The sequence below is a fragment of the Gossypium hirsutum genome, chromosome A05, assembly GCF_007990345.1.
Source record: "Gossypium hirsutum isolate 1008001.06 chromosome A05, Gossypium_hirsutum_v2.1, whole genome shotgun sequence".
In the NCBI taxonomy this organism is placed as follows: Eukaryota; Viridiplantae; Streptophyta; class Magnoliopsida; order Malvales; family Malvaceae; genus Gossypium; species Gossypium hirsutum.
This window is the reverse complement of record NC_053428.1, coordinates 2,002,735-2,063,682: the sequence shown is the minus strand read 5'-3', so window position 1 is coordinate 2,063,682 and position 60,948 is coordinate 2,002,735. Positions and strand designations below refer to the sequence as shown.

At 32.2% G+C, this 60,948-nt stretch overlaps 8 protein-coding genes and 1 long non-coding RNA gene across 12 annotated transcripts; 6 read left to right on the top strand and 3 right to left on the bottom strand.

Moving 5' to 3' along the window:
* Window positions 1-4,328: 4,328 nt before the first annotated feature.
* Window positions 4,329-6,104, bottom strand: LOC107907247 (GDP-fucose transporter 1). Its single transcript, XM_016834533.2, has one exon. The coding sequence runs from the start codon at window positions 5,620-5,622 to the stop codon at window positions 4,591-4,593; it is 1,032 nt and encodes a 343-aa protein (XP_016690022.1). The 5' UTR covers window positions 5,623-6,104; the 3' UTR covers window positions 4,329-4,590.
* A 1,658-nt stretch (window positions 6,105-7,762) lies between these two features.
* On the top strand, window positions 7,763-12,293 carry LOC107907248 (pentatricopeptide repeat-containing protein At1g31430). The gene is made up of 2 exons (XM_016834534.2): window positions 7,763-9,867; window positions 11,112-12,293. Exon 1 carries the CDS (start codon window positions 7,826-7,828, stop codon window positions 9,689-9,691), a length of 1,866 nt encoding a protein of 621 aa, XP_016690023.1. The 5' UTR covers window positions 7,763-7,825; the 3' UTR covers window positions 9,692-9,867; window positions 11,112-12,293.
* Window positions 10,711-11,239, bottom strand: LOC121229224 (uncharacterized). The gene is made up of 2 exons (XR_005926913.1): window positions 11,093-11,239; window positions 10,711-11,017 (listed from the first exon to the last, which is right to left on the bottom strand). It is a non-coding gene; the product is annotated as an uncharacterized lncRNA (long non-coding RNA).
* An 11,866-nt stretch (window positions 12,294-24,159) lies between the features above and the next one.
* On the top strand, window positions 24,160-27,142 carry LOC107907250 (uncharacterized). 4 transcript variants are annotated; one of them, XR_005926912.1, is made up of 9 exons: window positions 24,329-25,124; window positions 25,213-25,350; window positions 25,428-25,496; window positions 25,595-25,666; window positions 25,744-25,826; window positions 25,902-26,033; window positions 26,172-26,385; window positions 26,483-26,604; window positions 26,826-26,870. XR_005926912.1 is itself a non-coding variant. In XM_041112800.1 (9 exons), the coding sequence occupies exons 1-9, from the start codon at window positions 24,708-24,710 to the stop codon at window positions 26,839-26,841; spliced, it is 1,182 nt and encodes a 393-aa protein (XP_040968734.1). In that variant the 5' UTR covers window positions 24,329-24,707; the 3' UTR covers window positions 26,842-27,142. The 4 variants fall into 4 exon arrangements, 3 of the variants coding, with proteins under 3 accessions (XP_016690027.1, XP_040968734.1, XP_016690026.1); XM_041112800.1 differs by having other exon boundaries at window positions 26,564-26,604; window positions 26,826-27,142; XM_016834538.2 differs by lacking the exon at window positions 26,483-26,604 and having other exon boundaries at window positions 24,160-25,124; window positions 26,826-27,142.
* Window positions 27,143-27,495: 353 nt separating this feature from the next.
* On the top strand, window positions 27,496-30,346 carry LOC107907251 (3-ketoacyl-CoA synthase 11). The gene is made up of 2 exons (XM_016834540.2): window positions 27,496-28,043; window positions 28,544-30,346. The coding sequence occupies exon 2, from the start codon at window positions 28,557-28,559 to the stop codon at window positions 30,087-30,089; it is 1,533 nt and encodes a 510-aa protein (XP_016690029.1). The 5' UTR covers window positions 27,496-28,043; window positions 28,544-28,556; the 3' UTR covers window positions 30,090-30,346.
* Window positions 30,347-31,144: 798 nt separating this feature from the next.
* LOC107907253 (serine-threonine kinase receptor-associated protein) lies at window positions 31,145-35,127 on the bottom strand. The gene is made up of 7 exons (XM_016834542.2): window positions 34,405-35,127; window positions 34,100-34,235; window positions 33,590-33,671; window positions 32,510-32,685; window positions 31,939-32,076; window positions 31,698-31,837; window positions 31,145-31,616 (listed from the first exon to the last, which is right to left on the bottom strand). Exons 1-7 carry the CDS (start codon window positions 34,520-34,522, stop codon window positions 31,357-31,359), a joined length of 1,050 nt encoding a protein of 349 aa, XP_016690031.2. The 5' UTR covers window positions 34,523-35,127; the 3' UTR covers window positions 31,145-31,356.
* Window positions 35,128-35,227: 100 nt separating this feature from the next.
* Window positions 35,228-39,653, top strand: LOC107907252 (26S proteasome regulatory subunit 8 homolog A). The gene is made up of 9 exons (XM_016834541.2): window positions 35,228-35,578; window positions 36,400-36,497; window positions 36,682-36,906; window positions 37,045-37,107; window positions 37,201-37,364; window positions 37,654-37,810; window positions 37,921-38,019; window positions 38,961-39,071; window positions 39,330-39,653. Exons 1-9 carry the CDS (start codon window positions 35,383-35,385, stop codon window positions 39,468-39,470), a joined length of 1,254 nt encoding a protein of 417 aa, XP_016690030.1. The 5' UTR covers window positions 35,228-35,382; the 3' UTR covers window positions 39,471-39,653.
* A 1,731-nt stretch (window positions 39,654-41,384) lies between these two features.
* On the top strand, window positions 41,385-42,364 carry LOC107907254 (EG45-like domain containing protein). The gene is made up of 3 exons (XM_016834544.2): window positions 41,385-41,706; window positions 41,788-42,088; window positions 42,186-42,364. Exons 1-3 carry the CDS (start codon window positions 41,586-41,588, stop codon window positions 42,190-42,192), a joined length of 429 nt encoding a protein of 142 aa, XP_016690033.1. The 5' UTR covers window positions 41,385-41,585; the 3' UTR covers window positions 42,193-42,364.
* Window positions 42,365-49,852: 7,488 nt separating this feature from the next.
* LOC107907256 (uncharacterized) lies at window positions 49,853-52,375 on the top strand. Its single transcript, XM_016834545.2, has 6 exons — window positions 49,853-50,232; window positions 50,457-50,542; window positions 50,641-50,787; window positions 51,347-51,470; window positions 51,602-51,888; window positions 51,976-52,375. The coding sequence occupies exons 1-6, from the start codon at window positions 50,052-50,054 to the stop codon at window positions 52,066-52,068; spliced, it is 918 nt and encodes a 305-aa protein (XP_016690034.1). The 5' UTR covers window positions 49,853-50,051; the 3' UTR covers window positions 52,069-52,375.
* The last annotated feature ends 8,573 nt before the right edge of the window (window positions 52,376-60,948 follow it).

The following is a 60,948-nucleotide window of genomic DNA, read 5'->3' as shown; positions in this document are numbered from 1 at the left end:
AACCCCTTTCTCGAAATGGACTGCAATCGGATCCACCTAATATTAATTCCCGTCTCATTATTATACTAGCACTGTGCCCGACCAACCCTATTAATTAATTTATGAACAAATGTGCACTTACGTTGACTAAATACGTTCCCTCCCTCCTACCGTGGCCTATAAATGAATGACCATAACCACATAATAATAATTGATATCATAAAGTTTTTCAACTATATAAACGTGGATTAATGAATTCACAAGTGTTGTTAATTAATGTTTGAAAAATAAAAAAAATGTATAATTGAGATACATTAATCTCGTTTGTATAATTAAAAAAATTTACTGTTTATTTATCAAATAAAAGAATAAAATTTAAAAACTAAACATGAATTTTGATCTAATCTACAAGTTTATAAATAATTTTTAAGTTTTTGTAATTTTATATATAAAAATTTAATTTGATTCAATTATCACCAGCTATTAACATAATATCATTTTACTTTTATACATTGTATGTACAAATAATTATATTTATCCAATGTAAAATAAATAGATATATTTATTTCTTTAAATCTATATAATTGAATCAAAATTAATATTTCATATATACATTTGGACCGCGATCAAAATTTTGTGTATATAATTACACCAAAATAATAATTTTAAGATTTGTCTCGTCAAATAAATCATCTATAAAGTTATTGATTACTTTAATAATTAATCAGTTTTTTGATACAATACTTAAAATTATCTATAATTTATTCTAACTTTTAAATAAGAGGACCAATACACTTTCACACTCAAACTCGTATATTTTTGTACTAATAACAATGTCAATTCTAAGACCCAGTCAACATAATTAATAAAAAAAAATTAATGAATGGAATTTTAGTATTATATAACAACACCATAATATGCATTAAGCTAATTAAAGAGGTTTTAAAGGAAATGAGGTGTACATGCTAATTGGGAATGTGAAGGCAATAAACAGGATTAACAGATTCTCTCTCATCCTACGTCTTAGGAAGTAAAAAGGAGAGGTATAATAATACTGCAATTATTAAGAGATGAAGAAAAATAAATAGAGTGGGAGGGAATATAGATAATAAAAAAACAATTATTAAAAAAATTAGGTGATAAGATATTCAGCTAAAATTGTACTTTGTTGCATTTAAAAAACATATATTTTTTAAATTCATTTCACTTTACACATACATTTTACAAATCATCCCAAAGTACACAACTTGTAAGGAAACGTATGCAGGAGCTAATTCAAGTACACATTTTGTAAACTTATTGCGTTTAAAAATTATTCAAAGTAATTTTAAAAATCTTATCACAACTTTTAAAGACATGTTTAAAAAAAAAAGAAAAATGAAATTTTTAACCTTTGGTAATGATTTTTTAAAAAAAAAAGTCTATTAATTTGTTCAATTGACATGGGTATTATTGTTAATGTAAAAGGATATAAATTCGAATATGTTAAAGCATATTTTTCTCTTATTTACGAGTTGAAAGAGGCTATTAATAGTTTTAAGTTTTGACAAAAGAGGCTATTAATAATTTTAAGTATTTTGTCAAAAAGAATAAAAATAATTAGAATATATAATAATATTGTTAATATATATATCAAAAACAAAATCAATGTTAAAATACAATGGACCATTAATTAAAAAAAGGCTAAAAGCCTTAAATAGGAGAAAATAAATTAAAGCCAGAATAGTAGAAAAGTAAAAAGGTACAGGAAAACACATATCGAAAAGGGTTAAAAAAAGAAAAAAAGAAAAAAGGATTGAGTGGATCCGCCCATAAAAGAAGAAGGGGCAAAGCTGTTATGTGGTCCAGTACAGAGCATGGAATTTGGGACCAGTGTGCAAACCCCCAAAACCTCGAATTTAATTAACACAACAAAAAATAATAATATGGATTTCTTTTATTATTATTATTTGTGTAGGTGATGAGGTTTGAAGATATTGTATTTTAAATATTTAAATTTTAGAGATGAAACGATATTGTTAAATATATATATATCTTGAAACATTAATGAAAAAGAATGATAGTTTAGAGCTTAAAAAAGAGAAAGGGGGATTGGGACCAGCAAATAGCAATAGCTGAATAGCATTTTCGTGCAGAGAACATGTTGTGTTTGGTTCAGACACCTAAGTTGTGTGTCCCATTCCCGTTCTTTTAGCTGACACCGTCACGTTATTATTGCACCTCTCGTTTTATTGCCACATGATTCATGAAAAATAAAATAACCCATCCAAAACTTCAATTAAGAAAAATAAAAGAAATAATATTTATGAATAAAATCATGGTAGTCTAAATAAAAATAATTAAATTTTTTATAATCTGAAAGGTCATATTTTGAATTAAATGTTAAAAAATTAAAATTATCAAAATTGTTCATAGTAATACCAAACAATTTAAATTTCTTAGATTATATATATTTTGGTTATCCAAAAATAATAACATATAAAGAATAAGGAGAATAGGATCCCATTGAAATCCGAAAAGAAGAAGAAGAGATTTTGTAAGTAATATTACGAATGATCTGCTGTAAATGTTGATCTTAAAAAGCACAAAGTTTATATATAAATACAACACATCCTATTTTAGTTACCGGACACATATATGCTTCAAATATAAAGATGTTACGTCTCATAAAGCTCGAGTCAGCCAACTAATCTGAAATATCAACAACAAAATATTCTTACACTTTTAAATCATGTATATATATATATATACATACTTGGATAAGTACGTTCTTCATATCATTTGAAACATTTTTTATTCATTTATCATTATCCCATTTATCTCCCTTTTACAAATAGGCCCCCAACAGTTGAGCTTTAAGCCCATTACGGAGACATTATGTGTATTTGTGTGTGTTTTAAGTGTTTTGGTCCAGATCCGAAACCAATGATTCCGCTACTAGCTTCACCTCGGATCTTCTCCAATAACAAAGGTCACGTGGAGCAACGGATCCTTTTTAGAAGCCACTACCATTCGAAGAGAGAAAAAAACCCAAACTCGCTGATCAATAAATAAATATCTTCAGCACTGATAAGTATAGGATGTAATGATAAATGTATTTTACATTTTAAAAAGAAAACACAAGTTCTAACCTACAATAAAATGGACATAAAAAGATAAATAAAAATAAAAATCTTCAGCCAGAAATACTTGTTTAATCAAAATTTTAAGGAAATTGTGAATCAGCGGTTGGCTTGACTGGTGGGAAACCATGACTTTTGATCATAGGGTGCAGTCTCAGATAAGCAAACAAGGCTGCGGGTTGGGTCGCTACTCGCTAGAAATGTTAACTTGATTTTCATCTAAATGATAGGGTGACCCATTCATTACAAGATCTCTTGATTTGTAATGTTTGAAGCTGTTGTTTATGATAAAATGCACTCCCAGATAGAATTTGATTGGCTGTAACAAAAGCGAGAAACTTGTGTCTAATTTCAGGCAAAGGAAATAGGGAAGAGGATGTTTTGTAAGAGCTCCAGGAATCTCAATTTGAGATTCATCGGACTTTTTTAGCGCAGTAATTTGGCCTTCGAGTGTTCATATCTTTATAGATAAAATCGTGATAGAAAACTAATCAAGACAGACAATACCTTGCAAATTGATTATAACTTAGACAGTTGGTATAAGAGCTTAGGATATTAGAGTGTAGGACCAAGGACATTGCTTCACTGACGTCGAGTACTAACTAGACCATGTTCTTTACATAAATCAAAAGAAGAAGAGCTGTGGAAATGGATTGGTAAGAACAATAACGTTGCTGAAACAAGCAATAACTCAACTAATATGGGCGTCTCTGTTCTCGATAGCAGCCGACTGGATCATGCATTACTAAATGAACTAGTAGCAAGTTCCTAAGACCAGAGGTTAAATGGCAGAATGCATACCAAACAATAAAAATAACAAAATGGTTCAGCGGTAATTGATCTCAGAGATGAACCATTGGCATTTATGCAAAATATCAGAACATCAGTTAATTTCATAGTGAGTCGGTGCCTTCTTCACTTTCGCAACACCTATCAAGCTTACCCCTTGATTCAAGTCATATTAGGCACAAGATCTGTCCAAAAATCAAGCTATGACATAAGGTTTTCTAGTCTACTTCTGTTTCCTCTTTTTCATCAAAGAGATACGATGTTGGTTGGTATTAAGATTTAAGTACCAAAAGTTGATTTACTCAGAGAGGTCCTTGAAACTAATCCGGGACCCTTTAACTGATAGCAACATCAATATCTAAACCAAGGCAACAATGAAAAAGTGAATAAGACACAACAAAATACATATTCAAAACCATCAATGAGCCAAAGACTATATATGGAAAACTGTAACCAGCCAGCCACTAGTACATTAAGCAACAAAGAATGCGACAATATTGTCAATTATGAATATGAAGCATAATGACTCGAAATCACCAAATTGCTAAAGGGTAAAGTGCTAACCGTGTTTAAATTCTAGACATGGGATTGTGAGATCTAACACAGCAAAGGTACTTTCAAAAATAGGCGTACTAAAGATTCATACATTCGAACAGTATTCTTAAAGGCTAAAACCATGAAAACTAAGAAATAACACTTCTCATACAGAAGCATGTTTACCAGATACACTCTTATCTTGATTCTCATCAGCGTCATTCTCGTCTATGTCACTGGTCTGCTTAGATGCCGATGACTCACGTGGTGGTCCAGTAACTGACTGCTGATAAAGAACCCCTCCTGCCAGTGTGAAGAGGAGACAAACCAATCCAAAAGGAGTAGCATGCTTATCCCAAATCAACACATTGATCACAACTGTAAGAAACTTATTCACTACACCAGTCACGGTAAATGCTGTGGCGGAAATCGCCTTCCTAGCCGCAAATCCGAAGAAACTAATGAGCAAACCAAACAAGCACGACAAAGATACGGCGGTAAATGCCACAGGCTCAAACCAATCCCCACCATTGGCTCCCAAAGCAGCAAAAACCTCTTTGTATTCTCCAGTCAAAACCCAAAATATGGGTGCCATCATCAAGGACAAGAAGTTGTTGTACAACACAAAACCCCAGGTGTTCAACCCAAGATTCATCACCATATGCTTAATATACACCATTTCAGTAGTGATTGTCACCAAATATGCAAACGCCCATGAATATGCAGTCAAAGTAAATGCTGAATCAGTGGCAACATACCCGACAGCACCACCCAGAATGATCAACAGGGAAATAAATGTTAATTTTGAAGGGCACGGTTGTCTCCTAAAGGTTGTATCAGCTAAGGCAACCAAAAGGGGTGTCAAGGATCTAAACACTATAAAAGTATCAACATTGGCATGACGCAAAAGATTGGTGTTTGTGAAGATAGCTAGGTAAAAGACAATCGCAGCAGGCAAAAACTTCTTGGCAGTATCCCATGTGAAAGCATCATGATGTAAAAACCCAAACTTTCCCAAAACCCAGACTCCTAAAGCAGAAGTTAAGTACTGTAACGCAGTTAACAATCCTGGGTAATTGAATTTGGTGATTGCAAATTTGTTAATAACAGCAAGCAAGCTTGAACAAAGTGCATAACCCGCAACCAAACTACTTGTAGCATAGTATTGCTTAGTGGAATCAAATCGAATAGCTGACATTTTTCACAACAAATATCGACAAGATGAAATCAATGGATCTAAAAAAAGAATTAGTGGGAATTATAACAGGATGCGAACTAGAAGAGGACTTGATGAGAGGGAATGGGGATGTGGGTATTTAAGATATTGATCTAAACAAATCAAAGTAAAAAGAAAAAAACAGATTAAAGAAGTAAAATAAAAGAAATTGGAACAGAGAAGTCACCGACAAGGAAGAGGGAGATCTTGGACAAAACCTTTTGAGATCGAAAATGAATGGTTGTGAAAGAGAACAGAGTGGTGGGGGGTAGAGACGTGGCGTCGTACTAGAAAGCAGAGTCCGCTTGTTTTGATTGGTTAATTTCCGCAAGAGGAACAGGGGAGGTTTAGAGAGGGAGCCACTTTCCCACGGTTCAATAAAAATCGAAGGGGAAGGGACGATTTCAGATTTCAGACTGAGTGTGCTTTGATTGACTATACGACAGCGTCTACCAATGGCAATGCCTAAACAATTTTAACATGCTGATATTTATTGATTGTTATTGTTCCATTAGTTTATTTTTCACCTATTAACATATTTTATATTCACTTAAATTCGATTCAACTTAAAATACAAGTCGAATATTTTCTTTAAATTCATCTTTAATTAAAAATGATTAAAATTAAGTTCATTTTGAATCTGCACATTTTATTTCTTTTTATTTATTAAAATATATTTATATTTATTTTATTTTAATATTTAATAATTTTATATATTTTTATTTATTATAGTTTAATATATAGTTATTTCAATTTTTTTAATGCTTATATTATATATTATTATAGATTTATTTTTTATGTGTTGTAAATTATATAATTAATGTAATTATACATTATCATTAAAAATTGTAAATAAATTCTAATTAAAAATGATAAGAAAATCATATTTAAAACTTATTTATAAAGACATGACTCACTTTAAATATAACTAAAAAAAAAAAAAGAAACATTTCGAAACTAAACAATTAGTTCAAAACTCAAAGTTTTTATATATGCTCTCGTACATTTTTTACTTATATATATACACGATATAAATTAATGTGTCATTTAATGTGTTAATATATCATTAGTAAAACAAATATAATTATGGATTTAAAATTAATATATTTAAATGCCTCATTAATATAATAGACACTATAATTAAAAATTGTAAATAAATTCTAATTAAAAATAGTAAAAAAATCACATTTAAAACTTAATTATAAAGATAAAAAATCACTTTAAATATAATTAAAAAATATTTTAAAACTCAAACAACTATTTGAAAGTCAAATTTCTATTCTATACCTCCTTTTACATATATATATATATATATTAGGTTGAATTTACTGCCAGAAGAAAGTTGAATTAAATATTGTACAGGGAGAGTGGGTCAAAAGTAATTCAATAATGTAAAGCACTGTTACTTGTAAATTTAAAGCCCATTACTGATTGCCTTTTACGGGCTTCCAGTGTGGAGCCTACTTAATAGTTAATAGGAATTAGAATGGCTTACACTAGAGCTTTTCGAGAAGCCTTTGAGTTTCTCTCGCATTTTAATTAGAAAACTAAAATAATTAGACTGTGCATTATTCCTTATCATATAGTGCTATATTATAGGATTGAATTAAATTAGTTTTTATACTGTTAATAAAATTTAAATAAATCTAAGTTGTTATAAAATTAATATTTATTATATGAAAAATATTTTTAATTGTAGTTGAATTTCAAATTTTAAAAAATATTTATTGAACTATAAAATAACTTTAAATATATTAATTATGTTAAATAATAAATCATAATTTTTAAATCGTAAATATTAACTCTTAGTTTAATTTAGTATTATTTAATTTTTTTAATAATAAAAAACTAACATAATACATTTAATAGTAGAAGGATTAATTTAATTAAATTCTTATAATAGAAAGATTTGTTAAGTATATTCACCATTGAAAATATTAATATATTAATTCATATTATATAAAACTTTGAAACACTAAATACAAAATTTTGGTATATTTGACAAATTTCAAAGGGTTTTTGAAAATTCAAATTTCAAGCAAATTCCAAAGAAAAGTTTTAATCTTTTTCAGAATCAAAATCAAATTATATATTGAGGTGGGCGTAAAAGAAAATGCTCTTTTTTAAGAGCCCAAGTCAAGGTCATATACGGTTACATAACAAAATCCTTGAGCTCTCTAGTCTGATGCTCCTTCAAAGTCAGCTTCGGTTATTTCACTTCATTTCCCGCCATTACATTTTATCAAAGCAACGCCTTTTCTCGTTTCACTCTCCATTAACCAAGCGATCATGCATCTCTCTTCTCAAAAGCTGCAAATCCATGAACCACCTTAAGCAAATCCAAGCCCAAACCTTTCTACTTGGTCTGCACCAAGACTGCCACACTCTCAACAAGCTCATAGCTTTTTGTACAGACCCAACTCTTGGAAACTTTCGGTACGCTGAAAAGATCTTCAATCTCGTTCAATACCCATCTTTGTTTATTTACAATGTGATGATCAAGACGTTTGTGAAAAAGGGTAGTCATAATAATGCAATCTTGGTCTTTGGGAAGCTTAGAGAGCAAGGATTGTGGCCCGATAATTTTACCTATCCTTTTGTTTTTAAGGCAATTGGAAGCTTGGGAGGTGCTTTTGAAGGTCAAAAGATTCACGGGTTAGTAGCAAAATCTGCGCTTGAATTTGATGCTTATGTCGTTAATTCACTTATGGATATGTATGTTCAAGTGGGTCGGATTCAGTGTTCGAAGAAGTTGTTTGATGAAATGCCTCAAAGAGATGTTGTTGCCTGGAATGTGTTGATTTCTGGGTTGGTGAAGTGTGGGAAGTTTGGAGATGCTGTGAATCTTTTTGGGCTGATGAGAAAAGAGGGTCTGGTTAAGCCTAATGAGGCTACAATTGTTAGTACTCTTTCGGCTTGCACGGCATTGGGAAGATTGGATCTTGGAAAGGAAATTGACCATTATGCAAGGGAGGAGCTTGAATTGACTACTATAATGGGGAATGCTTTGTTAGACATGTATTGCAAGTGTGGTTGTCTAGATATTGCCAGAAAACTTTTTGATGACATGCTGAGAAAAAATGTTAATTGTTGGACTAGTATGGTTTCTGGCTATGTAAATGTTGGTCAGCTGGCTGAAGCTAGACGGTTATTTGAGATAAGTCCATTTAGGGATGTAGTTCTTTGGACAGCCATGATTAATGGTTATGTGCAATTCAACTGTTTCGATGAGGCAGTTGGACTGTTTCAAGAAATGCAAGTCCAAAGGGTTAAACCAGATAAGTTTGTTTTGGTTTCTCTCCTAACAGGTTGTGCTAAGTTGGGAGCTCTTGAGCAAGGGAAATGGATTCATGGTTACCTTAATGAAAATAGAATTATTCTAGACACTGTTGTTTGTACAGCTCTTATCGAAATGTATGCAAAGTGTGGCTGCATTGAGAAAGCTCTGGAGATATTCTATGGGTTGAGAAAAAGGGATACTGCCTCTTGGACTTCAATTATATGCGGGATGGCAGTTAACGGGGAAACAAGCAAGGCACTTGAGTTATTCTCGGAAATGGAACAAACCAATGAAAAACCTGATGATATTACCTTTATAGGTGTTTTAAGTGCTTGTAGTCATGGAGGATTGGTTGAAGAAGGTCGTAAGGTTTTTGATTCCATATCAAAAGTGTATTATATGGAGCCAAAGTTGGAACACTATGCGTGTTTGATTGACCTACTTTGTCGAGCTGGACTGTTAGTTGAAGTAGAGAAGTTGATAGATGATATACCAGGCAAAGATAATGAAACCATTGTGCCCCTTTATGGTTCATTGCTTAGTGCTTGCAGGACCTATGGCAATGTTGAGATGGGAGAACGAATGGCTCAACGGCTAGTAGAAATTCAATCAAGTGATTCAAGCGTTCATACACTTCTGTCCAATATCTATGCATCTGCTGATAGATGGGAAGATGTAAAAAAGGTTAGAGAAAAGATGAAAGATCTTGGAGTCAAAAAGGTGCCTGGCTGTAGCTCAATTAAAGTCAATGGTGCAATAACTCAATCATAAAGCAATCTCTTAAAAAAAAAAAATCAAAGTTGGGGAATCAAAATTTTCAAGAAGAGGCAATTGGACTACTGGTTGGGTTTCTTGTTCAAGCAGGTTTTCATAGCAATTTTTAACAGGCACGCTTAAATTTGCTCCAAGTCTGTGGTGGAACACGCGTCATTCAACATCTCCATTAGGTTTGATCCAACAGAATCATTTCATGTATCTTGTTAAAATTTAGTATCAGATTTAGATGTTAAAATCATCATCTGAATATTACACAAAGGCATGAGTTTACAATTGTCAACTCAGTGCAGACAATAACATCATGTTCATAGGAATATGAGTTTTGACTGAAATCTGTGAACTATTGTTTATTAACAGGGAAATCTATATTGAAACCAGATTTTTGTTAAGATTTTTCTTTGGCTAATTTCTTAAGAGTTCATGCCATATATTAATGTTTGGTTGTGGATTTCCTTTTCATTGTTTTTTACTTGTCTGCATTGAATTGCTAATATTCATGGATATCCTAAGCAATTGCCGGCCTTTCCTAGCAGGTATCTCTCTCCTTTCTGCTAACTTGTATTTGAAGTTACATATTCCAGTTGTGATCTGTTTAGTAATATTATGCCGTAGTCCTTTAAATTAATTACGGAGAAACTGATAATGCTATATGGCACAAGGATTCATCTACGTAGTTCAACTTTTGCCTACATGGTCTTCTAGGATTGTGTTTGCACATAACGTGTTAAGAGGCAGGGCCTGCCCGGAAAGGTCAAATTTTTAATCTCCATTTGAGGTGCCTGCTCGTTGGGTTTATTATACCATTGCAACCGAATTTATTCAGACTTGGGTGTGAGTCTCCTCTGTCTGACATGCATATGTTCAGTTTTTTTTTGCACTCATATTTGGATGTGTTGGACACGATTACTTTGAAAAATAAATAAAAATTGGATTGTACCTTTTGGGCCCCATAAAACCAGTAATTAATTAGCTCTACATTGACTTGCTGGACTGATATTACCATAACACCAACAGACGAGAAAACATTCTTTTAAAAAATTGGATTATGCTTAAGTACAAAACTGCAATAATATTATTTAATTTCTTCCACTGCAACCTCAACAAAGCTCTAGTTGAGTAGTTGATGATGTAGTGAAGGTGACCATCTATCATTATCAGTAAACATATAAAATGCATGAGATTAACATTTGTCACTGATTGCTAAGATAATAACGATAGCTGACATAAAATACATCCCATGTTTTCCTTAAATGTCACAATCATAAGGAGCTTTAAATCAGCACATGGGGGTCCACTCATAGACCTTACTCCATAATAGAACTGCAAAAAGTTTTGGGTTAGAAACCCCGTGATTAGGTTTTGATGCTGTTAAGAGTAAATAGCATAAGTACTAACTATTTATCTACTCATGCAGCAGGAGCATAATCATAGCTGTCATCATCATCATCACCATCGAGAGAAGCTGCAGGGGCATAGTCATAGTCATCATCATCATCATCATCACCATTTCCTTCCATGCATGCTATAGGAGCATAGTCAAATCCATCGTTGTCATCATAATCTCCATCTACATGCTTCTTGCACGATGAAGCAACAACCTTGGAAAATGGTGACATTTTCTTTGTACTGCTTCCGTTACGAAGTAGGAATGGGGAGAGCAGGGGGTTTAAAAATGGAACTTTGGTTTATTTCTAAGGTCAGCTGGTTTGATGGTGGCTTGTGTTTGGGGTTGAATTATTCAATCCGTAACTTGTATTGGGTTTGAAAGGATTCCAGAAGTGCTTACATAGAGGGTGGTCTTGGTAGAGATGGTGGATAGCCTCTTTATGCCTCAACGCTAGCACGCGAAGAGTGTGGATTAAAGACCAAAGGTCGTGCTGCCTTGTGCAAGGCCAAATGCCGAGCTCAGGTGGTGCTACGTGTTCCAGCCATCTAAGCTGAGTATCTGGCAACTCAGCAAATTGTCCTCTGCATCTTATAAATGGCCTTTGATGTTTAGTAAAGTCATCTTTGGGTGTATGCGTAGGGCCAAGTGTAAGATCCTTTAGGACATGGTGGTGGCCTAGACAGTGACAATACAAACCGAAAAAATCATATGCAGATTTCGCAGGATATGAAAAGTGAGGCTCATTATCTTCTAAAATGTGATTTGGAACTAGCTAAAGTCAAACAGTGGTGGCCTATTTTTCCAAACGTTTTCAGATGAATGTCAAGTTAATGTATCCACTTAGAATATACATAAGCACAAGATTTGCCAAAGCATAGATAACGAAACCATTGTGCGTCTTCATGGTTCCTTGCTTAGTGCTTGCAGGACCAATGGGAACGTTGAGATGGGAGTACGAATGGCTCAACGGCTGGTAAAATTTGAAGCAAATGATTCCACTCTGTAGAGACAATAACATCGTATCCGTATTCTTAATTTGAAGTTGTCAAATTTTCTCCCTCTCATTTAGTTTATATTAGATGGAGAAAAATGGAAAACTGGGGTGTCCAGCATGTTCCATCCCCTAGTATGTTGAGTTTTTGACTGAAATCTGTAAACTATTGTTTATTAACAGGGGAACCTACATTGAAATCATATTTTTGTTAAGAATTTTCTTTTCCTAATTTCATAGTAGTTCATGGCATATATTCATTGAATTGCTGATATTCATGGATCTCCTAAACAATTATGGCCTTTCCTAGCAGGTATCTTTTTCTGCTAACATGGAGTTGAAGATAAATAATCCTGTTGTTTGTTTAGTAATATTATGCCGTAGTCCTTCGAACTCATCGCGTGTTAAGAGATTTTTTAAGCTCCATTTTCAGATGCTTTGGTATATCGTTACAAATTAACAATATTCTCATACTCGTATTTAGATATGAGTTGAACACGAGCACTTTTGATTATTATTTTTCGGTTTTAATGTAAAATAATAACATTGGATTGGACCTTTTTGCCGAACGAAACAGTAATTAATTAGCTCTACCTTGACTTGCTTGACTGATATTTACCAAGACACCAACAGACAATAAAACATTCTTTTAAAAAAATTGGATTATGCTTAAGTACAAAACTGAGATAATATTATTTAATTTCTTCCACGATAACCTGAACAAAGTGCTAGTTGAGTAGTTAATAATATAGTGATGATGGCCATTTATCATCATCATCATCTTTACACGTATACAATATAACATTCATAAATTATTTAAAATAGTCCCATGTTTTCCATGAATATCATTTAAAATAATCCTTAAAATCCCACAATGATAAGGTGCTTTAAATTTGCACAATCGGGGGCCGCTCATAAAACTTACTCCATAATAGAATTGCAAAAAGTTTTGGGTTAGAAACCCCATGATTAGGGTTTGATGCTGTTAAGAGCAAATACCATAAGGACTAACTATTTATATTCACTCATGCAGCTGGAGCATAATCATAGCTGCCATCATCATCATCATCACCCTCGAGAGAAGCTGCTGGAGCATAGTTATCGTCTCCATCATCATCGTCGCCATCGCCTTCCATGCATGCTGCGGGAGCATAGTCAAAATCATTGTCATCATCGTCTCCAACTACATGATTCTTGCACCATGAAGCAACAACCTTGGATAAAGCTGACATTTTCCTTCTACTTCTGTACTGTAACAAAGGAGGAACTGTGGTTTAAAAATGGGTCTAATGGTGGCTTGTGTTTGTGGTTGAATTATACTAAAATTCAATCTGAAACTTGATCGTTGGGTTTGAAAGGATGCCATAAGTGCTTATATAGATGGCGGTGTTGGTAGAGGTGGTGAATAGCCTCTTTCTGCCACAAGGCTACCACGCGAAGAGTGTGGAATAAAGACGAAAAGTTGTGCTGCCTTGTGCTTGCCCAAGTGCCGAGCATAGGTGGCGGTGCGCAGTCCAGCCTCCTAAGGTGACAAATCAGCAGATTCTCCTCTGCATATCAATGGCCTTTGATGTTAGTAAAGTCATCTTTGGGGCAGGGTGGTGGGCTACACATTAGAATCTAAAAAATGAAAAAGAAAAAATTAAATCATATTGCCGCTTTCGCAGGATATGAAAAAGTGAAGCTCATTATCCTCTAACATGTGGTTTGGAGCTAGCTATGGCCAAATAGTTGTGGCATCATCATGGCAACATAATCACATCTTGCTCGAACGTAAATCTTCTGCCCCCTCCCCCCTTCCCCATGTCCCCATTTGTGCCCCCTTCAGCTACACGTGTTTCTCTTCTTTTCTTGTATTTTTGTAATTTTTTTTAATTTGATAATGGTAGGACTTGGTAAAAAAATAATAAATAATAAATTAAATCAATTTATTATTTTGAATTATAAAATATAAAAATAAAAATAATCGAAGATTTTCTCATGCTAATATTTAAGTTGAGTTTGACAATATGATTCTTGAATTAAATCTACAACATTAAACTACAAGTAATTGTTTGATATACGACTTGTAGTAGAATTTTTAGACTCAAGAGTTATGGTTAAAATTGTGACAAGTATTGGATTTATTTATGTATAATTATTTTCATTTTTTTTCTATATATTATAGAATACAATCTTAACCCACTTCTGAAGTTTAAAAAATTCTATTAACTATATATGAGATGATTTTCTAACTAAATAATCAACTATACTGAATTAAGGGATTAAATCTAGAACATTAAACCACAAATAATCAACTATATGTATATGCAAAAAATAAGTACTCTTTTGATTCTTCATTTGTTATGCTTTATGCTTTATAATGATTAAAATTCTATTTTATAATTGCATAAACATATATTTATAATTTTGTAATTACAAAAATTAATTTTTATCAAATCTTTAATAAAATTAATTTTATCTTTAATTACACAGTGTTGTAAGTTTAATTCAACAACTATCTTTGACTATATTTATTTTATAATAAAAATAATTATTTGATTTAATTTCTTATTTATTATCCCAATTTATTATTCTTATTTTTTATTGCTCTTAATCCTACAATTAATATAAAATTTAAGAAATGAGTGATAAAAATATATAAAAAAACGTGTGTCTTAATTTCAAGAAGGGGGGCATGGGGAGGGGCAGAAGATTTTCGTTCATTTTGCTCGACATTTTCAAATGAATCATGAGATTAAAGAGGTTGTAGATATTAAGGTTTGGCTTCCAAGTTAATTAAATTTCGATTTAACAAACAAAGCTTTTAAAACCACATAATAATGATAATGGTTGATGCTTTTTTTTTATTATTAATTAGGGGAATCTTGATGGAGACAAAACACAAACTCGTTTGGTATTAAATCCTCAGAATATCTTAATTTCAACTGGGCGGAATAAATCTGATAAAGATTAAAGAAAACATCTTCATGATCTTGTCTTATTAATTAGTCTTAATCTTTTATATTTAACAAATTGGAAGGCTTTTGAGGGATTTACACTGTTGATTTATTTTAAAGTGATTCTAAAAGGTATTCAGATAGGAAAGCAAAATAATTATTAGTTTTGAGGATAGATTATTCAATAGTTATTTGCCTACTAGTGCTACTTGTTGGAATTCTTTTATATATAAGAAAATCAAAATGCTACAAAATTTAAGCCCACAATTGTTTAATTAAAATTGTGTGTTTGATAAGTTATCTTTTTGTGCGCACTCGAAATCACGTCTTCCTTTATTGACAACAATGCCAATTAATCATCATTATGTATTAAATGTATTTGATCATCATTTTAATTTTTTACCTAATATAAAACTTTCTTAATAGAGTCGATTGAGTCTTAACTCAATTAACATCGATATTATTACCAGTGCAAGTGGTCGTGGGTTCGAATGCGCTGAAGCGCATCATCTTTCTATTTAAGGGTTGAGGAGGAGCTATAAATAGTTCCAAGCATTATATCAAAAATAACAAATATTAAAAAATATTCTCCATTAATCATAAATTAAGCCACCTTCACCCAAAGAAAAGTTAATTAAGTTGGATTTTATTTTTACATCTCACACGCCTTTATTAAGAATAAATCATTACCCCGCAAATAACAATTTAAACCCACGAAATAGATTATAACATAAACGGCCATAACCAATAGGACAAGGATTCATTAAGCCAAATTTTTACAAGATAATTTTTCTTGTTTAAAGTTTTGAGAAAATAAACCGTTAATAGTTAATATATAACAACAATTCCATTTTATTTTATCTAATTTTCTTTTTTTAACAAAAAATAATTTACATTTTTTTCCATAAATTAGATTATATTACAACTCACACTCATTATGTGGGTGAATTTTTAAAAAAAATAATATTATGATTAAATTTGTATATATTAAAAAGATTATCATTTTTGTTTCGCATAATTATTTTTCTATTTTACATAAAAAAAATACCTTTCTATTTGATATTTCCCCTGTTATTACTCTTAATTTATGTTTGATACTTGTGGATATTCCACTCAATAATATCATCTTTTAACAGTTTTTCATTGATTTATTTTATATTTATAGGGACGGAAAAAGCTTTTGAATTTCAATTATTCTAAAATTGCGAGTAAAAAAATCACACCAAGAACATAGAAAAACAGTCATATGTTATTATAATAGTAACACATTTTATTAAAGATAAAAAGGGGAAAAGTATATATAATTAAATCTTATCAAATGTTTGTGTTTATCATGAAAAAGCTTGATATTGCATTAAAATATATGATATTTAAAAAAATAAAAGTAAAATACAATTTTTTATTAAACAAATAATATTTTATCTTAAGACTAAATTAATTATCATCCTGTAGCCTCATTTCTCCTACACTGATTTTTATTCTTATTTAAAAATAATAAAAAATCGTTTTTCTTTTAAATTTATATTTCACATACATACTTATTAACATCATAATTATTAGTATTTGCTCCTAATTTATAGGTTAATGAAAAAATAGGCAAAATATTGGATATTGCCATATTGGTTCATGAGTTGTACAAAGTACATATCATACAAACGTAGAAATGCATGGACTTTGAGTCATCTATACAACTCCAAAAAAATAATCCATCATGATATCTATTTATTATTAATAACTAATAATTAATTAAATGATTAGCATCGCATAAGCTGTGTTGGTGGAGTCAATCATCAGGTTTTTGATTAAAAATATATATATTTTGCTAGCATGTTGCGTTAATTAATTTATGTGACATCTCTTAATCATTCGACTCTATTATATATAAAAAAAGGGTTCAATCTTTTGATTACTTAATAATAAAATAATTTATTTATTCAAAATTCCCGCACGACTGTACTAAAATTTCTCATACAACATGAATAAAGAAAACCAATTTATTGATCAACGACGATATATATTGCTTCCTGTTATCATAAGATTACATCATGCATGCATGCATATTAACTCCAAAAGGAAAAACATAAAAACATACAGTACAACATACTAACTAGGGTTTTAGAGCATTGCAAAAACTATAACTAGGGTTTGATAATGTTACTATAACCCCTTAAAATTAAGCTAGCGCCGGAGCATAATCACGTTTAGCCGATAAATTCGAGTTTGAAATAACATGTACACCATCAACGTACATGATGATGTTCATGTTTGAGCTGCTTTGAAACCTTTTAATATTATCAGCAGCAGCGTCATGCATGATGACACATGACTTTGAGCTACTCATGATGATGATATCCCAAGATATGTGAGAAAGGAGCTTTTGGTTTTTGACTTTTGACTTTGAACCACCAGTAGGAGACTTTTGGGTTGAAACTGGTGGGGAGATAGGCAGAGGTTTATATAGAGAGGAACACAAGGCGATTCGTGGCATAGGAAATTTGGAGCGTGTGATGCTTGTGACATAAAAAACAGCGTCAAATCTTAGCTGGCTTCGTTGCAAAGCCAAAAATAAAAAATAAAAAAAATCAATACTTTTACATTAATATTGAAAGATATGTAATGAATATATAAATGTAACAAAATGATTGATATTCTCTGTCTGGTCTTTTTCTCCTCCTGTTGTTGTCATTTTCGGTTTTCTAGTGAAAGGTTTTTGTGGGTTTTTATTCTTAGTGACATTGATGGAACCATCTTTAACTCGAAAATTTATTTGAGTTAATTTTATGATTTTTGAATGGTTTTATTTATAAAAAAATCGTAAAATATTTTATATGCATGAAAAATCATATCATTTTGTAGTTTTATCGCATAGAATCATTTCATGTATCATCTTAGTATCTGATTTTAGAAGTTAAGATTATCACCTGAAGTTCACACAAAGGCACGAGTTTAGTAATATGCATAGATATTCTGCTAAACAATTGCTGGCCTTTCCGAGCGCGCGGCTATATTTTTCCTTTCAGCTAACATTTATTTGAAGAAACTGATATGGTATATGACTAGGATTCATATACATGATCACATACCGTGCTAGAGACAAGGTCAGTCTCTTCGAACTTGTTACACCCACGGCATTAAAGCTTATTCAAACTCAGCTTAATCCCTCTCTTCGTAAGAAAATATTTCGTAGGGATTCTATGAATGACAAGCAACTAAAAAGCCTTCACCTTCGACGGCATCAATAAAATCCACAATTTTCCAAATCCCAAATCACAATGTTGTTCAATCTCCTCTGCCATTAACAAAATTAGCCTCTTAACTGAAAAATTCCCAGCTATATCTCTAATCCAGATAATACGATTAGTACATGAACTGTACAACTCCTTTATAAAATTCTTACTTGCTAAAAATACCATGGAAGTCCCTATATTAAGAAATTGTATTACATTTTGTTCTCTTTAAATTGATAGATTAGTTCCTATATATTAAATAAAAAAATAAATTATTCTTTTTTATTAAAAATTTCGTGAACTTTTACTGTTAAATGTAAACGTGGCTGATACAACAACCAAACAATAACATGTGACGCATCATGTGTAACTTATGTTGACTTGGAGGGACTAATTCAAGTAGATCTATGGATGAATGAAAATTTTAACAAAAGAAATAGAAGAAATTTTAATAAATAGTGAAATTGATGAAATTTTTTACGTAAACACAATAACACATCACCATTTAACATTAGAAATGAATAGAATTTTTAACAAAAGAATAATTTTCTCTTGAAACTGATTTAACAATTTTATAATAGAAAAAAAATAATTTAATTTTTAATACAAAAGTTTATATGATACTTTTACCAACCTTCTTCCAATCAATCATAGTACAGTATTGGTTCCCATACACATCTGCCACAGTAACCCATTTCAACGAGGCTATTCCATAAAGCCTCGAGAAAAGCAACTTCAACTCCTTATCCGCGAACCAGCAGTCGTGTCAAAATAAAACACTTTTACCATCCCCCACTGCCCGCCTAATCGGCCCGCAAGATTTTATTAACCTACCTTGGGAATTTTTCATAATGCCCTTCCATAGTGTCAGTATCTTCTTTTGATTGGAACATGAAAACAACCAGCTTTATTTATCTTCTCCTACAGTCTTATATTTAGATATGCCTTAAACACAAGTCCTTTAAAAAAATAAAAAAGCAACAATATCAGTTATTAAATTTTTTTTTTCAAGTTTAGAATCTGACCTTTTAGGTACCCATCAAACCAGTGATTAATTAGCTCTACATTGACTTGTTTGACTGATATTTACCATAACACCAACAGATAAGAAAACATTCTTTTAAAACAATGGATTATGCTTAAGTACAAAACTGCAATAAATTATTTAATTGCTTCCACGACAACTAGAACAAAGCTCTAGTTAAGTAGTTAATAATATACTGATGATGACCATCTATACATCATCATCATCAAACGTATATGATATTAACGTTTGTCACAGATTGCTAAAATAATAACGATAGCTGACATAGAATACGATCCAATGTTCTCCTTGAATATCATTTAATTAAAATAATCCTTATAAACCCACAACCACAAGGTGCTTTAAAGCCGCACCCGGGGGGGGGGGGGGCACTCATAAATGCAAAAAGTTTTGGGTTAGAAACCCCACGGTTAGGGGCACTCATAAACTCACTCCAATCATGCAGCTGGAGCATAATCATAGCTGCCATCGTCATCATCATCACCCTCGAGAGAAGCTGCTGGAGCAACGTCATAGTCTCCATCATCATCGTCGCCATTGCCTTCCATGCATGCTGCGGGAGCATAGTCAAAATCATTGTCATCATCATCTCCATCTGCATGCTTCTTGCACCATGAAGCAAAAACCTTGGATAAAGGCGACATTTTCGTTCTACTTCTGTAACAAAGGAGGAATTGGGGTTTAAAAATGGGTCTAATGGTGGTTTGTGTTTGGGGTTGAATTATGCTCAAATTCAGTCTGTAACTTGTTTTGGATTTGAGAGCCATCCGTAAGTGCTTATATAGATGGTGGTGTTGGTAGTGGTGGTGAATAGCCTGTTTCTGCCACAAGGCTACCACGCGAAGAGTGTGGAATAAAGACCAAAGGCTGTGCTGCCTTGTGCTAGACCAAGTGCCGAGCATAGGTGGCGGTACGCGGTCCAGCCATCTAAGCTGACAAGTCATCAGATTCTCCTCTGCATATCATCAATGGCTTTTGATGTTTAGTAAAGTCACCTCCGGGGCAGGGTGGTGGGCTACACACTACAATCTGAAAAAAAAAAAAGAAATTAAATTAATCATATTGCTGCTTTCGCAGGATATGAAAAAGTGAAGCTCATTATCTTCTAACATGTGGTTTGGAGCTAGCTATGGCCAAATAGTTGTGGCATCATCATGGCAACATAATCACATTTTGCTCGACATTTTCAGATGAACGGCAAACTGAGGTATCCAGAGAAAAATTACAAATATTAGAATTCAAGTTTCAATTTCAATTAAATATAGTTTCTCTGATTAATTAGGGGACTATTGATGGATATAAACACACACTTGTTTGGTATTAAATCCTTACCATATCTTAAGTTCAATGATAAAAAAAACCTCTTCATGTTGTTGTCTTATTACTTAGTGTTAGTGTTCTTGTTATTTATTTATTTATATATATATTAATTGATGTTAATTTAATTTAAAGTGAATCTAAAAGGTGGGAATGGAATTCATAATTATTTCTTTTTGGCCATCAAAATTCATAATTATTAATTTGAAGATAGATGATTCAATAGTTAATTGCCTAGTAGTGCCTCTTGTTGAAACTATGCTAAAAGATTAAACAATTATAAATTCACACTTGACTCGATCTAAACTATGTTAAAGTAAAATTAAGTTGAAAAACATCGTTGTTAATCTTGAATTAGCAACATGCCTTGCGTCAACTTGTCTGCGTATGTATATATACTTGCCTTAATTAAGTTTAAGATTATATTCCGTCAATTAGCTTTCTAAAAGATATTCTCCATTATTCATTAATTAATTAAGCCATATTAGCACTAATGATTATTGGTTGCGATGATAAATATTTAAGTTTAAACTTTAGATGTGGCATTGTTAAGAAATAGGGGTGAATTTAGAGGGTGTAAGCAGGGCCTTGACCCTCCTAAAATGAAAAAAATTGCTATGGAGGCTTCTTAAGAAATGTTTAAATTATAAAGTAATATATAGTTAAATTGCACTTTAACCCTCCCAAAAATGAAAAAAAAATATTATGTCCCTTCAGTAAATAATAAAATAATAAATTAATACATGATAAAATTATATTTTGATCTCTCAAAAATTTATAATTCAATTCTGGCCCTTAAAATTTTTTTGTATTTGCCCCTATTGAGAGAGGTAACCACAAATCCTAAACATTTACCATAAAACGAATACGGAGAATAAAAAAAATTTTAAGCTATCTTAGCAAAAAAAAAAAGCTAGAATTTACAACTTAGTTTTACCTCCAATGTGGGTAAAAAGAATATTAAAAAAATTATGTTAATTCAAATCTTATGATTCTTATTAATATGTATGATATATGTAATGTGTATTTTTTTATTACATTTTTTTTTCACATATTAGATTATCTCAACCAATTATGTGTGAAAAAAAACTCTGATAATATTGATAATATATCGTGTATAATTAACTTTTAAGAAAAATAATTAGTCTTCAAACGAGTAATAAAAATAATATATTTTAATAACATAAATCAAAATAGTCATACTATAATAAGAGTAATACATTGGTAAAGAATGAAAATAGTAAAAGTGTACATAAGTGTTTATAGATTAAGCTTAATCGAGTTTTATTTTTAAATCTTATCAAACATGTTTGTGTTGATCATGAATAAGTTTGATATTGCATTAAAATATATCATATATAAAATTTAAAATTAAACAATATTTGATCTTAACACTAAATTTAGAAAATAGTATTATTCAAAATCGAACCGAGATTGGATAGAATATGAATCATGTGGCCTTACTTCTTCCACACTGATTTTTAATTTTTAATTTTTAAATAATAAATCAAGTTTTTTTTAAATGTACATCTCGCATATATACTTATTAACATTATAATTATTAGTATTTGATGCTAATTATATAGGTTAGTAGAGAATTAACTAATGAAAAAAATAGTCGAAAAATTGGATATTGGTTCATGTGTTGTACAAAGTACGTATCATACAACATTTCACAAGCATGCACGTACAAATGCATGGACTTTGAGTCATCATATACAATTCCCCCCAAAAAATATCCATCATGATATCTATTAATTATTAATAGCAACTAATAATTAATTGAACGATTAGCATCACATATAAGCTATGTTGGTGATCTATTCATCAAGTATTTGATTATATATGTATATATTGGCTAGCATGTTGGGTTAATTAATTTATGTGACATCTCCTAATCATTTGAATCTATTATATAAAACAACAAAGGTCAATCTTTTGATTACTTAACAATAAAATAACAAAGGAAAACCAATTTATTGATTAACGATAACATCGAGTAATGAGTATGCAGCATACTAACTAGGGCTTTAGAGCATTGTAAAACTATAGCTAGGGTTTTGACAAGATGTTATTATAATCCCTTAAAATTAAGCTGCTGGGGCATAATCATAATCACCATCGTTGTCGTCATCGTCCCCATCACCATCTTCAAGTGCAGTTGGAGCTCGGCTGTAGCTGCCGTCATGTTTATCCGGTAAGTTTGAGTTTGAAACAAGTACACCATCAACATACATGATGATGCTCAAATTTGAGCTGCTTTGAAACCTTTTCATATTAACATCAGCAGCATCATGCATGATGACACATGACTTTGAGCTACTCATGATGATGATATCCCGAGATATATGAGAAAGGAGGTTTTGTTTTTTACTTTGACTTTGAACGACCAGTGGAGACTTTTGGTTGAAATTGGTGGGAGAGAGGCAGAGGTTTATATAGAGAGGAACACGAGGTGATTCGTGGCATAAGAAATTTGGAGCATGTGAAGCCTGTGTCATAAAATGTCGCGTCAAATTCTTGCTAGCTTCGTTTCAAAGCCAAAATAAATAAATCTTTTACATTGATATGAAGGATATGTTATAAATAAATGTAACAAAATGATTCTTTGTCTTGTCCTTTTTCTTACCGAATTCCTGAACGATTTTTAATTCGAAATTTCTTTCAGATGATTCTTAAAATATTTTATTTCGAAATTTCAATGTCCTTTTTATAAAATCTTGGCAAATCTCTTGCCTCAAAAATCAGCTTAATTATCTTGTGATATTTATATTAGCCTTTTCTTTTTTTTTAAAAAAATTTTGTTACTATACTTTTTAATAACTCTTGTACTAGAAAGTATTTTGAAAATTCAGGTTAGAATATACAAAAGAATAATAATATGTATTTTTTTAAGCAAATATTATGAATTTTTTAAAAAAATGCTTTTATCATCTTTACGTAAAATGACATTTATATTTATAAATGTACTTAATCATCGAATAATAAAATATTTATAATTAAACTCTTATTAATCCTGAGTTCAATGGGCATTTAGTTTTTGGTTATTTTATTTAAATATTTTATATAAAATTAGTAAAAAAAATCATTTTATTAATATTTATTATTTTTTAAAAATAACTTTTTAATAATTTTGTTGATTGAATTATTATTGAATCAATCACATTATATAGATCTAGATTACGATACACTTATAAAGTAACTGAAAACAATTATGTAACAAATTGGTAGTGGTGGTGACTAACCTCTTTCGGCCACAAGGCTGCCACGCGAAGAGTGTGGAATAAAGACCAAAGGCTGTGCTGCCTTGTGCAAGACCAAGTGCCGAGCATAGGTGGCGGTACGCGGTCCAGCCATCTAAGCTGACAAGTCAGCAGATTCTCCACTGCATATCATCAATGGCTTTTGATGTTTAGTAAAGTCATCTCTGGGGCATGGTTGGTGGGCTACACACTACAATCTGGAAAAAAATAAAAATTAGATGGATGATTTCGCAGGACATGAAAAAGTGAAGCCCATTTTCTTCTAACATGTGGTTTGGAGCTAGCTATAATTCATTTTCAACTTTTCTCCTTTACTTAATTCTTAAATCATGTCGTAACTTAAGCATCGGATAGCAATCAAAATATCACCATAGCTAACCTTCTTTATCTTTTTGCAGGCCCCACTTCTTCACAACCTAGATCCAGCACCAAAGTCTTATTGGTTCGAAGTATGCATTAAGCCATTAACAACACCAACCCAATCAATCCCATCATATATGGCATAGATGGATAAATATCGTCTATCAAAATTTGGGCTCAGCTTAAACAAAGCCATGAGCCATGTTCCAAATTTTGCAAGCTAGCAGCTCCAAATTTGGATAAAATGTATGTCCGATAAGTTTTTGGGTCGAGCTCAGGTTTGCATTTGGAACCATTGTCAGCCCATCTTTGCATTTATTACCCTGAACCAACGGCAGCCAATCATTTTTCTCTGGCTCACGTTAACCGGTTCACCTCGGCTTCAAACCGAAGCAACCACGCCACAACATTACTCCACGTAAACTAAAGCAGCAACTCTTGTTTATTGAACTTGCGGGAACTCAAAAACAATTCGAAATTAATGGCTACCACTCACCTTACAACTCAAATTCTCCGGCAAACCCCTCCTGTTTGCGGCAGTTGCCGACGTGCTACCACCACCGGAACCTATTCTAGTTCGCCTCTTACTATAACCTTTAAAACAAGAAAAGAATCAAGTCCGAAGAACCAAAAGTTCAAGTGGGCACGTAAGTTAAGCTTAGTGGAGCAAAGCAGCCCGTCAAAACCAACTGTTGATGTTGAAGGGTTAGCTACTTTCTTGTACGATGATCTTCCCCATCTGTTTGATGATCAAGGGATTGATAGGACGGGATATGACGAACAAGTCAAGTTTAGGGACCCTATAACAAAGCATGATACAATTAGTGGTTGTTTGTTTAACATTTCTTTGTTGAAAGTCCTCTTTAGGCCCCTGTTTCAATTGCATTGGGTCAAGCAGGTTCGATTCATTATAACCCCCCTTTTTTTTTAAATTTTAAATTGTTTATTAGGCATCTGCTTATTTTTGACTGGTTGAGTTGCTATAGACAGGACCTTATGAGATAACAACAAGGTGGACTATGGTGATGAAGTTCATGCCCTTGCCATGGAAGCCTGAGCTGGTCTTTACTGGAACTTCTGTCATGGGAATTAACCCAAACAATGGAAAGTTTTGTAGCCATGTGGTGAGCTTTTTAATTTCTCCATAAACAATTCTTCATTTACAGTCTTTGTGAAATTTGCTATATGTAATTTATTGTAGGACTTTTGGGATTCAATAGAGAACAATGAGTATTTTTCACTAGAAGGTTTATGGGATGTGTTTAGGCAGGTATGGCTCTTTAATTCAGCCAAAATGGCATTTTTATGGTCATAAGTTTGTGGTTCTTCCCTATCTTATATGTTGTACAATGTTATTTTATTTTGCAGTTGCGGGTTTATAAGACTCCTGACTTAGAGACACCCAGATATCAGATACTAAAGAGGACTGCAAATTATGAGGTTATATTATAGGATCCTTATGAAAATTTTGCATCTGTGATATAGTATTCATAGTGAGTAACATTAGGTGTATGCAGGTAAGGAAATATGAACCATTCATAGTGGTAGAAACAATTGGAGAGAAGCTATCAGGATCAAATGGCTTTAATGCTGTTGCTGGGTAAGTGTATTCGACTCGTGTGGAAAATCGAATTCATTATTTTGGTTTCAATTCTAATATTTTATTGTTCCCTAGGTATATATTTGGTAAGAATTCAACAACAGAGAAGATACCAATGACTACTCCTGTGTTTACCCAAGCACTTGATCCCGAATTATCCGATGTATCCATCCAAATTGTTCTTCCATCTGAGAAAGATATAAGCAGGTTAGTGTTATCAGTTTATTAGGGGTCCTAAACATTTGGAGATGGTTTCGTATTTCTGAACCGGATAACGGCTGATAACCTTTTTAGTACTTTCATGCTATGCGTAAGCAACTAAGCAATGTATTGGTGTGTCAATAGTCTGCCAGATCCTAGTCAAGAAACAGTTAAGTTGAGAAAAGTGGAAGGAGAGGTTGCTGCAGCATTGAAGTTCAGTGGAAAACCAACAGAGGATGTTGTTCGTGAGAAAGAGAAAGCATTGCGCTCTAATCTTATGAAAGATGGTCTTAAACCAAGGATGGGTTGTATGCTTGCCCGTTACAATGATCCGGGACGAACATGGAGCTTTACAATGGTATGATTTTAGCTTTCCTTTACAATTTTGCTTCTCAAGTCATTTGTTGCAAGTTTTAGTTCGTTCTTAGCATGCTAAAGGGATTTTACTTTAGCAGATTGTGCAATCCACTTCTCATAGTTCTGTTGCAGCACCTAATCATTGATCATAGTAACCGTTCTTTTTTCTACATATATAGCTGCTGGATTTAGCCATAAATTTTCCCTTCTTGAACAAGAAGTAAGCTATGCGTACTTTGTAATTTGCTTCTTTAATGCAATTTGATGGTTCTTTAATTGATTCTGGGGCTAGCTTTGTGATAGTACCTAGATAATAGCTAGTTTTCTTTGCCTGCTGACATGTTGGGATAGCAATGTTGATGTTACCATCTATTACATTTTATGCTCATCTTTCTTATTGATTTCATCCTCCACATTGTTCTATCGGCGATTGCATTGAAGAGAAATGAAGTGCTGATTTGGCTTGAAGAGTTCTCTTTGGATTAGCAACAATACTCGCTGAGGATCTGTCAGACCTGGAAGTGGTAATTAAAGAACCGGCATAGGCTGTACCTGAAACTTGCAATGTAATCATTTTGTTCTTGACAGAGGTCATGGATATGTAGCAAATTAAACTATCCAAAAATGAAAAATTGTAAAACCTTAGCATTCTCGAAAAATAAATACCGGCGGACGGTAAGATCGAATCCGATCTTACACATTCCCCGACAGCATAGGTTTTGCTTTATGTTACAAGAATGAAAGCCTGAGATTGTATATCTGCTGTCATTGAGCTATTGTTGCATGTGTTAAGAATATTGCCTTAATTTTTGCATTAATTAGCTAAATCATGTTATCAATTCATGTCGAGGACAACTTGGCATATGGACCCTAGAGAATATTACAGCTATGTTTCTAGAAGAATTCCATGTGAGTTTCCAGTTGTAACCATGTGACCATAAAACTTAAGGCAAGTGCTCCCATACAATGATTTTGCTTTGTCGTTACCATATATTATGAACCCATATTTGTAGAAAGAAAACATAAAAAGAAAAAAAATTATAGAAGTTTTTATAAAATTAATAATTAAATAATTTTTAATTAATGGTACCAGAATTCAAACGTTTGTTTTCTGAAGTTCTAAATTTCAAAAATGTAAAATTTTCTAGAAGATTTGCACCAGTTACGTAATGATGATTATTATCAAAGAAAAGTAAATAAATTTGAATTCAATTTTGTTCTTTTATTCCATTTATGGACCACTCAATGTTGAAAATTAAAATATTCCAAAAATCTGAAAAGAGCTGACTGGAAACGTCTGAAACTAGCCGCCTGATGTTTTAAACGACAGCGTTTTTGGACCGTGATACCCGAGTTGAGATTCAGACGGCGCTGCCTCTTCAAGAAAACGCGTTCGTTGCGCCACTCTTTTATTTGTTTGGCTTTCTTCACCACCATTTTCCCATTTCTTGCGACCTTCCTTTTTTTTTTCTTTTAGCAAAGACTGTTCTTCATTTTTTCTAAATTTATATATTTTAGATTATTTACTCGTGCTTTTATATATTTCATCTTCATATTTCTTCTCTTTCTGAAGGACTTTGTAGTCTTCTTTTTTTCTTTGTATCCGTGGCCGTTCTTGAATAGATTTAACTAGCCTTTCGGCGGGTTTGGGTGATCTAGGTGAGTTTTCTTTTTTATTTGATTCTGGAATTTTTTGATTAATTCCATTTACTGGTTGCTTATGAATTGTGAGCTGGGCTCTCTTTGTTTGTTCTTTTCTTTAGCCGATTGATCTGAATTATTGAATAAAGTTGTGTTTTTTATGCAAATGCTGATCTGGGTTTTTTTTTAAATGTTTCCTCCAGAGTCAGTTCTCACACACTATGTAAAATATTATGATTTGAAATTCTGATCTGGGTTTGCAAAATCTCAGTTAGATTTTCATGTAAAAACATCTTTATGATAAAAGATGTGTGTTTTTATCATTCTGAATTTAGGATTTAGCCTTTTTAGTCTAGCCATAAAGTTCATCTCTTGAAAGGGATAAATTTCATCTTTAAAAGCCTACTTATTTTACCTTATTTTTCGTTTAATAGCTTTGCTTCTTGTTGGTTTTAAATTCTGTTATTCTGATTCCTTTGTTGCACTTGATTTAATACATTGAGTTCAATCTTTTACAGGAAAAAGAAAAACATGGCTGACTCAAAACCAGACCAACCTTTGATGCCATCATCATCAAGGAACCTACCTGATTTTAAGAAATCAGTTAAGCTAAAGTATGTGAAGCTTGGATACCATTACTTAATCACCCACGGAATGTACCTCTTCCTTACCCCTCTTGTAGTTATCATCGCCGCGCAGCTCTCGACCTTTTCTGTTAAGGATCTTTTTGATCTTTGGGAGCATCTTCAATACAACCTCATTTCTGTCATAATCTGCTCGGCCCTTCTTGTTTTCTTGTCAACTCTCTACTTTCTAACCCGCCCTCGCCCTGTTTATCTTGTCAACTTTGCTTGCTACAAGCCGGAGGAATCTCGGAAATGCACAAAAAGGATGTTCGTAGATCAGTCACAATTGACTGGTACATTCACAGAGGAGAACCTTCAGTTCCAGCGTAGGATCCTTGAAAGGTCTGGGCTTGGGGATTCAACATATCTTCCGGAGGCGGTCCTCAATATTCCCCCTAACCCGTCAATGCATGAAGCTAGAAAAGAAGCGGAAGCTGTTATGTTTGGTGCTATCGATGAGCTTTTGGCTAAGACCTCCGTAAAACCCAAAGACATTGGAATTTTGATTGTGAACTGCAGCTTGTTTAATCCAACACCATCGTTGTCTGCCATGGTTATTAACCATTATAAGCTTCGAGGTAATATTCAAAGCTACAATTTGGGAGGAATGGGTTGTAGTGCAGGTTTGATCTCGATAGATCTTGCGAAACATCTTCTTCAAGTCCATCCAAACTCCTATGCATTGGTTATCAGCATGGAGAACATTACCCTGAACTGGTACTTCGGGAATGATCGTTCGAAACTTGTATCAAACTGCTTATTCAGGATGGGAGGGGCTGCAATACTGCTCTCTAACAAATGGTCCGACAAAAGAAGATCCAAATATCAATTGGTTCATACTGTTCGCACTCACAAGGGTTCAGATGATAAATGCTTTTCCTGTGTTACACAGGAAGAAGACTCCATAGGGAAGATTGGTGTTACATTGTCGAAGGATCTCATGGCAGTTGCTGGTGATGCCTTAAAGACCAACATTACCACATTGGGGCCTCTGGTTCTTCCAATGTCTGAGCAGCTTCTTTTCTTTGGTACATTGGTTGGTAAGAAGCTGTTCAAAATGAAGGTCAAACCGTACATTCCGGATTTCAAGCTAGCTTTTGAGCATTTCTGCATTCATGCCGGAGGAAGAGCCGTTTTGGATGAACTGGAGAAGAATTTGCAGCTGTCAGAATGGCACATGGAACCATCGAGAATGACTCTCTACCGGTTCGGGAACACCTCAAGCAGTTCTCTTTGGTACGAATTAGCTTACTCCGAAGCTAAGGGTAGAATTAGAAGGGGTGACAGAACATGGCAAATAGCATTTGGTTCAGGATTCAAGTGTAACAGTGCAGTTTGGAAAGCTTTGAGGACGATAAATCCGGCAAAGGAGAAAAACCCATGGATGGATGAGATCCATAATTTCCCAGTTGATGTTCCAAGGGTCTCCACCATCTAAATGACAGGATTGGGCGGTGGTTTCTGCATTGGGTGCAGTAAACCTTTGCATTTAGATAATCTAGTTTTTTAAATGGGACTAGCTTTGAGTGGGATTATTATTGTTGTAACAATTTGTGGAAAGCATTGATTCGAGGGTGTTATGAGAAAACATTAGAACATTCTTTTTTGCTGAGATTATTTCATGTGATGCTTGGGCTTTCTTCCAAGATCTTCATCATTTTAAACTGGGATACAAGTTGTAGCTAATTTGACTTATGGATGGCGTTGTAGACTTGTGCTTCTGGTCTCATAAAATCGTTTTTATATGTTGAAATGAAGCAGGGATAGCAAATAACACCAGCAATTGTTCCCTTACCATGGGCATCAACTTCGTCATCACCATAAGATCCTTGCTTGTATTTCAAGCGAACTCCAACAACACTTATCGGGTAAGGCAACGAAATGGACATAACAAAAAAGATCTGCCTGGAGCCCAGACATCCTCTCCCGACAAAACCATAAACAAACCTAACGATAATATTAAGAATATTTCTTCGTGGGCGAAACAGTGGAAAGCAAACCTTGTTTGATTAATGAGATTTTCATTTCCTTATCTTTGATTTTTTCATATTATTTTTATAATATTTTGAATTTGCTTTTAAGTAACAATATATGCATTTTACTTTCTCTTACTCAAAAAAATAAACAAATTAATTCAAATATATTAAATCAAAGAGCAAATTAATCATTTTCTTAAAATTTTATCTATTTTTACTATTAAAAATGATTATTATACATTAGCAAAAAATACATAAGACACATCATGTGTTACTATTTAATTATTCCATTAACCACGCAAACTTTTAATTGTACAAATAGATGAAATTTAAAAAAAAAATTAATTTATTCTTTAATCTAATATATAAAAACTAATTTGTCATTTTTTAGTAAAAGAGATAAAATACAATCTAATTTCTATTATAAAGACTTTCATGGTACTTTTACCATGAATCTACTCTAGAATATCTTTCTAAACCAATATGATAAATTGACATGGATGGAGAATGCAGGGAGTGCAACATAAAATTATAGATGCCATTTATTAAATCTATTATAAAACCATTGGACTTAGTCTACGTATGCTAAAAGCAAGAAGACTAGAAATTATACAAAATACAGTTCGGTCTACTTCTATCTCTGATTAAAAAAAAGTTGTCTTGAAGATCTTGGATAAATGCGGTAATAAGCATTGACCGTGAAGATAAAGCTAGAAATCTTCACCATTGTTACTCCTTTCCTGTTTCTTTCTCTTTAGTCTTGCCCTCTTCTGCAATCTGGAAGCCCTCGATCTTGCGTGAAACGTCTTCTGCAGTTACCTTCACCTTTCCAACCGACCCATTTGCTGCAAATGGTTCAGTGCCATCATGAGTCAAAGGGCCTGTCAGCCATATTCTAATCGTTCCATCCTCAGAACCCGAGGCATATGATTCTCCTCCAGGTGAGAACCGCACGCAATGCACAGGACCATGGTGACCCTTGTTACATGCTGCACACCAGATGTCAGTCAGTCATTACATGCTGCACACTAAATCATAAAGCACGGTCCAACTTATGTCTGAGAACATACCTATCTCATCTCCAGTGTGGAAATCAAAAACACGAACCCACATATCCTCTCCTCCGGCAACGAATTTATTTCCATACTTCGGTTCCAATGAAGCTGATTCAACTGTGCATGGCATGTTGTAGCTCTTTACCAACCCATAGCTGAGTAAATGCATAACGCATAGATTATGGTAATTAGTAATCAATAAAAGCAGACATTCTAGCACAAAATAGACCAATCTGACTCGAAAATCAGAACTTACTGGTTGGCATCCCAGAACTTAACGGTAGATCCATCAGCAGTTGTGATATATCGACCATCTTGACTCACTTCTGCACTGGTCACAGATGACTTGGTCTCTAGTGTTTGAACTATTTTACCACTCCTTACATCCCATAATCTGTACAGTCACAAAGAAAATCAGTAACAGGAGGGAGGGAGGGAGAGAGAGAGATGCCACAAAAAACCCAAGACAAGCATTAGACTAGATTTTATTAATAGCAGTAAAAAGCCACACAATTTAACAAAAATCTTTAAACTATGTATAAAGCTATCATAACAACAAGAAGGTAAGCACTAGAAAACTTAAAACCCTTGCCTCACTGATATTCATGCATCAGTAGATTTTGATCTCAAAACCTCCAAATAAGTGTCACGGTACCCCACGAGGGGGGGGTGATAATTTACAATTTCTACAACAAGATAACGGCCATCCACAGACATGGTATGAATCAATAGTAAACAATAAAAATGTAAACAAAACACTTGCACTTATGAACAACAAACCATAAAATTACATTAAAGAACCTCCAAACATGGAGGGAAATGAATACCTGACACCTCCCATATCAGTGCAAGAACTTAATATTGTCTGATCACTATGCATCCATGTAACAGTTCTGACTGAACCGGGAGATTTGTCCACTTCTCTTGGAGGTGCATCTGGGCGATTCAAGTCATAAATACGGAGGACTTTCTCTACTCCCCCAGTCAATAGAAGGTGTGTATCCTGCTACCATATTAAAAAATCTTTAATGAAATCTAGAAGTAAGGAACATAACGTGAAATAGACGCACTAACAACTAGGTGTACTTGGCCATAATTAAATACAGGGTACAAAAAGGCCAACAGTTCCACATGGTGGCGTTTGCTATGGGATGATCACCCGAAAACCATGATTGAACTGCCATATTTGATGAGACCTCAATGGCCCTATGTGATCTAATTTCTACACACAAGGGTGGAAAACTTTTATTACCAAGTTCGTTTACCTATCAATAAATGCATTTGTTAATTTAACAATATTGCACTAACTAGCTTTGCAAAAATCTCAAGTTCCACCATGACTATGACTTCATATTCGGACAAAACTGCACGTGTCAATTCAGAATTTCTGTACTTATGGTTTTCCATGCCAAGATATGATACCAACTATCAACCCTTATGGCTTTATCAGCAGAAAGAATTTCTGCCTGCCTATATCTGTAACAGCAGAGAAGGTAGAGATTGCTTCTTTAGTGCTGGGCAGAAAGTTAAAGACCTAATACAAAAATCTAATGTCCTTGTCAACATCTTGTAATAAATTTCTTACTAAAAAAAGCAAAAGAAAAAAAAATACTATGATAAATGTGAAACCATCTATTACAAGTTGACCAGGCCATCAAAAGTGAAACATGGTAAAAGTTTCTTTCTCAAGGCAACCGCTGAAAATAAAGATCGAGAGAAGCCACCTAACTTACTAAATTGTTGCAAAGATAGCTTCTGTTTAGAGACAGACCTTGCTATTCACAAGAATTAATAGGGTTTGCTGGAAGAAATTGAAATTACTTTTCGCATGTTAATAATGAAAGCCAAAGTAACCTAGAAAGCTGTTTAGCAACCAAGCTTAAAATGATAGAAAGCACCAGCTTTACCTCTGAAAAAGCACAAGCTCGAACTATATGCTTGTGTTCAAATGAGTGCAAGACATCACCTGTTAGTGCATCCCACACTTTCCTGCATATAATGACATTTCACAAGATATGTCAACCTTTTATCGAGAAATAACTCCATACAAACTATCAGCAGAGAGTTGAAGCATGAGCAGCTATATAGCGCATAGCAACCTTTCACTAAGATTATTGTCTATTTGGAGCAACAATATATTTTATCTGAGAACCAACAAAGCTACAGGGAATGGAAAATATGTGCAGAGCAGCCAAAAGAACACAAGTAAAACATATAGGGCAGGCTAAATTGACATAAAGTCTCTCAATTGTTAGTGTTAAAATATATAGAGAATTTTAGGCAAACCTTTTGCAGTGTTCCAAGACACTGGTATTAAAGGCATAATCTGCATATATAGCTAAGAATCTGACTGACAAAAATAACTAAATAACTTTCAAATTATAAAAACATATTGTAATTAATATCAAATAACATACGCAGAAAAATCAGCAGAAGCGGAAGCAGCTCGTAAGGCATTTGTATCCAAGCAAACACTCCAAACTGCACCTTTGTGTCCTTCAAAGGTTCCTATCCAATCTCCAGTTTCACCATTCCTCAGCATAGGACTGGAATCTAAACCAGACAATTAAAACCCCATTTTTTAAAGCACAAGATCAATAATTATGGCCCACCATTTAAATTAAAAAGAAATCTTTATCAATCAAATAGATTAAAAAAAATTAAGTAGATTACTAGTATGAAAACCCCATTTCCATGTACACAGAAAAAAGATAGCAATTACCTTTGCTGGCACTGATGAGGAAAAAACCATCAGGGGTAACGGGACTGTAAAAGAGATCCACAACGGGACGTGAATGGCCATGGCATACAAGTGGGACAGCAATCTTTTTCTTATCCATTTTCTTTTCTTTACTCACAAATCAAAATACAAATAAGAAGAAAGAAAAAATTTCCTTAAATCTCTAACAAATCTACACAAACCCAAAGATTAAAAAACAAAACTTGAACTTATTTTTTTTTCTTGGGTACTATACTGATTCAGAATATACAGAGAGAAAAGGAGATCAGTAGTGAAAAAGACGGAAATGGCGGTAGTTTAATACAGGTGGGAAAGACGCTAAAATTTGTGGGATTGGGGGATTTGATCGCGTTAGTCCACACCTCCTAACCCTGAGCTCTGAGCAAGATGATGACCTGATTATACGAAAAATTTAAAGAAAAAATAAATAAGAAAATTCAGTTGTGTTTATAGAAATCTAGAGTCAGGCACAGAGCAATGAAAAACAAAGTGTGAAGGGGGGGGGGGCTAGGCGCAAACAAAAACCTGCTTTTCTTCTCTATTTAACACAAAGGCTCGCTTGATTTCACGTTTTTTCACTTTAAAGTGAGTTTGAAGGGAGATAGAGCTTAGCCCAATAAGATTTGTTAAATTTTCTAGCCCAATCCCAGAAAATACATCATCTAATTATAAATTGGCGCAAGTTTTTTGTTCAACGATAGAATTGGCACAAGTGTGAAAAAATATAGATAAGAAGATAATGTTTTATAATGATAATGAAAACATATAATAAAAATAGGCCCAGCTCATTTATCATCACCGCCACAAAGCCCATGAATTCCGCGAACACTGAGGGGAGACTTTGTGTATATAAACCCAAAATTGAATTTGTTTTTATTCGGAATTCCGCGACCCCTTTCTTCAAAATCCCCGGGATTTGTAGTACAGTACAAAAAAATAACTAAGAAGCATCAATACTCAATGGCGACGGTGGATATCGAGAGGAAGCAAGCGGCATCGGCGGAAGAGATATGCACCGCCAAGAGCGGCGCCAAGCAAGGGGAAGGGCTCCGGCAATACTATATCCAACACATCCACGAGCTTCAGCTCAACCTCCGCCAAAAAACCCACAATCTCAACCGTCTTGAAGCCCAACGCAACGAGCTCAATTCCCAAGGTTCTCTAACCATTATCTATTTCGTTTGCCTCTATTTATTGTCATATTATTTAATTATGGGTTGATTTCGATTGCTAATTTGGGACTAGGGTTTTGGTTTATTTTTAGGAGAAGTCGTTACCTTGTTATTTTGATCTGTGAGAAAATAGTGATATTTGAATAAAGGTTGGTAAGAAGAAGATTATTGTTTACTAATTTCTAGAGGTTAAGGCGGTGAACGCATCTGCTGGTTACATTGAGAATTGGATTCTATATGTTGATAATAATAAAAAAAAAGCAGTGCAACAAAAGGATTATATTGATCTCGCTGGGTTATATGACTTTGTGCTAGATCTGATAATGATTTAGTTGCTGCAATTGGGATAATTGGGAACCTTGTGTATTCTAATTCAACTCCATCTGGAGAAGTTGAAAGATAATGAAAAATTATGCAAATTATTGGTTGAGCTTAGAAAGGCCATTTTTTTCTGTATGGATGGAAACTGTGTGAGGTTTAAAATGGAATGCTCATATAGTTGATTACTGAAGCTGTGTAGTAACCTTATATTCTTATTGCCCATTTGCTTGTTGTTTACCTGTTTAGAATTGTTCTGATTGGAAGGGGGATGGGCCTATTTGGACATCATTGCATTTTTAGTTTGATAGTCTGGTACATCTGACAATACTGTTAGGGGCCTTCTGTTTATGGTTAGGGAACAAGATTTTTTTTTTTTCTTGATCAGGGGAAGAGATGCTTTTTCAAGAGAACGTTTTCTTTATTCTGGTGCATTCTTTTAGTCTGTTTCGTGCATAATTAGTTACTATATTTGCATATTGGTCAGTGAGAATGCTTAGAGAGGAACTGCAGCTGCTTCAGGAACCTGGATCCTATGTTGGCGAGGTTGTGAAAGTTATGGGTAAAAACAAGGTCTTAGTCAAGGTATGTGATCCTTCCAAGCTCTCTCTTTGTCATTAAAATGGGAATAACATATTCTTGCAGACTAAGAACTTGGTATCAGCATAAGATTTTAAAACTGTAATCATTTTCTTATTCTGTAATCCATGTCTTTTCTGGATTTCATATTTCATTCTTACTCTTTACTCTTTTGTAATTTCTTGTATAGGTTCATCCAGAAGGAAAATATGTTGTCGATATTGATAAGAATATTGATATCACAAAAATCACACCATCCACTAGAGTTGCTCTTCGCAATGACAGCTATGTTCTCCATCTGATCTTACCGAGCAAAGTAGATCCCTTGGTTAATCTTATGAAAGTTGAAAAAGTACCAGATTCTACGTATGACATGATTGGTGGTCTCGACCAACAAATTAAAGAGATAAAAGAGGTTTCTCTCTCACTTCCTTATTTTGATCATATTTGCCTTACTGCTTTCTTTGTTTTACTTTATCTCTTATGGTTCTCCATTATAACCGAATTGGTTCAATTTTTTACACCTGCAATGTGGATGGTGTAAAATTTTCAGGTTATAGAACTTCCAATTAAACACCCTGAATTGTTTGAAAGTCTTGGAATAGCTCAGCCAAAGGTACTAGCGTACTTCCAAGTTATAGCATTTTCTCAATTTGCTTCTCATATCATTGCATTGTAAGACTAACACTTGCCCTGTCATAAATTATAGGGCGTCCTGTTGTATGGACCACCGGGTACAGGAAAAACTCTATTGGCTAGAGCTGTGGCCCATCATACTGATTGTACTTTTATCAGGGTTTCCGGTTCTGAGTTAGTTCAGAAATACATTGGAGAGGGCTCTCGAATGGTTAGAGAACTTTTCGTTATGGCCAGGTTGCTCTTCTTCCTTGCTTGTTATCCGGGCAAAACATATTATATGCTAGCTAAGTAAAACTCTTTTTAAATATCTGTGATATATAAATTTTTATTTTAAATCCCTTTTTATTTTTGAGTTTGAAGAGAAGGAACCTTTTTCTGTCCCTAAATGTCTTAGTAACTTGTTATCTGGACAAAAAAGTAAAGCGCTTCTGTCTGATTATCTGTCACACTGTTGTACCTTTGTTTTGTATTATTTTTGCACTTAAAGTAGTTCCCTCCTCTGTTTTTCTCCTCCCTTCTTCAGGGAGCACGCCCCATCAATCATATTTATGGATGAGATAGACAGCATTGGGTCCGCTCGAATGGAATCTGGAAGTGGCAATGGCGACAGTGAGGTACAGAGAACAATGTTGGAGCTTCTCAACCAGCTTGATGGATTTGAAGCATCTAACAAGATCAAGGTATTAATTACTTGACAGAAATAAACGTTCAATGAAATAGCAAGACCACCTTATAGTCTGCATAATTTAATTTATTGTTTCCTTACCTGCTTTTGTGCATTGAATCATAGGTTCTGATGGCCACCAATCGGATTGATATCTTGGATCAAGCTCTTCTTAGGCCAGGACGAATTGACAGGAAGATTGAATTTCCAAATCCTAATGAGGAGGTACTTGCCATTTAATGTCATCATTGTTATGTTCTTTCAAGTATTTTAGTACTGTTGTCTATTTTATTCATGTTAGGGTTAATATAATGCCACACCCAGATTCCCACTTTGTTCTTATAGAATGTTTAAAGAAAAAAGGCATGAAAGGATTTTGTTTGAACTTAAAATATTGCACTTCTTCGAATTCATAATCTTTATTATGCATGATTGACTGGTAGGGTTCTCAGGCTTCTGTTCCAGCGACTATGTGGCAGCCTCAGAATAAATAAGAATCATGTCCTATTAAACTTACTGTGCAGTGTCGCTTACTCCGGAGAAACAATAATTTGCACAGTAGAATTTGGTGAATCTTTGATTCTGTATTGCTTCAACTCTTACATTGTCCTTGAAGCGGTTGTATTTGACCCATATATGGATATGGGTAGTTTGATCCTCCAAATACATAACTTTTGAAAATAATTCAACAGACCTTTGCTGGATGCATACATGCAACTGTCACTTGCACCCGAGTTTGAGTAATGAAGTTGATACATATCCAACATCAATACGGAGCTGCAACCCTCCAAATATATGGAAAAGTTTTGAGAAATTGAGCATATCTTTGTTGGAAGTTTACCCGTTCACTCACTTTACAGTCCAAGTGACAATTATCTTTCACGTGCTATTGCTTCTTTAATGCGCTACCACTACACAATAGAAACTTCTGTCATTTTGAATCACATTAGATAGCCAAATTTTTTCAGTAACGTACTTGTTCTGGTTCTTTTGCCCTGGTCTTTTTTCTTCTCAACCCGTTCTGGGTATTATGAAAAATATGCAGTGAATAGAGCAGTCCCATAGTAGCAGTGTTTGCTCCTACGCGTGTACCAGAATCTCTCTTATTTCTGGAATGCATCTTATGTCTCTTTAGGTACTTATATTGTCTGTTCAATTATATGCAGTCTCGTTTCGACATCTTAAAAATACATTCTAGAAGAATGAATTTGATGAGAGGGATTGATCTAAAGAAGATTGCTGAGAAGATGAACGGTGCTTCTGGTGCAGAGCTTAAGGTATGTTTTCAGATAATAAGATGTGCTTCTGGATATGCAGACATCTTGCTTCCATTTAGAATATGGTTGGCAAGCTGTGAATAGCATCTTTTCTTCTAGTTTCCTATCTCCTTCCCTTACCCCAACTCCCAAACCGCATAGAGAGATGATTTATTAGTACATAAGTTGGATAATCAGACTTAAGGCCATAGGCTTTTGATTCTTAACTGGTTTGTGTTTGTGCTAATTTGTGAAAAACTCTATTCCGTTTTCTTGCAGGCTGTGTGCACAGAATCAGGAATGTTTGCTTTGAGGGAAAGGAGAGTCCACGTAACACAAGAAGATTTTGAGATGGCGGTGGCGAAAGTAATGAAGAAGGAGAGCGAGAAGAACATGTCCTTACGGAAGCTATGGAAGTGATTATGTTTTATTATTTATTGTGCTTTCGCGGTTTTGGGGTAAATTCAAACATGGAAACCCGATTTAATATATGAACAATGTATAGAATATTATATTATTTGCCTGGCTAGTACTACACACGTCTACTTTTCTAGACAAGGTAAGAGCACATTTTATGAAATCATATTTGCTAAGTTTTGAATTCATGAGAGTGTCATTGGCAAAACTAAAACTGCTTCTAAAATAGTTACTTTATGAACAGGTGACAATAATTGGGTCAATGGTCAAAACCCACCCGCCAGAACTATTATATTCTCAAGTCAAGGCAACCGCATTTATTGCTGTGATTGAATAATTGAAACTTTTAGTTATTAGGTTGGTTGATAATAAATATAATATTTAAATACATACGACTCTTCCACACTTGGCTTTCTTTGTCATGAGGTAAACTAACAAACCACCCAAATCGCTGCTTATTCAAAATCCTTACCCTTTACGATTAATTGTTGTCTCTTCCGGTATTAATTAGGCCTTATCAAAATCGTTTTACTTCATTTTCATGAAAGGGCCTGCCTCCCTTATAAAGCAAAATAATCTTCATGTGATTCCGCGTGATAAGTTGGTTTTTTTTTTTTTTTAGGAATCTGACCTATAAATTTAAAAAATTATAAAAATGACTTAACTTCAAGATTAATTATGAGAGCATTTTATTTCTATAGTGAAATTGGGTGCCATCAATTTTTCAAGTGGCATCACCTGAAAATTCAAAAGAAAAAATAAATTTTTTGCTGTTACCTTACAATTTGACGACACTAAATTGAAACATGTAGGAGCAAAACATTCATGAACTTGATGAAATAGATTTGTTGAAAAGTGAAAGTATTGTTGCACTAATTAAACTTTTAGTTTATTTGCATGTTAGGTTTATCCTTTTTTTAAATTAAATTTAAATAATTCTTAAAAGATATAAGAATAACAAAAATAAATTTTTTTTATTTTTTTATTTTTTGAAAACAATAAACTTAAAAAGTTATATAAATTTCTTATTTAAATTACCCAATATGTCCATTAAAAATTTTCCTCAAGTTTATCTAAATTCAAATATGTTAGGGAATGAATTGAAAATGTTGAAATTTAGATAACGTTAAAGAAGTTTTTTGAGGGATATATTTGGGTAATTTAAGTAAGTATTTTATATAATTTTTTAAGTTTATTGTTTTAAAGAAAACTGAGAAAAGTTTATTTTTGTTATTATTGTATCTTTTAGAGGCTATTTAAATTTAATTTCAAAAGGGTATAGACTTAACATGTAAATAGATTAAAAGTTTAATTAGTGTTGCAATACTCTCATGTGCACTTTTTTCAACCAATCTAAAAAAGTTAATTACTTCATCAGGTCCCCGAATATTTTGTCTTTACACACTTCAATCCGGTGCTACCAATTTGTTAGGAGGCACCAAAAAATTGTTTTTTTTAGGGGATTTTTAGGGTGGTGACGCTTAGAAAAGTGAGGACACCCAACTCCACCGTAAAAATAAGATCATTCGATAAATTTACTAGGGTCTGACAATTCAAACCTATCTATAAGCCTCTCAAACGGTAGCTCGACAGTCACTTTCTTGTATAATATTTCACTTAGAGCGAAATTCCAGCTAACCTTTCCCTTACAAAACTCAAGGTTAATTTCATAATGTCCCAAAATTATGATTTAAATTTCTGATTAAGCTCTCATATTCTAGATTTTAGTTTTGGACTATAAATTTTAATTCAAATGTGACTTGAAGTACATTTAAAATATCATTTAAATTTAAGATTATTTTTTTAACATATCATATTTAATTTGTGCATACAATAAATACGAATGTATTTAATATTTAATTGTCATCAAATTTGACCTAGTACATAATGTTAAGCTGATAATTAGGTTAATAGAAGACTTAATTAAAAAAATTAAATTTGGTACCAATTTAGATTCCAACCCCGAGTTTGAATTAATCCAAATATTTACGAAGTTGACTTAAAAGGGGAAAATATTATATTATACGAAATACGATTTTTAGGCTTCATTGTTGCCAACGGCAGGAAAGAACTTATCCTTTTTATTTTTCCTTTCATATCCATCTTTAGTTTACAAAGATGCAGACCCAGCAATGCCCAGTTTTTCAACTTGTTTCATATGTCCTCATTCTTTCCCAGCTTGTCTATTTCTCTTATGCCGATGTTGGCACTGCTGCCCAGTACAGCCCACCATATTTACGTAAGTATACTTGATCTTTTCCACAAGAGCAGCATATAATTTAAGCTCTGAAAAGTAATAACTCGACTGCTATATGTCCAGCGACGGCGTGTTATGGTGACGATCAAACCCAGTTCCCATCGAGCAATTTGTTCGCAGCAGCTGGAGATGGGATATGGGACAATGGAGCATCGTGCGGCAGGCAATACCTGGTACGATGCATCAGTGCTTCGCAGCCTGGGACTTGTGTTGAGGACCAGACAATCCAAGTCAAGATTGTTGATTATGCTCCCACTGCACAGTCTCCTCCTTCGACTCAATCAACCACCATCGTCTTATCCGAGACAGCTTTTGGTGGGATTACTAATATAGCTGTTGATTCCATCAACATAGAATTTCAACAGTAATTCCATCATCTCCTTAATATGATATTTACTTTAATTGTTTCCCGCTTTCCCCATATTTCCAAGTTCTAAGCTCTTTTGCTTCTTCATTTGCAGGGTCTAAGTCTCTTACATGGCGCCCTGCATACTCAAGGTAGCTAAAGGAAGAAGAAACCTATATGGTAAAAGTACAAAGGGAGCATTTATACTTAAAAAAAAATATAAATTAATCTATCTATTTTGTTGAAATTTCCTACTATAAAAAATTAGTGGTATTTATATGCCAACTTTAAATACATGTAGCATGTGTTATTATTTAATTATTTCATTAGTTATCACAATAATTGAATGAATTTAATCCATAATCATAATTTATTTATTTTTAATAAAAAACCTTTTAATATAAAATATTAATGGTCACGGAAAAAGGAATATTCTTTTGGTTATCATTTCGGTGGTAATTATTAATTAATGAAACTATGTGCCATTTGATTTCTAGTCAATTTGCTACGTCGATTCTGTTTGTATGCTCTTTGTAACAATAATAAACGAGTTTTGATTTGTCTTCCATTATCTTCTAAAGCGAAAACTGGTTCATTTAAAACATGTTTTCCACAGTAACAGTAATTAAAGTAGAGGAATTCATGCATGCATCGATATTTTTTTATAGAGAAAAAGTTTTAAAAAGTATACAAATTGGACCCGTTTGTCCCACTGGATTGACATCACCTCACATTAAAAGATTAATGCATGCATTTTCTCCTTAAAAACAGCAATTAACATTACAGACACAGTTTAACCTTTAGTTAGTTTTGTCTTGTGTTTTGATCTGCTATTATATTGTTATTTTTAATTTCATTAGAAGGATTTAAATATTTAATGAATGGCATGGGTTTATTTTTATTCTTTTAATTTTTAATTTGATAGATTAATATTTTTTTATCTCAATTTTCAAGAGCTATATAAGTATAATATAATCAAAGTATAATATAAAATACATTTGAATAATCACAAGTATTAAAATAATATAACACAAATAAATTGTAGGAATAATCACAAAGTAGAATAAAACTATTATAGTACAATCAGATTGAGAACTGACATTATTTAAATTAAAGTTGACAAATTAAATTAAATGAATTAAAATCTATCCATGACAACTACGAATGATTAGACTTTGAGACCGACATAAATAATCATAATCATGTACAATAAAAAATTGTAAAAATTAATATAAATTGTGTAATACAATTATGTTTACTATTATTATTTTTTAAAAACATAACATTAAAGCATTTATCAATTATAGAATTCATTTCCACCGTCTGCAATTGAGGTTTGATTTTAGAAATTATACGAATAATCGGAAACACGACAAATTGCAATTTAGTTTCTTTAATTTGAAATTTCCAATTGGTGGTGTGCTTTATAAAAAGTCTTTTTAGTCTCCCCAAATGCATGACAGTTGTAAGATACCAACTGCTACTATTTACTGTATATCTGTGAGCCAAAATAAATTTTTGTAAATAATAATATTCATTTAACCCAATTTTTTGATTTAAAAATTATAGTTGGTATGAAATAGTTCAGATCTGAACATACAAAAATATCCCGTCAAATGTGGAAAGCGTAGGAAGATGAAGACTGAGGACATGGGCCTTTCGAAAACCCAACCCGACGACTTTTAAATAAAGTTAAACGACGTCAAATCGTATTCAAAGGGGACATCAATTTTAAATAGGACCATTCTCGCACTTCGCAGCAATTTTCTCTTTTGAATTTTGAAAAGTTTTCGTTTTTAGAAGTTTTAAAGGTAGTCCCTCTGCTTATTGATGTGTCCTTTTACTTTTATTTCTTCAAATTTTTAGTCTTTTACTTTTTGAATTGCTTATTTTCTATTCTTTTATTAATTGCTTTTCATTATTCTTATTTTTTAAAAAAAATATTTAACCATCAATTTTTTCAATCTTTACTACTTTAATCGATTGACATCAATATTATTGCCAGTGTAAGAAGACACGAGTTTGAGTGTATTGAAACATATAATCCTCCTATTTAAGAGTTAGAGAGAAACTGTGGATAGTTTTAAGTATTATATCAAAATGAATAAATATAATAAAAACTTAATAAAATTAATTTTTAAAAATTTTGTAAATTTATTTTGTTCCCTTGCTCTGAAATTCTTTAGTCTTCAAGAATGATGATTTCTTTAAAATTAAAATATTTATTTTATAATTTAAACCTTAATTAGATTTTGTTTAAAATCCTTTCAATTGTTCAAACTTGCTCTGCTGATAATAGAAATATGGGCCGAAAACCAGTTTTAAGGGTGGGCCGAAATTGTTCAAACTAAGATCCAGGAAATTTTTTTAAATATTATATATATTTTTATCCTTGGAAGTTGTAAGTAATAAAATACAACATAAATTACTCGTAATGTCACTAAACTATTATTAAATTTAGGGTTAACTTTTAAAATAGTCTTTTTTATTTATCTCAGGGTATATTTTAGTCACTTATGTTATCGTTTCTTTACATTTTGGTCACTGAGTTGTTAACTGCTGTTAATGATGTAACGACAATTTGACATGACCCGTTATTTCATCATATCAAACTAAAATTTTAGGTCAAATTACACAACTAGTCCTTGTACTTTTTTTATTTTTTTCTTTATTTTCATTCTCTTATTTTTCTCCTTTATTTTTCTCTCTTCTCATATTCTTCAGTACAAATGTATAATCTTTACCCACCAAATAAACCAAATCATTGTTTCTTTCACATGATTCCTAAATTGAATTTCACTCAAAACTGAATATCAATCATTCTCAAATCAAATCTCGATTTAAATATAACCTAATTTTGCAACTAAAACTAGATATAACTAATCAATATAAAAAAAACCATATCATTAATCAACTCTAAACATAAATTGATTTTTTTATATTCAAAAAAAATTGTTTTCCTTTTCCAAATTTTGACAGAATTGTGTAAATTATTCATTTCCTTCTCTTTTATTTATTGACAAATAAAATTAAACAAGCGATAAAATTGATCTAAACCTTTTAAAATATTTTCAAGCAAGCTTGATTGGAAGCCAAGCATGGATGAACCAAAGAGAGAAAGAGAGCATGGAACCAAATTGGTTTGGATAAAATTGAGGGTACGTTTTGTATGGTAGTCATTTTAGTCATTAAGAGTGTTGAGCTTGTTTGAAGAATCTATGAAACAACGTAGTTTTAAGAGGACGAGAATATTGTAGGTAAGGTAGATAAGGTGGTCATGGGAGTTGGTTAGGAGGTTTCGGGAATGGGCTTAGGAAACTTTGTTGAGAGTGGATTGCCATAAGTCACGGCTAGCGAGGTCTTTGAGTGGGGCGATGTAATAGCCCGAATTTCAACAGTGTCGAAAATAGTAGTCCAAGACCATCAAATTCAAAAAATGAACTCGTAGATTATATTATTTAATATTTACGAGCCAAATGTAGTTTTTAAAATATTTTGAAATAGTAAATTGTGTTTTATAAAGATTTATTTGATCAAGAAATTGAGAAAAAGTGGTATTGAGATCTCAGTGTTATAAACCGAGCAATAAATATTTTTATGAATATTGACGGAGTGTCAATAAGGTAGTAGTAAAATTTTGTTAGAAAATTTTGACGTTTGGATGGTTAATTAAATAAAAAGGACTAAATTGGAAAATGCGTAAAAGTTGCTAAAAGGATTAAATAGCTCAATTTTCAAATGAGGAAGGACCTAAAGTGAAGATAAGCCCAAAGGAGATATTTTGGGCGGCAATAGCTGAGAAAAATCAGGAAATGGGTGAAATAAGGGCAAATTTGAAAAAATTGCCAAATTTAGCTAAATAAAAATGGGACTAAATTGGAAATCTAGATTTCTCTTCAATTCTCTTCATTTTCATCAGCTGAAAAACAGCCATGGAAGAGGGTTCAAGCTGGTTTTCATACTCTATCTTCATGTAAGTTTAATTCTTGCTTTCTCCTTAAAATTTCTATATTTTTCAACTTTTACAATTGGGTCCAACTTACTATTTCATTAGTTTTTGATTTCGTGGCTAAATTTTAAAGTTTTTATGGATGAGTGCTGGAAGCACATGATGAATAAACATAGAATTGAAGCTTTAGTTTTGATATATGATAATTTTATCAAGTAAAATTGATGGAAATTGATTTAAGGACCTAATTGTGAAAATGTTTGGAATTAAAGTCTAGTGCTAAAATTATGATTTCCAATGATTGCAAAGTAGTTTAAAGTGATAGAATAAAGTGTTAATTGAGAAAAATCAGCTCAATTAAGAGGCTAATTGAGTAGAGACAAAATGTTAATTATTAAAAGCTTAGGGGAAAAATGGTAATAAACACTTGCACTAAAATAAGTTTGAACAGCAGTAGACTAAATTTGAAAAATCACCATAAATTTTAGAAATCGAATTAGAAGATTAAAAAATATGAAATTAAATATTTTTGAGTCTAGTTTCTCATAGAAAAAACAGTGTAAGCAATGGATCTGTAAATCATTAGATATAATGAATTTTGTGAGACAATGTCAGAATGAATTTGGGTTCTCCTATTCTGACTTTGAAAAATAATAAAAAATTAAATAAAAATAATTATGGGCTTAAATTTATATGTCTAGAATCCTGAATGAGTCTATTTCAAAGAGAAACAAACGAGAACATTATTCGAATCCTGTATGAAGAGATAATTAATTTTTAGTGAAGAAGGGTCAGAACTGTCAGACAGCAGAATAGGGGTGACTTTAAAGAATAAACTGTACTTATTGGCTAAACCAAAAAATTTTAAAATTTTATGATAAGAATATATGTGAGTCTAGTTTCAGGGAAAATTAGCGGATCTTAATTTGAATTTCCGTAGATCCAGATATAAATAATTTAGTGACTATGATACGGGTGGATAGCTTGAATATTCACATAAGTAATTAGTGAAAATTATGAATAAGGTTACTTACAAGTGTGTTATTTATACCAAGGATGTGGATGGAGAGGAGGAGGAGGAAAAATATATGAATGACTCGTGTATAAATTGATCACATGCCCGATTATAATCAATAAGTGTTGAATTAGAAATGATATAATATTTTATTTGGAATATTTATTATGAAATTATGGTTATCGTTATAATACAAAAATTGAACTTGTGAGTTTATATGACTAAATTTTAGTGCTTATTTGTTAATTTTATGAATTTCATGATGTGTTATTTGATATGTATTGATGATAAAATTGTGAATAATGTAAAAGCATGAAAATTGAATAAATGATCAAATTGAGCACTTCAGTTCAGTGACAAGGTGAATTGACAGAAAAGAACATGGTTGGACTATGGCAACCAGTGATAAGTGAAAGTGATAAGTAATAGCTTCGGTTACACTTATTTGATCAAGGACAAGTGAAAGTGAAAAGTGGTAGCTTCGGCTACCTGATCAGTGAAAAATGGTAGCTTCGGCTACCTGATCAGTGAATATTCGGCTACAAGAGACAAGTGATTTCCGTATAAGACCATATCTAAGATATGACATCTGTGTGATATATGCTACTGTATAAGACCATATCTGGGATATGGCATCAGTGAGATATGTGATTCGTGTAAGACCATAGTTGGGCAATGGCATCGATATGTGATATGTGATATGTGATTACATGTAAGACCATAGCTGGACCATGGCATCGATATATGAATATGTGTAAGACTATAGCTGGGCTATGGCATCATTATGTGAAGATGTGTAAGACCATAGTTGAACTATAGCATCGAGTAAATGAAGTACTCAATTCCATAAGGAGTTCACTAATTTGACAAAGTTTGGTAAGTGTTACATGGAATTATGTGATACAAGGAAGTACGAGTTGATAAGATATAAGTATAGAACTTGATTGATAAATAAATTCATTTGTGATTATATAATTGTTCATCTTGAATGTACTGTCCATATGTATTGATAATTCAAATGTTTTAATGAATAAAGTTTCGACATGGAATAAATTGAACACGCGACAAATAATTATGAAATTGAACTCGGAATTCATGAAAATGATGGTTATTGATATATGGAGACATGAGACATTGATATATGAATATGGAAAATGTTTGATAAATGTGTTTATTCATAATTATAGAATTATATACCTCATGTGTACTATTTGCATAAAGATGATATTTCAAATACTTTGGTTATTTAAGCTTAAATATGAAATAGTATGAAATCCAGATAAGTTGTTATGAAAATATACTTAGATTACAGAGATATGGCTGATATATGTTGTATGATTACAGAACGTGAAATTGTGTATATATATGAGAAATTTAATGAGAATTGAGCCAATATATGTTTATTATTATTTATATGAAGTGTATGACTGACAAAGGTGATGAAGTTATAAACAGAGAGTTACATGGGGTAAAAACACGGGCGTGTGACTCTCCAAAGTGTGAAAATTTTCTAATTGTTGCAAAAGTTTCATATGTTTACGGTTTGGTCCCGAACCACCCTGAATGTATGTTTTGGGCCCCGTAGGCCCATATAAGGGACGTTAAACATATGTATGAAAGTTTTTAATTTAAAAGAAATTTTATGGCTGATTTTTACATGATTGATCATATTAAGTTCGGTAATGCCTTGTACCTTATTCTAGGCTCGGAATACTGGTAGACGGTGTTACAGGCGAGCTTGTGGACTAGATCATTAAGAGAACTGAATTGGTCCATCAAAGCGATAGTGGATGATAAGGATTTGTAATTGTGGGGTGAGAATGTGCGAGGCAAATTTTATATTGGTTTTAGCTTTTCCGTTTTCTTGTTTCAGAACCATAAAAAAGTTTTGTTAAGAGAAATGAAAAACATAGAAAAACTAAGATAAAAAAAATGGAGGATGGAGGAAAACAGAGAGGGAATGAGAAGAGAATGAAAAATAATAATAAAAAAAGAAAAGTTAAAACATAAAACAAAAAAAAATTGCTCAAAACAAAAAATATAGGGACTAATTATATAATTTAACTTAAAATTTTCGTTTGAAATGATGATTTAACATGTTAACTTACCATTACGCCCTTTACGACAATTAATGACTTAGTGATTAAAATATAACAAGACAGTATTGTAAGTGACTAAAATGTAAAATTTCAAACATAAGTGACCAAAATGTAACCTAAGGAAAACAAAAGTGACTATTTTGATAGTTTACCCTTAAATTTAAGTTTTAGTCATTTAACTTTAAAAAATTATAAAATAGCTACTGAACTATTCGAAAGTTTTCATTTAACTTATTGAGCTATTAAAATTGCTTTTGTATGCCTTTCTCTACTTGCATCACTACACCAATTGAAAGCTTTTATTTCGCTTCTCTTTTATAATTCGTTTTTTATGAAACAGTTTTTAACGTCACAAATGTGTAAATTAAATTCTAAACAATTTTTTTCTTTGATCTCAGATACTAACTGTCATATTGACTTGGATCTAAGGTAAGTTATTCTATTCGTTAATGGGTACCGATCATCCGTATCAATCGTTAAATTGTCGCTTGAAATTCTCTAACTGGACTTAAAAAAATGAAAACCTTAAGAGTCTAATGACTTAAATAAAAACATTCAAATAGTTCAATGACTTGAAAAGAAAACTCTAGAATAGTTTAATAACCATTTTTAAACTTTTTAGCATTGAGTGATTAAAATATAAACATACCAATAAATTAGTGAAATTACCCTAAAATATAATAATTTATCAATCCAACCTAATTTGACTCTATGAAATAATGCCTAATCTAATTACGTTTTAGCCCAATTTTCATTCGGAAAATTCTCTACTTTTTGTTGACTCAAAGACTCGAATTATTTATTCCTTTCACTCTCTTTGTTTGTTTTCGGGATTAAAGCATCAGAATTTTATGATCGCTTTGTTGTTTTTAAAGTTTGGTTATTGATATTTTGCTGTGATTTTATTTATTCCGATCAATGACGGGGGAATTGCAACTAGAATCAGCAGATGAAAGAAACCTTACTGACTCTGATCCTCTTTTAGAAAACCCGGTCGATTCGTCGTCGCCGGTCAGTTCGACTGAGATTAGGAATGAAGATATTGAGAATGTTTCTGCTCCTTGTTGTCGTATTTGCCTCGAGTGCGATGGCGAAGAAGGTAATTTTTCTCTCATTTGATTTTGTTTCTTAAAATGTTAATTGTCGATTTTTCGTGTTTCAGCTTAAGTTTGTGAACATTATCATAAAGTTGTTTTATATTGTATTCAGGATAGGGAAACCCGTACTAACATTGATATTTTTCGACTCATATTCCCTGTTGTACTTATATGATTGTTATCCGCATCTGAACCTTGTGCTAATATGGTTGTTTCGTTCTCATAGATGATGAACTGATATCTCCATGCATGTGCAAAGGCACTCAGCAGTTCGTTCATCGTGCTTGCCTTGATCATTGGAGATCGGTAAAGGTAAATTAATCTTGTTTCTGCAACAGCATGGGAAGGCTGCTAGTTTCTTTGTGAAATTTGTGTGTTAATACCTTGTGATTGATCTAATTCTTTGATAGGAAGGATTTTCCTTCTCTCATTGTACAACTTGCAAGGCTCGGTTTCACCTTCGAGTTGAATTATTCGAGGACAACTCTTGGCGTAAATTAAAATTCAGAATTTTCGTGGCAAGAGATGTCTTTCTTGTGTTCTTGGCAGTACAAACTGTAAGTCTTCTAAGTCTTCTGCCCTACATTGAGCAGGCTTAGATGGTTATTGCATACCTGTTAATTTACTACTCTTCTTCACATTCATTGATTTTTTTAAAATCTGTGTATTTGTTGATTAATTGTTGGGTTAAGGTAGTGACTACTTGCAGAAGGTCCCCCATCTTTTTACTCGTTTTGTAGATTACAAAGCGCTATCTTTAATTTGATTTTGAGTTCCATTTTTTACGTTTTGTTTGATGTTCCATATTGGTTAAAGTAGGGCAGTGATTGCATTTCGGACTTTTTGCTGCCAGCATGTTGTCAATCCTCAATAGGTTATTTTAAAAATAACTTAACCCCTCATGTTTCATTGTTTTGCCTTCCAATTGATGGAAAAAACAAAGGCAAAATCAAGGCAGGGCATGGAAGGGAGAAAGAGGTCAAAAAACTAATTTCATCCTACCCTTTGTATTAGTTATTGAGGAGTCAGAAGATTGAAAACTTGAACCTGTGTGATTGAGATCACTGCCTCATTTGCTTTGAGATGATTATCTTATAACAAGTATCTATTCTTCAGGTAATTGCAGCAATAGGAGGCTTTGCATATGTTATGGACAAAGATGGTGCTTTTCGAAATTCATTCAGTGATGGTTGGGATCGCATGCTATCGAAACATCCTATACCATTTTATTATTGCATTGGTAAGCTTTCCCTGATTTTCTGCATGAACCTCATCAAATGTTCCTTTGTACTTTTATAGCGCTGAATGGCTAATTTTAGCAGCATATGCTAATTTCAACCGCAGTAACGTGATAAACTCTTTGCTTTATAGGTGTGCTGGCCTTCTTTGTCTTGCTTGGATTTTTTGGGCTCATTGTACATTGCACCTCCTTCAATAGCAATGATGCACGGATGGCTGGATGCCAGAATTGCTGTTATGGTTGGGGTGTCTTAGATTGTTTTCCTGCTTCCATGGAAGCTTGCTTTGCACTGCTCGTGGTTTTTGTTGTAATCTTTGTCATTCTGGGGATAGCTTATGGTTTGCTTGCTGCCACAATGGCAATTCAGCGAATCTGGCAGAAACACTACCACATTCTTACAAAGAGGGAACTTACTAAGGTAAAGATGAAGAGAATACCCTTGTAATTGTACGTTGATTCCTATCATTACTCATTATTGAGTAAATCTCACATTGGTCTTTTGCAGGAGTACATAGTAGAGGACCTCCATGGCTCTTATACACCACCTAAACTTGATCCAGAACACGAAGAACGCTTGAAAATGATGAAGCTATTGTAATGATGGATGAAGGGTTAAAAGCCATGAGAGGTATTTGATTATTTCGAATTACTCAGGTTTCGTAAAATACAAAATATGTGGACTGCTCCATCGTTTGTCACCAAAATCACTCAATTTAGATCTTTACCTCATCGCCAATAGAAAATGAAGCAAACCGGCGTTGAAGGGGATCCATAAATTATCTGTGCAGTTATTTATACACACACAGTATCTTTCTTCCTTGATGTTTGTCTAATAACTAAATCAGCAACAGTTATATTATTGTAGCAAATATACCGTACCTTATATACATTTCATAGTTTTGACATGATATTTGTTTTAGTTAAACAAATCCTTAGTGTTCATCATGTCCATGGACGAATTGCTGATCCTATCATTTATATAAGGTTTACATGAACAAATCTGTGCAACACTGGCCATTGTTGCCTCACAGAATGGTTTCATCGTATCCCATGTATTTTAACCTTAGGTGGGACCTTAAAATCATATTTGTTCTCGCCGTTATAAAACGCATCTTTTCAACTGAATTAGCTAAAAAGGACAAAGACAACTGTTTCTTATTATTATTTTTTTTGTAAGATGTTTCATGAGTATTTAAATCCGACAAACCCGAGAGCTCCACAGTTTTTGCACATTGTTGAAAAAAATTCATTAAAGTGCTCACCAAACTTGGGTTTTTTTATCCCAATAATATTACAAAAAAAAAACTCAATCTAATACACTAAATTAGTACAAAAGTTTACCTAAACCGATTTTAGTCAGTATTAATTTCTATTTTCAAAGTAGTCTTTTTCAATTTCAAGGTAAAAGTTTAAAAATATAACATCATTGTGTAATGATAATGTTATCCAAATCGAAGGTGAGGAGGGTAAATCGGTTTTTCAAACGAACCGCCATTTTTAAAAGGTCTTCGTTTTGGTTCATCTTTTGTTTGTGTCGCTGTCATCACTGATTCCCTTTGGGAGCATGCTTGAGCTTGTATCCAAGCCATTAACCATCCCATATTCCCATTCTCCACTTAATGTTAAAATGGTTCAGAAATTACGGTGTTGAATGTCCAGAATGGTCTTAATGAGTTCCTGCAAAGTGGGGTGGCTTGCGCTGGCCTAATCGGGCTGAGTTCCAACTATTGGGTTTCGCAATGTCACCATATGCCATAAATGATTAAACCATAGAAAACGTTTACTACTTGGCAGTGAAATCATAGTATCTCTGAAATTGTCCATGCAGTGAAATTTTTTTCATGTTTTTGTGTATCAATCAAAGGCTGACACTCTTTTTCTGGTTTATATCAAAACAAAAACCATAGCAGAATTTCAAGTAATACAGCCTGAGAACTTAAATAAATGTTTTTATTTAATAATCATATCTCATTCTCATACATGTTGCAAAACAAGAGTCCTCTGGTTATATTCCCTTGGTTTCAGAAAAATGAAATAAAAATAGAAGACTACTTGGTAGTTAGTCCCCAAAGTGATAATGGAGATGTCCCCATCGGTGTCGGTTCAGAGCACAGCCAATAGAGTTAAATTGTCGTCGCAGTGTAATGTACAAGCAGTATTTATGCCCACCAGGCAGTCCACATCATTCCAACCAAGACGTGGGGCAAATGAAAGCTGGTCTTAACCATTGCCAGCATGTTTACACAAGGTGGGGTGGGCTCAAAAACGACACTGTCCTGATTTTCAGGGGCTCATTACTGTCGATGGGTGGCCGGGTTTTCAAGCTCGGGCCACGGTTTTTTGCCGAGTGAAATGCTAGCTAGGCCCTGGCTGCTCTCTTCATATCTTTTCATAAGTCATCTTCCATTGCTATTATTCTGATAAACAATGAAAATGGGCTCTCTTTGCTATTACACTGCTGTCTTTCTTTCTTTTTGGTGAATTGGCTATTCTTTCCTTTTCTTTTATCATAACTCCTCACTGTTTTTTTTTTTTCTCTTTCGTGTCTATTCGTATTTTGCTTCTGTCTCTTCTAATTAATTAAATTAATTTAAGCTATAGAATACTCAATTTCATGCTTAAAAATTGTTGATTCTTCTTTGTCAGAGCAGCTGATGGGTAACCAAATGGAGGAAACCCCTAAAAGTTGATATTTCATATCATAATTCGATATTTGCTCGTTTATGAAGTATTTGCGCCCATTTATCTTCTGTATTAATTAAGAATAAGTACTGTGTTACTTTTGAGGTATAATTTTAGATCAGATTTGGTGTGGAGTGTGCAATTCATTTGGTAGAAATTTTCGAATTATCGTCAACTAGACAACTGATCAAACCTCCAACAGTGGTTGGTATTATCTTCATATCAGGGTTTTGTCTTTTGCTTTTGTCAAGAGCCTTGAAAGGTTCACGAAAGAAAAATGTTTTGGTCAATGGAGATATGACCTACGAGGCCTATGAGACAAATGTTAGAATAGTGCATAGCATTAATTATGTAAAATACTTGCGTGTGGGAGATTCAAACTACTAATCTAAGGGATATAAGCCATATATTTGAGCTAGATCAAGTGGTACTCCACTTGCTCCTTAATACTATATATGAGTCTGAGGGTTCAGACCCCGCCATGAGCGAAGATGCTCTTGTCCCCATAATAGGTGGCCATGTGTCCACATATAGCTCAATGCCTTGAGACGCTCTTTTTCAGTGAACATTGTAAGACTCTTGATAGAGACGATAGATAAAATCCTCTAATATTGTTGGGAGTTCGATCAACTACTCGATAAACGACACTTTAAAAACTTTTTTTTTGAAAGAATCCACCTCCCTCAACTAACTCTAATCATTTAACAAAATTTACATGGCAATGCAGTAAATACATCTATTTTTATCCCCATTAAATGTCTTTTTTTTCTCTCAACTTGTATACCAGATTCAAAGTAACATGAGCATATGAAATAGATTTTGCATGATACCCAGAAATAGACTAGACATAGAACAGATTATGCCTTGTCTATGCCATGTATGCAGACATGTTATCAATTTTAGGGTTGTTAGTTCATAAACATAAACAAACATCTACGCACATGCATTTCACTGATTCCAACACCCAGGAAAAAAAACAAATGTTATTTTCAAAAGTAAATTTTTGAATGTATCGTTAAAATTCATGAAGTAATATTGTCTAGGAGAAGGGGGAATAGCACTTATTACAGATTGTGACGCATCATCTTGAACGAAATACAAATTGACATACATGAGGGAAACATGAATGTATAAAGGAGGTGATGAAGGTAGGGTAAAGAGTGAATTGATGAAAGAAGGACAAGAAAGTAAAAAAAGAAAAAAAGGAAAAATAAAACTTAAAGAAGGGTATGGTATGTTACGAATTAATGTAAATTTTGGAACAGGACACGACATGTTGTGCAAGTGCAATGGGACAATGTTGCTTAAACATAAATGGGAGGGGAGACTCAGACATCAATACATTGGGGAAGGATAGGATTAGGAAGCAACTGTCCTTGTCTATTCCCCGTATTGCTTTGTTTTGTTTGGAAGGCTATATGACCTTTTAAGAGAAAAATAACCCTTCCCCCCAAAACCCTGAATTTATTGCTTGCTTTACATGGACATTAACTCCCCCCCCCCCTATTTTTTTCTCAGATTTTGATGAGAGTGTGAGTGTAGATGGAGATCTCAAGAGAGAATTTATATTCTTTAGCCTATGTGGATAGTAAAAATGGTATTTTATTCATTTTCTCCCAAACGTCACATGTTATCTTGATATTAGTATTATACTCTTTAAAACTCAATTGACTTATAAATGTCATGCTCTCTTAGATGTAAATTGTTATGTTAAGACAATAGATAAATTTAATGTATGAATTAGAAATGACAATATATTTCTCTTATAAGATAATTCTTAATTTAATGTATTACCTACAATATAAACTTATGAGATGTAAGTATAACAATATTTATTTAAAATTTAGGATGAAAATTATAATAATATATTATGTAATCTCTTGCTTTTTATATATATAATATATACTATCAAAACCATACAGTATTTTTTTAAAAAAATATTCAAATGTAAATAGTATTGAAGAATCTATTGAATAGGCTGTCATTCCAAGGAATTGACACTCTATTAACATGCTAGCTTGTGGCAGCGTTATGAACCAAATAAAAAACAAAAAAATCTGATTCCCATAATGGCAAAAGTATAAAAACATTCCCAACAAAAGAATAGTAACAAAATTTTATTTATTTATACTGTCATTTAGCCATTGAATTTTTATAAAGCATAAAACCAGTAAAAAAACTAATCAACAACATAAGATTTGTGTAAACAAAACTACTAATTTTGTGACAAAAGAGTTCAAATTTAAGATTTGAACTTGAAGGAAAAATCCTGTCCTCTTTTATTTTATATATTAAAAAAAAAAAGGAATACAAGATTTGAGGTGCTGCAATGGTGCTAATAAACAAATAAGTTTGTGCAATTGATGTTTTTTTTTTCTTAGGAAAAGACATTATGCAAAAACATCAGTTGATAGTTAAACAAAGACAAACTTGGAACTGTTTTCGCAATATCTAAATTTCTCACAATTCTGTATGTGCCGACGCCTATTCATTTATCTGCTATATTTATTCATGTCTTGTAATGATCATCAAAATAGTTGGTTTTATTAATTAATCATCCATTTCTAAATTTGTTGGTTGCAATTAAACTCGATGTTGACGATGAATGTTGATTTGATTGTAATATTAGGGTGAATATCATGCATTGAATTAGTGATTTGATTAAACTCAAGAAAGTAATTATAAGTGGAAATAAAAAGGAAAGAAATGATGGGTGTTTGTTTGAAGAAGGATTGAAGGGAAAAAGACTCCTTTTATGAAAAAATACAAGCAGACAAAAACATGGCCGTTGGAGAGGGACATAAGTAGACAAGGATGGTTTTAAAGGGACAAAACACATGGCATGAAATGTTTTACTTTGTGTTTTTTTCTCACTTCTTCCCTTTCTTTTTTTAATGTATATATATATTTAAGATTATTTATATATTCTAGGTAAAAATATTATAAAAGTCTTTATATTAAAAGTTAGATTATATTTTATCCATTTTATTTTAGAAATAGATAAATTATTCTTTATATATTAGATTAAATAGTAAATTGACTATTTTTGTTAAAATATTCATCTATTTGTATTGTAAAAACTACAATGACTGATTAAATAACTAAATATTGATACGTGATGTACCATTTATATTTTATGTTGATATATAATGACTAATTTTTAATATTAAAAATTGATGAAATTTTAAAAAAAAAAGATAAAATATAATCTGAATCTTTATACAAGGGTTTGTATAATATTTTTACCATATACTTTGATATATTCATTTAATATATAAATAAAAACTATTATTATTTTTAAAGCAAAAAGAAGGATTATATATTTATTAACTGAAAAAGTGAAAACAGTGGCCCTCGATTCACGAGGGCTGAAAACCAAAAGTACGGATTTGGCCTGTGGATTATTTCTTGTATCACTGCCAGAGGTTGTTATCTTTGTACTCCCAAATAAAACTTCACTTACTTTTTCCTTTTTTTCTAATAAATTTATTTATTTTATAAAAACTGTTAGTTATTTATAGATTCTTGTGATTTCCTCTTCTCTGTATTTTTGTGGCTATTTGTCAGCTGTGTGCCTCAATCAATCCTATTAGGCCTCATAAGCCATGACTCTGTCATCATTATCCTTGTCTTTTTTTTACCTCTTTTGGAAGAATATGTATCAAATTATTAATTTTAAGTGTTCAAAGGATTAGGGTTTAATTCAACTAACTCACTCCTATCAAAATCAGAGATTCTTTTATTACAACTTTCTAATTAACAAATAGATAAATTATTTTTTATATATTTTTAAAAAATTTAATTTCTACTAATAAAAATTAATCTTTATACATCAACACATGACCTCCATAATAAAAGTAGAAGTAGATGAAATTTTTAATAAAATAAATCAGTTTAATCTTTAATCTATTGTAAAATAATTTATTTTTTTATTTCTTTAAATAAAAAAATATAATACAATATAATTTCTAGTATAAAAACCTCTATAATATTTTTACGGTTTGAGATAATTAATTATTATGTGATGCTATTAACTGCTTATAGTAATTCTTTCTTTCTTCGCTTCTTCTTTTAAAGGCAAGTATAAGAAAAAAAAGGAAAAAGAACTGAACATGGTGTAGTTTTGCCAAAATTGGACAAGATTTGACACATCACCAACACGGGTTAAAATTTTACAAAATTTTTAACTTTTCATGAAAACTAAAGATTTGATGGAATTTGATTTTTCATAGGAACATCTTCTTTTACAATCTTACCTAAAAATAATTGCACCGCTGCTATATCAACTTACTCTATGAATATAAAATTATTGTTGGGGTGAAAAATATATTTATTATTTTTTTATATTTCGATTCATAAAAAATATTTTTTTTTCAGTAGTATCAAACACTAAAAAGTGTTTTCTTTAGTCATATTTTCAATTTGAGTCTCTTTTATTTAATTAAAACTTTTAGCAACAAACCTTTTTTATTTTCTCAATAGCGGGTTCTTATACGAGGACAAAATGGGGATGCAGTTAAATGATTAGTAGAAACGTGGCAGATCTTTTGATTTTTATATAATTTTTTTTATACGTAAAACGAAAAAGCTTCAGTATTTAAAAAGGAAAACTAAAATGACAGTACAGAGCTGCCAACGACCCGTCACACCGTTGATTGCGTGGACGAAAACTCGTTATACTTTTTTTTTTTATCATTATTTTAGGTTATATTATATATATATTTGTTTATCAATAGTTTGATTCAGGATTTATCTGAATATTATTTCACTCTAAATGAAATTATTCTTAAATTAGATGGAAATACTTTTATTTATTATCGAAAAAAAATGTTTATATGATATAAATAGAAGAATCAAATCCCAACATTACCCTTCATTAAACAGCGAAAGGGTAAAACTATAAAATTAATAAATTATGCCCTCACTTGTTTTGAGAATATTACCTTACACAATACACATCCAACTTGTGAAAAAATATATATGTATTATTTGTGTTTTTTTTTTTTGGTTCAATGTAATATTTTGTATTTGATAAAAAAATTATATGTTTTTGATATTTGAATGTAACAATAATTTAGAATTTAAGATTGAATTGTTAAAAAATCATAGTTAATAAATAACATCAGCAATTAGCCTTCATTAAATCAACCATAAAATTTGGAAAAAAAAAGGCATCATGCTATATTTAACAGATTAAATAAATCCACGATTAACAATAAATTTATTCTATTAACAAAATCATGAAATTTTGAACTTAAAAATATTAATAGTTAACCTTCATCAAATCAACCCAAAAACTCTAATTAAATACTAAAAATTTAACAATCGAGCATCAAAATGTATAGCTTTTATTAAATATAGATACCAAATTGAATAAAAAATAACATAGATACCATGTTAGAAAATAACTATCAAACTCAAATATCAAATCATGTATTAAACCAATTCAAATAGATGGATTATATTTTACTTGAGTTTAAAATTTTTCATTCAAAATTTTAATGTATAGGTTAAAATATGCCACAAGTCCCTATACTCTTCACAAATTCAAAAATTCAATCATTATATTTTTTATTTTCAAGAATTTAGCCTTTTTGCTTTTTAGATTTCAAAACTCAAATCTAATTGTTAACCTATTAAAATTATTTTATTAAATTCAAGTTTAATACAAAGGTATTTGCTTTAGTTACAGTTCTGCAAAGTAAGTTTTTATTTTATTTCAAAATGTCATGTTAACAAATTTACCAAAAAAAAATGTTAACAAATAAATTTGAATTTTGAAAAATGAAAAAGGTAGATAAGTTTAAAATTTTGAAAAATAAAAAAAAGAGAGTATAAATTAACTTAATATGCATTATAATTAAAGATTTTAGACCAATAAGGAGCCATTATAAGAGAAAAGGTAAGATAGATGCTTATCACAAAGTTGAAACTCGTATTATACTGGCTACATAGTTAGCATGCGCTTAAGCATGCAAATTTTGTTGTTGTAGTCAATAGATGATTTTATTGATATCATTGCTTGACCATCTAATTATACCCATTTTCAACCCTTGATAATTAATATATAATTAAAAAAGCTATTATGTTAATGAAAACTTAGAGCCAATTTCCCTTTCACGTTGGATTTGCCATTGAGTAGCTATGGATTCTTCAAGACTTTCATTATGATATGCAAGGTCAAAGGTTTACATATTATTAATATTTTTTGACAAGCATTATGCCATAAATGGAATCACATATGGCCATACTCCTAAGATAGCTATAAAGAAAAAGACCTTTTTTTTAATTATTGTTCTTTTTAAATAGTGGAGTGGGGATGGGTTTAAAGATTAGGGTTAATGATATTGAGAAGATTTGATATGGTAGTTGGAGAGGGATTTGCTACCAAATCATACGTGCAAATCCCTTATTTCCCTCTTTTTAACACTTCACTAAATCTTGTTTTTTACATTAATTCAATCACTAGTCAAAGTTGAACCTCAACTCCAAATTCTTTCTATCTGTGAGTCTAAATTATCATTGTATTAATAATTATAAATAATGAATATTATTTATTTTCAACAAAGATGAGGTAAATTTTTTTAAAAAAAAAGTAATGATAAATCAATTACAATTATTGACAAATAGTCATATGAGTCCAAAATTATAATTGGCCTTCAATTATTTGCTTCCATAAACTCGGTCTAATCATTCCAAACTTCATGTCAGTGCATGATTTTCATAACTATATTATAGGGCTTGATTTATTTTGATTTCTTTAATTAAAAGTAATTTTCATGTACTGTTATGTTAT

Bases quoted from the DNA above. Each gene is read 5' to 3' on its own strand.
- LOC107907247 (XM_016834533.2), bottom strand. From the start codon at position 5,622: ATGTCAGCTATTCGATTTGATTCCACTAAGCAATACTATGCTACAAGT.
- LOC107907248 (XM_016834534.2), top strand. From the start codon at position 7,826: ATGCTCCTTCAAAGTCAGCTTCGGTTATTTCACTTCATTTCCCGCCAT.
- LOC107907250 (XM_041112800.1), top strand. From the start codon at position 24,708: ATGGCTACCACTCACCTTACAACTCAAATTCTCCGGCAAACCCCTCCT. The intron at 25,125-25,212 runs GTTCGATTCATT...GAGTTGCTATAG, and splicing joins AATTGCATTGGGTCAAGCAG to ACAGGACCTTATGAGATAAC. The intron at 25,667-25,743 runs GTTATATTATAG...AGGTGTATGCAG, and splicing joins AGAGGACTGCAAATTATGAG to GTAAGGAAATATGAACCATT.
- LOC107907251 (XM_016834540.2), top strand. From the start codon at position 28,557: ATGGCTGACTCAAAACCAGACCAACCTTTGATGCCATCATCATCAAGG.
- LOC107907253 (XM_016834542.2), bottom strand. From the start codon at position 34,522: ATGGATAAGAAAAAGATTGCTGTCCCACTTGTATGCCATGGCCATTCA. The intron at 33,672-34,099 runs GTATGTTATTTG...CATTATATGCAG, and splicing joins GCTTCTGCTGATTTTTCTGC to GAAAGTGTGGGATGCACTAA. The intron at 31,838-31,938 runs GTAAGTTCTGAT...GCATTTACTCAG, and splicing joins AAGTTCTGGGATGCCAACCA to CTATGGGTTGGTAAAGAGCT.
- LOC107907252 (XM_016834541.2), top strand. From the start codon at position 35,383: ATGGCGACGGTGGATATCGAGAGGAAGCAAGCGGCATCGGCGGAAGAG. The intron at 36,907-37,044 runs GTTTCTCTCTCA...TAAAATTTTCAG, and splicing joins AAATTAAAGAGATAAAAGAG to GTTATAGAACTTCCAATTAA. The intron at 38,020-38,960 runs GTACTTGCCATT...AATTATATGCAG, and splicing joins TTCCAAATCCTAATGAGGAG to TCTCGTTTCGACATCTTAAA.
- LOC107907254 (XM_016834544.2), top strand. From the start codon at position 41,586: ATGCAGACCCAGCAATGCCCAGTTTTTCAACTTGTTTCATATGTCCTC. The intron at 41,707-41,787 runs GTAAGTATACTT...CTATATGTCCAG, and splicing joins GTACAGCCCACCATATTTAC to CGACGGCGTGTTATGGTGAC.
- LOC107907256 (XM_016834545.2), top strand. From the start codon at position 50,052: ATGACGGGGGAATTGCAACTAGAATCAGCAGATGAAAGAAACCTTACT. The intron at 50,788-51,346 runs GTAAGTCTTCTA...TCTATTCTTCAG, and splicing joins TGTTCTTGGCAGTACAAACT to GTAATTGCAGCAATAGGAGG. The intron at 51,889-51,975 runs GTAAAGATGAAG...GGTCTTTTGCAG, and splicing joins CAAAGAGGGAACTTACTAAG to GAGTACATAGTAGAGGACCT.